Source organism: Argentina anserina, chromosome 2 (genome assembly GCF_933775445.1).
Source record: "Argentina anserina chromosome 2, drPotAnse1.1, whole genome shotgun sequence".
NCBI classification, from domain to species: Eukaryota; Viridiplantae; Streptophyta; class Magnoliopsida; order Rosales; family Rosaceae; genus Argentina; species Argentina anserina.
This window is the reverse complement of record NC_065873.1, coordinates 19,178,719-19,235,078: the sequence shown is the minus strand read 5'-3', so window position 1 is coordinate 19,235,078 and position 56,360 is coordinate 19,178,719. Positions and strand designations below refer to the sequence as shown.

At 37.8% G+C, this 56,360-nt stretch overlaps 5 protein-coding genes and 2 pseudogenes across 7 annotated transcripts; 4 read left to right on the top strand and 3 right to left on the bottom strand.

The window, feature by feature from the left end:
* The first annotated feature begins 8,670 nt into the window (after positions 1 to 8,670).
* Positions 8,671 to 18,303, top strand: LOC126784555 (WAT1-related protein At4g08300-like; annotated as a pseudogene).
* A 5,842-nt stretch (positions 18,304 to 24,145) lies between these two features.
* LOC126783050 (CDT1-like protein a, chloroplastic) lies at positions 24,146 to 27,439 on the bottom strand. The gene is made up of 7 exons (XM_050508432.1): positions 27,060 to 27,439; positions 26,848 to 26,967; positions 26,468 to 26,723; positions 25,311 to 26,183; positions 24,644 to 24,845; positions 24,462 to 24,549; positions 24,146 to 24,383 (listed from the first exon to the last, which is right to left on the bottom strand). The coding sequence occupies exons 1-7, from the start codon at positions 27,377 to 27,379 to the stop codon at positions 24,326 to 24,328; spliced, it is 1,917 nt and encodes a 638-aa protein (XP_050364389.1). The 5' UTR covers positions 27,380 to 27,439; the 3' UTR covers positions 24,146 to 24,325.
* Positions 27,440 to 27,704: 265 nt separating this feature from the next.
* On the top strand, positions 27,705 to 33,448 carry LOC126782221 (autophagy-related protein 9). 2 transcript variants are annotated; one of them, XM_050507433.1, is made up of 11 exons: positions 27,705 to 27,963; positions 28,858 to 29,496; positions 29,625 to 29,945; positions 30,517 to 30,739; positions 31,171 to 31,350; positions 31,459 to 31,665; positions 31,748 to 31,825; positions 31,919 to 31,989; positions 32,110 to 32,220; positions 32,346 to 32,914; positions 33,020 to 33,448. In XM_050507433.1, the coding sequence occupies exons 2-11, from the start codon at positions 28,907 to 28,909 to the stop codon at positions 33,238 to 33,240; spliced, it is 2,571 nt and encodes an 856-aa protein (XP_050363390.1). In that variant the 5' UTR covers positions 27,705 to 27,963; positions 28,858 to 28,906; the 3' UTR covers positions 33,241 to 33,448. The 2 variants fall into 2 exon arrangements, with proteins under 2 accessions (XP_050363390.1, XP_050363389.1); XM_050507432.1 differs by having other exon boundaries at positions 32,346 to 33,448.
* A 1,041-nt stretch (positions 33,449 to 34,489) lies between these two features.
* On the top strand, positions 34,490 to 37,112 carry LOC126782223 (protein KINESIN LIGHT CHAIN-RELATED 1). The gene is made up of 2 exons (XM_050507434.1): positions 34,490 to 36,228; positions 36,609 to 37,112. Exons 1-2 carry the CDS (start codon positions 34,526 to 34,528, stop codon positions 36,823 to 36,825), a joined length of 1,920 nt encoding a protein of 639 aa, XP_050363391.1. The 5' UTR covers positions 34,490 to 34,525; the 3' UTR covers positions 36,826 to 37,112.
* A 1,151-nt stretch (positions 37,113 to 38,263) lies between these two features.
* Positions 38,264 to 39,694, bottom strand: LOC126782224 (hyoscyamine 6-dioxygenase-like). Its single transcript, XM_050507435.1, has 4 exons — positions 39,408 to 39,694; positions 39,063 to 39,313; positions 38,663 to 38,978; positions 38,264 to 38,575 (listed from the first exon to the last, which is right to left on the bottom strand). Exons 1-4 carry the CDS (start codon positions 39,618 to 39,620, stop codon positions 38,327 to 38,329), a joined length of 1,029 nt encoding a protein of 342 aa, XP_050363392.1. The 5' UTR covers positions 39,621 to 39,694; the 3' UTR covers positions 38,264 to 38,326.
* A 2,051-nt stretch (positions 39,695 to 41,745) lies between these two features.
* On the bottom strand, positions 41,746 to 44,873 carry LOC126783294 (uncharacterized). 2 transcript variants are annotated; one of them, XR_007670858.1, is made up of 6 exons: positions 44,458 to 44,873; positions 44,244 to 44,294; positions 43,207 to 43,340; positions 42,582 to 42,682; positions 42,232 to 42,461; positions 41,746 to 42,128 (listed from the first exon to the last, which is right to left on the bottom strand). XR_007670858.1 is itself a non-coding variant. In XM_050508738.1 (5 exons), exons 1-5 carry the CDS (start codon positions 44,806 to 44,808, stop codon positions 42,286 to 42,288), a joined length of 813 nt encoding a protein of 270 aa, XP_050364695.1. In that variant the 5' UTR covers positions 44,809 to 44,873; the 3' UTR covers positions 41,746 to 42,285. The 2 variants fall into 2 exon arrangements, 1 of the variants encoding a protein (XP_050364695.1); XM_050508738.1 differs by having other exon boundaries at positions 41,746 to 42,461.
* A 4,368-nt stretch (positions 44,874 to 49,241) lies between these two features.
* LOC126784119 (desiccation-related protein PCC13-62-like) lies at positions 49,242 to 52,202 on the top strand (annotated as a pseudogene).
* Positions 52,203 to 56,360: the final 4,158 nt, after the last annotated feature.

Here is a 56,360-nt window from a genome sequence, read left to right as displayed (position 1 = left end):
ACATATCAGCATCAAGAAAATTCTAAATGATACTGCTGTATCAGATATGGAGAAGTAAATTAATCCAAAAAAAAGATATGGAGAAGTCAAAGACAATCTGTATGAATAAACAGTTACGTGAGGAAAAAGTAATTCCCCACCCACCAAGGTACAAATTAAAATAGGTTTAGGCCACAAGTGAAAATTTGGTAAAGATTGTGATAGAATGTATCCAACTTGTGCAATTGGAAGGTATGGTGGATTTAGTTGCATTTCTCATTCATATGTTTGCTCTAAGTTGGTTGGCTACAAAGTAAACATGTGTTTTAGTAACTATATAGTGATTATAGTCTGTTTCAAAGTTTATTTATAAAATTAATCCTGATCGAACTAGGGGTATCAATCCATAAATGAAGTTCTTTCACCGCGAGACACGAGCTTCCTATCATCCTATGTGAGGCATAAATCTTGAACTTGTAAGTTATAACATACTTCAAGCTTAAAGCTTATAAACCGAGTGACAAATTCTATGTATATTTTATACATCGATCCTCAGTAGAATCGACTCCCTTAACATACTAGCTAGTGCGTTTGCAGGTTCGACATGGCAGTTGTAGGCATGAATCATATTTTCTCTAATCTTCCTATTTTATAGAGTTTTAGTGTATACCATATAACAGGAAAAAAAAGGGGTCAAATTTAGAAAATAGTGCAATCTCATATCATAAATTAGAAAAATGTCACAATTTATATCTCTCTTATAAAACTGTCATCTCATTTTAATTGAAATTATAAAATAGTCACCAAGGTTTAAATAAAATTAGAAAATAGTTACTTCTTTTATATTTTTCGGACTGTTTTGTCATTTCTTACATTTTTTTTTCTTCTAATTCCAATCATGATTTTGTCATTCGGAAATTGATTTGAGCGTGGTTGGTATCGTTGGAATAATCTTATTCTTCTTTTTCATTTGATACCATACACACCCCGAATCAACCACCGTACAAGGCGTAGCACCCTCGCAAGGGGCTGCTTCCGTCCATGGTAGTGCTCCAAAATATTTTGGCGAAACTGGAGGTCAAAGCTCCCTAATTCTAGTTATTTTTTTTTATTTTGATTATACTCATACCTATATCTCTTGAATTTTAACATAATTTTTCTTATTTAGACATTTCTCTCGACATGTCACACTAACTATCACACCTCCTATTACACTACCTGTCACACTGCCTATCACACTAATTGTCACATTGCCTGTCACACCTCATGTCACACAACCTGTCACACTACATGTCACACCCACTATCACACCTTTTGTCACGCTACCTATCACACTAACAATCACATTGTTTCTATGACTGTTTAGCGTTTAAGATTTATGGTTTATGTCAAATTACATGTCACACTACCTTTTCACACCCTCTTTCATACTACCAATCACACTAACTGTCACATTACATATCACACCCCGTGTCACATTCTCTGTCATACTACCTATCACACTAACTGTCACACTACCTATTACACTAATTGTCGCATGCACTCCCTATCACACTGTTTCATGTGAATGTTGTGATAATAAGAAGAAGAATGACTAGAAATAATGAACTTTTGTCTTTTGTCTACTGTTATGTGATCTTGAGCTTCTCAAATAAATTCATACAATCTAAATATCATACCACCAATCACACTACGAGCCACATTAACAGTCACACCACCATCACACAAATATTATTTTGTGACAAGTAGTGTGACGAGTAATGTGATGGGTAGTGTGATGGGTAATATGATGGGTAGTGCAATTGATAAATTTGATAGTCACACTACCGATCACACTAAATTTATTATATGATGAGGAGTGTGACTGGTGGTGAAGGGGTTGAAATTTGGATTTCTTCAATTTAGATCTTGAGCTCCGTCATGGTGGCATCTTCATCCACACATCGCTTTAAAAAAAACAAAAACAAAAAAAGTAGAATCTGCAATGGGATACCCAAAAAAGTACTCTAGGCACCCGCAACTTCACCATAATCTTCGATCTAGTGCCGGCAAGCCCTACATAAGCGGCCATGCTCCTAAGCTCTCCTCAGCACCACCATCTCCTCAGTTCTAATACTCGTGACCATGATCTGAGCTAGAATTGACTTGGCACAGATCTGATTGGTGCCTAATGGAGTTTAAGAACGATGGACTTGATAACGTCCTCGCAGCGACGATCTAATAGTAGCGAGGAGTTTAAGAATGACGAGCTCGATGGTGTCCTCAAACTTGGGGGCGACGGCGTGGATCTCACTGCAAAAGATTTTGACGGAGAATAGCTTAAAGGAGGTTTCAGGGTCTCGAGTCCGTTGCGATTTCGTCGATCTCAAGTCCAGGCTCAATAAAGAAACGACGGTGATCGGTGAAGCACCTCCCTGCTTCATTCGAGGTCGGCGTTGGTGGCTCAAGTTTCGCTAGAGTTAGGAAGGCAAGCTCTTGGCGGTGTTCAAGATCAAGGGTGCGGTGGTGCTGCAGTACCACCGATCTGAGATCATTTTTTTTAGATAATGTTTTAGAGAATGATATAGGTTGTAAATATTTCTAACATTATGGGCAACACTTCAAGAATTTTAAAAACTAGACTTTTTCTAATTTTAAAATCTTGTTTGAGTTTTTTTTATTTTTTTTATAAATACTTGTATCAAATGTGACTTTTAATGAGAACCCCAAAAAAAATCTTTTAAAAAAAAAAGCAGGAAGAGAATGAAAAACGAAGGTTGGACCTTATATAAACCTAAATATCTGTTCAAAATAATTATCTGGACCAAAAGAAAAATAGAATGAAATCAGAGGAGTTGGGATGTTGAACCCAGATGAGGATCTCAGGGTTGGAATATCGAACCTTGCGATTTCTAGAAACGCAATCGATCGCCAACAAGGTGAGCCAATATGCATCCATAGTTTGTTACGGTTTTTTGGATATGAATAATTGTATTAATTCGATTGTGAATGTCTTTGCATGTCAGCAATGACAGATCTCAGGGTGAACCTTACAATTACAACAACCACATCACTTCAAAAGTGAAATTATAATTTCAAAGTGAAACAGTAATTCGACTGATCTGAAATCCTAATTAAACCTCAATTTTAGTGAATATATTTTAGTGTTTTCAAAGGCGACGCGATGCACGCTTTGGTGCAGGGCGGGAGGGAAAAGCCTCACCGGGATGGTCGCCGCCTCGTTGCTGGAAAGGCGACTGCCAAGGCCTCGGGGTGACGCCTTTTTTCAGAATGCGAAGCTTTGAGGCAGAGCGAGTGGTTGAAGACGATTGAATCTGGTTTTATTTATATGTGTCTAATGTTGTTTAAGAATAATTTATATATATTTAATTAAAATAATTATTGTTGGAAATGCGATTGCTTTAGTGCGCCGATGCTCTCGCCTCGCGAGTCTTGAGCAAGCTAGTCACACTCGCCTTCGTATTTGCCTTTGAACACATTGATATATTTTGGGGGGTGAAATTATGGATCATAGTTTGTTGACATGATGAATATTTTATGCAATGTGGATGGTTTGAAATTGATGCAATTTGCACACTAATGTAAATGCATGCAGGTCTTGAAGCTTCTGTGAGGGAAGAAGCCGGGAGGAGATATCTTGCTCTTATTTGGGAATTAATCGACCAAGAGCATCGCGAGTATAAAGGGTATAATAGGGCGATGCACAGACAACGTTGCCGACCTCGCTCACCTGAAGGATACAGAGATCTTCGGACGCTCGGGAGACTCAGCAACTGAAGTACTGAACAACCATCGATCATCCAGTGCCTATTATATATGGAAATCTGTTATTTATTGTAATAATAAGATTATTGATCCAGGCCATTGGGGTTTTGCGCAAGCACCTTAGGAGTCTATCTTCGACTTGGCGGATTGACTCATCTGCATGCATTGCCTCGTAGTTTAGTTGCTTAGCGCTTCTTGTCCTGCTGTCGATTTTGATCAGAGCTTTATTTTAGTGTTTTTCGGATTTAGGGTTAAAACTGGGAGAATAATACAGTAACTCCTCATACATTACTACTCGAGTCTAGTGTACTAATTTGTATGGCTAGGCGGGCTCTAGGCTTTCTAGACGGAACAAATTTGTATTGGTAGGCGGGAACTAGGCGGGCAAGTTAGAGTTAGTATGGTTAATACGTAGACCGAACAGCGAAAGTGAATAGAATTCCCACTTTCTGTTCTCAATTTCAGATGACTTATATATATATATATATATATATATATATATATATCACGTCATTGTCACTAGAGCAAACACACACTTCAAGCTTGGAGCTTATAACGCTCAAGGGGCGGTACTCCTGCATGAGTGTCTGCTACATAGGTGCTAACAAAATCCTTGTTATTAAGTGCTATGAAGAGTGTAGCTGCTGCAATTCTTGGATACTAGTGCTCTTGCAGGCTCAATATGGCAGTTGCTGGAAGGATGACGAAGCTGGTTATCGTTGTTCGCAACACCAAAATTGTGTCTCTAGGCTTCTATATGCATTTGGAAATATCTATATCAAAACTGGAAAATTATTCATTAGAGTGATTAAAAATGTGAACAATATCAAAGTTTGATTTCCCATTTCTAGCATTTCTTCTCATTCATCCAACTCTAGGCTTTTACAATGTTATTCCTCAGTGATTACATTATAATAAAATGTATGGTGAATTTCTGAGACTTCATGAAATGAACTAACTTGCAAGCTAGTGACCTCATATATAATATCTTCAAGCATTCAAGTCTTAATCACTATATAAGTATATAGCAAAGAAACACACTGAAAGATAAGTTGGAGTTTACAAGGTGTAACATCCAAGTAGCAGTACTCATTGATGATCGGAGTATCTGTCAGATAGCTGCTAATAAGAAAGTATTTGCATGAAAAAGCTATGTAGAGTGGATGACTTGATTTCTTAGCTAAAATTGCTTTTCCAGGTTCAATTTGGCAGTTGTTGGATGGATTAATGTAGCTTTTTTGTCCTTGAAGTATTTTTGTTTGTCACAACTCTGTGCTCGGCACAGCATAATTTCCCATTGCTGATAATCTGCACTTACGGATTCACAACTCCGTATTAAATTTAAAGGATTGCCACCCTTGATTAAAGGATCTTTAATTTTGAATAAATCTTGGTGTAAACTTGATTTTGAATTCGGTCTTCTAACTGTTGAGAATATACATCTTATATTGAGAATTATGATCTAACATGTGGGTTTATAAGGGTTTGGGTCACTCCATCCATTACTAATTGGTTTTGAATGTGAATCTCAAATTACTTTATCACTAACTTTGTGTTAAGTATAACTAGTCTGCTATAAAATTAGTCTGTTAAAAATTCATTAAGCTCAAGTGATATGTAGGTCCCAGACATGAGAAACAAATTTGCCGATCACTCTCTATTTGCCCACCTTGTGCCCACCTTTCTAAACTCATACTATATGTCCAATTGTTCAATTATTATCTAAATATGAGTTGAGAAAAGACATATGACATGAGTTTAATGGACAAATGAAGGGTGGTCGGCAAATTTCCTTCCTCCAGACATGTGTCAGTATTATGCTATTTCTCTTATACTATAAATAGAGAGCTCTCTCTTTCCAATTTTGGAATTCTAATACATTAATACAAATTCATTTTTGCTTAATATCAAAGCTTTCTCTCTAGCTTTTATGGTATCAGAGCCTAGTTTACATTCTATTTGATCTTATATGTAGGCATGTTGCTACAATAATTTACATTCCCAGCACAAGACTGACTCATAATTAAAAGTGTGCAACTGTAAACTCTTGATATACTTGCTGGAGATGAGAGGAGATGAGAGATCTCACATCTAAGAAGTGACAAATAAAATAGAAATTATATGTGGGTGGATAATACCTAATTGTACCGAGACCTTTTATGATTAAAACCTAACATTTGTGAAGTGACTAAGTTAAGACAGTATCGGTACAATTGGTCAATGGGTCATGCTTGTCGCTGTTTAACATGATATCAGAGCGAGTCCCTCTCTAGTTGTGCTTTCAATCTGTCATGGGTCCGACTTGAGTGTCATTTTGTCATAGACCCGAGTTGGGTTCCATTAGCATGTCATCAGAGGGAATCTAATTGGATTGTCACCAAGTGTTGTTGGTTACTTAACCTTGATTTATTTCATCCCAGTGTGTGAGATGTTAATTTGTCACGTGCAGACCTAAAAATTAAGTTACACGTGAGAGAGCGTGTTGGAAATGAGATATCAAACATCTAAGAAGTGACAAATAAAATATAGATTATAAGTGGGTGAATAATACTTAATTGTACTGAAGCCTTTTGTGATTAAAACCTAACACTTATGAGATAACTAAGTTGAGACAATATCGGTAAAATTTGTCTACGGGTAATACTTGTCGTTGTTTAACAATACTCGAAGAAAATATACAGAAAATCAGAAATGCAAAAGTTCATATAACTTCTGGAATCGAAGATATTGAGTTGTAACATAAGAAATACATGAATTCAATCGATAGTGTACATGTATATATGCACCAAAATATACAATGTGGGCTTAAATGATAACAGAATTCAAATTTCAAATCTATCAATCTATATATCTTAGTAAATACAATCAACTCATAACCATTGTTTTTTCTTCTTCCATTTTGTGTGATTAATAGCATCTGAAACATGCTTCGGTTCCACTTGAATTTTCTTCTCCAACATTTTCCATGTATGGCAAATATAACATCAACACCAACCTTGCGGCCACCTATTCTGAGGGTCGAATCTAGGGAACCATGACTTTTTCTTTGAACCCAGCCTAACCTTTGGCTTTGGAGATGACATGAAAAGCTTCAACAGAAATTTCTTTCTTCGGCTCAGTGTTGGTGGACATTCTTGTTTAGGTGCAGGAGACTTGCTAGGCAAGTAGTGCATGGACTCATCTTCCTCAGCATCAGGAAAGATTTCATCACGCACACGAACTATGTTGAGCCTCAGATACTTTTGCTCAAGTGACTCTTTTGGTATGTTTCTTGCTAATAAGGGAGATGCACCACCCCAGTTGTTTGCACCGAATGATGATGGGTGTTGAGGTGTTCTAAATTCCAGCAACTCTCTTTGCCTCATTGCATTCACTCTTTCTCACCTCCAACATGTCATTGTGCACATTATGGTGATACTTTGGGCATCTTTTTATGGCAGATATGCCGGGACAAAGTTTACAAAGATTCATTGGTTTCTTCGAAGTTCATTTTAAAGACTTCAGGAGCTAGTTACCATAACATCCTCAAGACATACTGCCGGCTGCTTTTATATAAGAAAATTAATGACATGGTTATATTTTCCTATGCAAGGCCAGTAATTTTTACTATGTGTCAGAGGGTTCTAGACATAATACTGTCCTAACCGGTAGTCGAGTACGTCATAAAACTTATGGCTATAATTTGAACGGTATTGTTTCTGTGTAGTCCAGATTGGTAATTCCAATCATCAGTAAAGTTCAGACGCAATAGGACAAAAGGGAACGATTAATTCAAGAAATAGAATGTGGTTTAAATGTCCATTTATGTAGAAAAAGTTGTGCAGATGTAAACAAAATTAAGGATACTAAATAATTTCCAAGCTAGATAGTTCTTGTTAAGTTCTGTGGTCATTTCTATCTTTGTTCAGTTGGCCTTTCAGTGGAAGTTCTTGGTGTATTTCAGTCTTACATCACAAGAAGGCGGTAAATTATGCATCAAAACTATAAAAAAAATTGATTTGTTCCCTTACCCTAAATGATATTCTGCGGAAGTCACTCAAAGGAAAGAATAACCAACAGGAAGAAGTGAAGAACCATTCTGATTCTCCACAGGCCAAACTATTAAAGTGTGTCATTAAATTATGCATCTCAACTGAAAATTGGAGTTTTTCCCTGACCCTAAATGGTATTCTGCGGAAGCCACTTAAATGAAGGAATAACCAACAGAAAGAAAATTCTGATTCTCCACAGAACCAAATGTTCAGTGTGTTAATAAATCATTCATCTAAACAGATAATTCATCAAAACTGAGAAAAAAAGAGAGGAGTTTTTCCCTTACTCTAAATGGCATTCTGCAAAGGTCACTAAACAAAAGAATAACTAACAGGAAGAAAGTTCTCATTCTCCACAGAACCTAGTGTCATGTTTCACGTATGCACCATGTGCTTTGCTATCTCCAATCTCATAAGTTCACAAGATGGTAAAAATTCACTACTGAAGAGGCATGAATACCATTTATTAGAGTTCAGTTCATGCAAGTTCAAGCAATATTTTATCAAATTAATATGTGTATTAGTTCGATCTGTATGATAGAAAGTATTCCAAAGTAAGAGCACTTCACTTTTACCAAGCATCTACAAAGGGCTGTTAAGAGACATGATTACTTATCTAGTAGCAGGTATAGATATAAAGAATTAAAGGCCACTAACATAACAGCAGGAATATAACCATATTTGTATAATGTACTCTGACATTTGCATGCATTACAAATTCAGTGCCCGAGTAAGAATTTGAGAACATGATTTGTACCGTCAACAAGCTAAGCAGGCGTCACCGATAAATCAGAATCCTTTTATTCACATTCGTAATACAAATGGGTTAAGGCTTCATGCTTCAATTATAAACAACCTGCATAGCAAAAAGATGTATGCTTCAGACAAACAAACTATGGATCTTGTACTAAGTCCATACATGAAGATCTACAGGAAATTCAAGTCACACCTTCTCATGGTTTTGGCACAAATCGGATATACTTTTCTCTACTTCATTACTGACACATCCTTCAATCATGCCATGAACCCTCATGTCTTTGTAACCTATCCACATATAGTTGACGGGATAGTCATGTTTCCATTTTCCTATTTCCTTGAGAGGTAAAAGTTGAAGCTCCGAGTGCAGTTACTCATATCCTTGTAACATGAACAAACAATTAGAACTTGTTCGTTTTTACTTTAAAGGCATACAAGTCCCTTAAAAACTTGCTTCCCTGCAGAATATCTAGGCCAAAGTTGACTCCAGCATTGTTTATGGAGATATTTGTGCTTGCGCTGCTAGGGTAGGATGTTGCATTTTTTTTTTCTGATTTACATGCGTGGAAGAAACAGATTCAAGTTTACCTTCCTTTTCCCTGCTGAAAAATCTCATGGCCTCTTTCTTTCTCTCTTGATGAAAAGCAGGGTTGGCTTAACCCTCAATATGTAATTTGCAAGCCTGAAGTACACATCTTCAAGCTTTGTCACATCAATAGCCAATACCATACCATCCCTGACTTTTCTGAATGCAGTAATACTACGGTATCGAACATAAACACCAGTTAGTGAGTAAGCATCTTTGATCTTTCATGCTTCATTTTTTTTTTTTGAACAAACATGTTTCTGATACTCGCTTCTCATAGACTGGAGGTTGTAGATGTGAGGAATCCACGCGGAATAGCTAAAGTCTTGGGGACCTTAATATCTCTTGCTGGGGTCATTACCATGACTTCATACAAAGGACCTGCAATTCAAAGCTTGTCCGAAGCATCAAAACACACAAGAAGCAATGTTGTTCACAAAAGCTGGACAAAGGGTTCAATACTTGTGATTGCAAGTTGTATAATATGGTCCATATGGTACATAATGCAGGTATTAAGCAAATTCATAGAAATTTAGGACACAAGGTTTGGTTTTTCACAGAACAAAATATGTAAATGAGATCTGCTGGACTGACTGTAGGGAATGACACTGAAGAAATATCCTGTACAATTGTCACTAACCACATGGATCAATTGTATCGGTGCAGCGCAATCAACTGTGTTCACTATCATCATGGAGCACAAACAGCAGCATGGAGAATTACATACAAGAATGATTTCTTGTCCATCATATATGCTGTAAGTAAAACTATATTGTTAATATATGCCTTGAATCATCCAATCTGTTCTGGCGGCTAATCTGTATATCGGGTTATACTAGGTTATGGTTTCCTATTAGGACTAGTATATCGGGTTATACTAGGTTATGGTTTCCTATTAGGACTAGTATATCGGGTTTAGGGTTGTATATAAACAACCTATTGTGTGTTGTGTTGTTGTTGTTCTGTATTTTTTTTCCTCAACATAATAAAACTGTTCTTCTTCTGTCCGTGGACGTAGCTAACACACATCGTTAGTGAACCACGTAAATCTGTGTTCTTTCTTGCACTAGTTATAACAAACTGATATCAGAGCCAGGTTGCCTGGTTGTGATTTCCGCCAAGAAAGATGTCTGGTTTGAATGTGAAGATTGATAAATTCACAGGGAGGAACAGCTTCAGTTTATGGCAGATCAAGATGCGAGCCTTGTTAAAACAACAAGGGATGTGGGCGCCGCTGGTTAAGAAGTCAGGGGATCAAGAAATCGCTGAGATGGCCAGTCTGGAGGAGAAGGCACACTCGACAATTTTGTTGTGCCTTGCAGATGATATAATCACCGAAGTCGCAGAGGAGGAATCTGCGGCTGGTCTGTGGTTGAAGCTTGAGAGTCTATACATGACGAAGTCTTTAACCAACAAGTTGCTTCTAAAGCGACGTCTGTTCGGTCTGCATATGGAAGAAGGTACATCTCTAAGAGATCACTTAGATCAGTTAAACACTGTTCTATTAGATTTGCGTAATATCGATGTTAAAATTGATGATGAGGATGCTGCTCTAATTCTGTTGGTATCTCTACCTTCGTCGTATGAGAATTTTGTGGATTCTTTTATTGGTGGGAGAGATACTCTGACTCTGGAGGATGTTAGATCATCTTTACATACTAGAGATATGCGTTATAAGGCGACCGGTACTAGTTCAGACAGTCAGGCTGCAGGGTTGGTAGCCAGTGGAAGTTTGGGACAGAAAGGTTCGGGGAAGAAGAAATATAAGAATCCAGTTTCAAAGGGTTCCAAATCCAATGATGTTTGTAACTACTGTAAAGAGAAGGGACATTGGAAAAACGAATGTCCAAAGAAGAAGAAGCAGTCTGAGAAAGCATCAGGTACTGCTGTTGTAGCAGAAGTTGACACCACTTCGGAAGAAGATCTGGCCTTGGTTGAAGATGCACACATACATCACAGGGATGTGTGATGTGTGGATTTTGGATACTGGGGCGTCTTATCATATATGTCCACGCAGAGAGTGGTTTTCAACCTATGAGCAGATAGATGGAGGCAATATTTCTATGGCAAACAGTTCTGCAAGTAAGGTGGTTGGAATTGGCTCAATAAAAATACGGACACATGATGGTAAATTCTGTACATTGAATGATGTTAGGCATGCTCCACACATGACGAAAAACCTGATTTCTTTGGGTCTTCTAGATAGCAAAGGTTTCAAGTACAAAGGCTCATGTGGAATTTTAAATGTCTACAAAGGTACCAATGTGGTTCTGAAAGGTGTCAAGCGAGGTACTTTATATATTCTGCAAGGTTCAACGTTGTCAGGCTCGGCTGCTGTTGCATCATCAGAGGTTCACAAGGATGATATGACCAAGCTATGGCACATGAGGCTTGGTCATATGAGTGAAAGAGGGATGCAAATTCTGTCAAAGAATGATCTTCTTGGTGGCCACAAGGTCAAGGATTTTAGTTTATGTGAAAATTGTATCTTTGGGAAGCTACATTGCAGAAAATTTCCTAAAGCGATTCATAGAACTAAAGGCACGCTTGATTATATCCATTCTGATTGTTGGGGTCCCTCTCGCGTTGACTCTTTGGGAGGTCACATATATTTTGTGTCTATGATTGATGATTACTCAAGAATGACTTGGGTGTTCATGATGAAGCATAAAAGTGACGCCTTTAAGAATTTCAAGCAGTGGAAGGCATTAGTTGAAAATCAAACAGGGAAGAAGATCAAGAGGCTGCGAACTGATAATGGTCTGGAATTCTGTTCTGCTGAATTTAATGATTTCTGCAAGACTGAAGGTATTGCAAGGCACCATACAGTCCGAAATACACCACAGCAAAATGGTGTAGCAGAACGTATGAATCAGACACTTCTGGAGAGAGCTAGGTGCATGCTCTCTAATGCTGGATTAGAAAGAAGATTCTGGGCAGAAGCGGTGAATATTGCTTGTTATCTGATAAATCGTGGACCACACACATGTATACATCTCAAAACACCTTATGAGATGTGGTCTGTTAAGTCTGCTGATTACTCCAATCTGAGGGTTTTTGGGTGCTCTGCTTACTATCATGTAAGTGAGGGTAAGTTAGAACCAAGAGCTAAAAAAGGGGTGTTTGTAGGCTATGGAGATGGGGTTAAAGGTTTCAGAATCTGGTCTCCATCTGAAAGGAGGGTTATACTGAGTAGGAATGTAGTATTTGATGAAAATTCTATGTTTAACCCTACTATGAAGTCTGTGGTTGTATCAGAAAATTGTAGTGTTGAGAAACAGGTGGAGCAACAAGTCACTGAAGATGTGAGTGAACCACAACAAGAAGACATTCAGAATCAGAACAAATGGTTGCTAATCAGCATGGTTTGGCTCATGAGCGATCTAGGAGACCAAACTTTGGGAAACCACCTACAAGGTATGGTTTTGAGGACATGGTGGCTTATGCACTACAGGTTGCTGAAGAGGTGGATCCTCATGAGTTGTCCACCTACAAGGAAGCAGTTACAAGTACAGAGTCAGCTCAATGGCTTGCTGCAATGGGAGATGAAATGGAATCACTTCAGAAAAATCAGACTTGGGAATTGACCAAACGACCTGATCAGGGGAGAAAGGTTATTACTTGCAAATGGGTTTTCAAGAAGAAAGAAGGGTTGTCATCTGCTGAGGGCATCAAGTATAAAGCTCGAGTAGTTGCAAGAGGGTTCCATCAGAAAGAGGGAGTTGACTACAATGAGATTTTCTCACCTGTGGTCAGACATACTTCTATCAGGGTGCTACTAGCCATAGTTGCACATCAGAATCTGGAGCTTGAGCAATTAGATGTGAAGACAACGTTCTTACATGGAGAATTGGAAGAAGAGATTTACATGACTCAGCCAGATGGTTTTCAAGTCCCCGGAAAGGAAGACTATGTTTGCAAGTTGAAGAAGTCCTTGTATGGACTAAAGCAGTCCCTTAGACAGTGGTACAAGAGGTTTGATAGCTATATGATAGAGATCGGCTACATCAGGAGTCCGTATGATTGTTGTGTCTACTACAACAAGTTAACAAATGGTTCCCTCATTTATCTGGTCCTGTATGTAGATGATATGTTGATAGCTGCAAAAGACAAGTCTGATATTCAGAAGTTGAAGGGTCTCCTCGGTGCAGAGTTTGAGATGAAGGATTTGGGAGCAGCCCGAAAAATTTTGGGAATGGAGATTTACAGGGATAGAAGTCAGAAGAAGCTTTTCTTATCACAGAAAGGCTACATCCAGAAAATATTATCCAGGTTTGGTATGTCTACATCCAGATCTTTAGATACTCCAAGTGCTGCAAATATTCATCTGTCTACTGCGTTTGCACCTAAATCTGCTGAGGAGAAGGAATACATGTCTCGAGTTCCTTATGCTAGTGCAGTAGGAAGCTTGATGTATGCTATGGTTTGCACTAGGCCTGATCTTGCACACGCTGTTAGTGTTGTCAGCAGATTTATGAGTGATCCTGGGAAGGAGCATTGGCAGGCTGTGAAGAGAATTTTTCGGTATCTCAAAGGTACGTCTGATGTTGGTCTCATTTATGGAGGTAATACAAATGATACAAACTGTTTGGTAACAGGCTATTCAGATAGCGATTATGCTGGAGATGTTGACACTAGGAGATCTATGACTGGTTATGTCTTTACTCTTGGTGGCTCTGTTGTTAGATGGAAAGCTACTTTGCAGCCTATAGTGACTTTGTCTACTACTGAAGCAGAGTACATGGCTCTGACAGCCGCTGCAAAGGAAGGCATATGGTTGAGGGGACTGGTCAATAGTCTTGGTTTGCATCATGATCAGGCTATAGTATATTGCGATAGTTTGAGTGCAATATGTTTAGCTAAGGATCAAGTTCATCATGAGAGGACTAAGCACATTGATGTCAGGTATCATGAGAGGACTAAGCACATTAGGTTATGGTTTCCTATTAGGACTAGTATATCGGGTTATACTTGTAACGACCCCAAAATTTCGAGCTTTAAAAACTCAAAATTTCAAAGTCGTTAGAACACCAATAACAATCTCAATGGAATCGAAATCATTTAAGTGCACAGCAGATCATCACTGAGTTCTCAATACAACTCAGAAAACCAATTATTACAACCTAAATTTATAATTTAACATTACATAAGATGGAATGTAATAATCCTCACAATCTCTCACAAAACTCACAAATAAAATCACAACAATTCTCACACACAAATCCTCGCTAGAAAACCTCACCACAAGCTGGATACGAGCAACTTCGAGTCTCCGGTGTCGTCTCTCAAACTCCACTAATCAACACCTGCGGAATTATCCCCTACACCATTGGATTGGTGCACCGGGATTGTAAACACAAACCCGGTAAGCTTATAGCTTGTATGAGTAAAATCAAAATATAATTCGCATATCAAAATATACGAAAAATCACAAATCAACAAATATAAATGCCCTCATGAGTCAATGGACAGCCCATCTGGTTGTCCCAAAAGAATATGAAATGAAACGCTCATGAGAAAATTAAGTAACCCTTATGGTTACCCAAATGCATTTATAATACGGGTACCAAGAACGCTGGTACACATCTGTTACCCCTCTCGTAATACACCGCCGATATTGGATAGCCACCCGCTACCCAACATCCAAAATAATCTGAGTACCCATGAGCAGATAACCACCCGTTACCTCACATGCAGTACTAAGGCAGACAGACTAGAGCTCTAACTGTATCGTAACTTTCGCCCGGCCAAAGGCTAGGTTTCGACTTGCCAAACACGTACAATAATCTCACATCATATTGTACCAAACATTAGGTCCGAAGACAATTCACATTTTAACAATCTCAATGTTAAAAATCACGTACAATAATCTCACATCATATTGTACAAATCAAAATCACAATAAAATCATAACAGTATATTATATAGCAAACTATATATATATATACGTATTTATTTACCATTTGTACGATATATATATAATTCATTATATCTTATACATGTCATAATTTATAAACATGTCCGAAGACAAAACGTTTAACAATCTCAATATTAAACTCACATGCTTGTCGTCGAAATGACCTATTTCAAATGAATTCATAACAGTATATAATATAGCAAATCATATATATTTATACTTATTACCATTTATACAGTATATATATAATCCACTATATTATATACCTGTCGTATTTCAATATTTAAAACTCTTGCAAAAATCTTAAAATCACCGCAAGGGTGGATTCATAAAATATGTGAGATTTTACTCACCTTATCGAGTCGAGCGTAATCCCACAATTTCCGAAGATAATTCATTTCCTCGCTTTATAGATCACCTTGAAAAGATAAGAAAAGGATTTAGAAACGTTTCGTAAACCTTTAAATGCCGAAACAGTAATAATCGGTTACTGTTCAGCAATTTTCGATTTTACGAATTTACTGTTCACAGTTACTATTCACTGTCACTATTCTCATTACTGTTCATGTATTTATGTACAAATACACAAAATAATACGTATTTCTGTATGTATACATACTATTTGCGTATTTCTGTACGTATACATACTGTTTCTGTATGTGTACATAATGTTTACGTATTTATGTACGTATACATATTATTTAAATGTAAATACAATCCCAGTAAATAAAATTTACTAATTACCTTTTACAAATTACTTTTTACAATTACTGAAAGTAATTTATATTTACATTTACTGTACGTAAAATTTAATTTACATTTACCGTACGTAAAATTTAATTTACATTTACCGTACGTAAAATTTAATTTACATTTACCGTACGTAAATAAAATTTACATTTACATTTACCATACGTAGTAAATTACCAAAATACCCTTCTCGGAATCATTGTTCATGCCGCCGCACGTGGCGGCGCGTGGGGTACACGCGCCACCCGCCGGCAGCCGCGCGTGGCGCTCACGCGCCACTCACTGTGGCAGCGCGTGGGGCACACGCGCCGAGCCCAGGGACGGCGCGTAGCTCGCCACCGCCGCCCCATTTCTCTCCTTTCCTTTCTCCTCCACCACTCCACGGCCTAAAGCTGCCCCTACACCATCTCACGCTCTCACACGCGCCGCCTAAGGCGGCGGTCCTCCATTCTCCACCTACACCTCCGATCCTCCTCCAAAAACTTCCCAATCGATCTAAAATTCTCCCAATCAATCCCAAAACATTGTACAACCACACACAATCAATCAATCTCATCAATCCTTACCTAGATTGAACGGTGGAGCTTCGATTCGTTGTCGGTGTGAGATGGGTCACCGATCGTTCCGTCGCGTCTTCTTCCTCGATCGTGGTGTTGCAGGGGTTGAGGAGTGACGGAGGTGCGCCTGCTTTGCACCCTAGCTTCGTCGGAGAACGATCGAGTGGTGGCGATTCGAGGCAGAGGACGGGGTGGGTCGTTGTGACGAATGGCGACGGGGAAGGGCACGATCTTCTCGGGGTTTGACGAGGTGGTCCGTGCGAGGCTTTTGAGGAGGGCGGTGTGTGACACGGGCCACAGGTCGGCGAGATCGCCGGTGAGATTTCTGAGGGAAGGAAGAAAATCGGGGAGAGGGCGAGAGAGAAGAGAGAGAAGGTGATGGAGACGCGGGTAAGGAGAGAGAAGAGGGTTTCTGAAAATGGAAACCCTACTTCTGATTAGTTTCCTTTTATACCCATTTCTAAATCGGAAACTAACTTCCATCGTTAATAACTTTCACCTCCAACGTCCGATTCGAACGCGTCACATATCCACGAACTCGTATCGACGAGCTCTACAACTTTCGTGAAAGAAGTTTTCGCAACCGAGCGACGGAAATAAAAGTCGATAATTTCGTTCGGAAACGTAACGTTTTTCGAATTAAACGTTTCCGAGAACGTAACTGTTACTCGTTTCATAACGTCGTAATCAATCACATTCATTCTAATGAAATTTCACAATTTTATAGAATTCAATCAAACTCAAATATCGTTTTGAAAATTAGGGTTATTACAATACTAGGTTATGGTTTCCTATTAGGACTAGTATATCGGGTTTAGGGTTGTATATAAACAACCTATTGTGTGTTGTGTTGTTGTTGTTCTGTATTTTTTTTCCTCAACATAATAAAACTGTTCTTCTTCTGTCCGTGGACGTAGCTAACACACATCGTTAGTGAACCACGTAAATCTGTGTTCTTTCTTGCACTAGTTATAACATATATGATTTGAGTAAATCTCTTATTTATTTATTTATCTGCTACTAACTATTAGTTACTAACTACACTCTAATGATTAACTGTAGGGAGTTGTGTGCTCGGGTATAGCAGGCTTCATTCAACTGTGGTGTAAAAATATAAAAGGACCTGTTTTCGTGACCATGTTCAATCCTCTTGCAACAGCATTAGTGGCAATTCTAGCTTACTTCATTCTCGGCGAAAAGCTGCACATTGGCAGGTAATAACACACTTTATATTTGGGAATTTCTAATTAAGCTAATGTCTAAAGTTGAATTCGGTTTACACAGAATATTGGGAGCGGTTATGTACTTAGTGTTATGGGGAAAAGATAAAAGAGCAAAGTTATTTCAAGGCACAGGAGAAACCTACTCTTATTAGTGATAACCAGAAGGAACCAAAGATGCAAGTGGGACCTTCAGCAGATAGAAAGGTACTCCAAATGGACCTTGAGACAAAAGGCGAAACCGATGGTTGAAGATTATGCATCATATGATTCAGATCAAATAACATTAATTTTAGAGAGAAATAAGGCAATTGTCAGGTTAGCTTCTCTGTGCCTTTAATACTGATTTATACTAGTGAGTAATGACTTTGCTGAATAAGAAACTAATGAAATTAGGGAAGGTCCATGACTAACATGAAAATCCAAGCCTGTGACCCTGAAAATTAATTGGAAACTTTCATCAAATTCACTCAAACCAGTCATATTTGAGTTTCCTTTTTATCTTCCATTGAAGAAATTACTAGAACACTGTAGTTAAGAGATTGAAATAGATAATACTATGTTCTAATATCTGCTTGTTACATATTAGCCTGCATACTAACTAACTACGTAGATGATCATGTATGAATTTCAACAGCATAACTTTCAGTCAAGTTTTCAGGGAAGTTAATTAGTGGCGAAAGCACGAATGTGTGTGCATGCTGTCAAGCATGGTGACATTTGTGTCAAGAGCTAAATTGAAACCACCATATCAGATGAGAATTTTTCTGATGTCAATGTCCTCTCCACTGTAGTCTCACGGGTGTGAAAAGAAAAGAAAAAAGCAGCAAAATCGTCTGTGCTGATACCAATTATCAGAACAGTTCAGACTCCATGAAGATGAAAGCAGGGAACGAATACTTCAAGAATTTGAACGTGATAACGTATGCATTTCTGTAGAGAAAGTTGTGCAGATGCTAACACAAGGAAGATACCACGTAATTTCTTAGTTGAAATGCTCTCGTTAAATTATGCTCTTCTTTCTATCTTTGTTTTCATTGATTTTCAATGGAAGTTCTTAGTGTAATTCAGTCTTACATTACGAGGCAATAAATTATGGCATTATGCATATCTAAACTGAAAAAAAAATGGAGTTTTTCCCTTACCCTAAATAGTATTCTGCAGAAGCCACAAAAAGGAAAGAATAACCAAGAGGAAGAATAATTCTCGTTCTCCAAAGTCCAAGTGTTATTGTGTTTCAGTGTTTCACTAAATCATGCATCCGAAGAAAAATATGTACAAAATAAGATTCGCTGTACATCTTCATTAATTAAAAACATCTAAAGCATTATCAAGTACATATGATCTGATGAGCTGACTGATGGCCAAATTCCGTTTTGATATAATAAATCTCTACAGATCTTGTTATGTTTTGCTTTTGCATCCCGTGCTTAATTTGCTTTGTCAATTCTCACAAGATGGTAAGAACTCACTACTGAAGATGCATGAAGTTGTAAAGTTCAGCACTTAAGCTCCTGCAAGTACAAGTACTAATTTTATCAAAATTCTGAATTAGTTCTGTATGATAGAATGGAAAGTATATCAAAAGTAAAAGGACATCACTCTTAGTGAGCCTGTACAGATCGAAGACTATAAATTAAGCTAGTTTCAGGTATGTACGTAACTAAAGCTAACACATTAGCAGGCATATAGCCATATTTGTATTTTGTGCCCTGACATTTGTACGCATTAGAAAAAACTCATTGCCTTAGTAAGAATTTGAGAACATGATACTGTCAACAAGCTAAGCAGACAGATATAATCGATAAAATCAGAATCCTTTTCATTCACATTCGGTATTACGAATGTATTAAGGCTTCATTGCTTCAGTTATAACAAGCCTGAATAGCAACAACACATTGTTGCAGAAAAACAAACTACAGGTATGGCTCTTGTAAGTCTCCATACATGAAGATCTATAGGAGATTCAAGCCACATACCCAGTCTCACGGTTTTGGCACAGATCGGTTAAACATCTCTCTAATTCATTAATACCAATGCATCTTCACTCATGGAATGAACCCTCATGTACGTCTTTGTAGTTTGTAACCTAGCTACCGATCGACATATAGGCGGTGGCTTAGTCATGCATTTACCTATTTTCTTGAAAGGTAAAGGAGCTCAGAGTGCAGTTCCTCGTAGCCTTCAATTCTAACATCAATTGTTTAGTTCATCAGAACTTCTTTCTTTCATTACTTGAGAGTTGAGAGCAACTTTTCCTTTCAGAAAAAAAGGTTAGGCCACCACTCACTATACAAATCGAAGCGTACGTTAGTCAACAGTCCTCGCCTTTTCTCGAAAAAAAAACCAGAGAAAAAAGAAATCGAGGAGTTTAGGATGTCGAACCGAGAGGAAGCAACCGCGGATCTGCGGGTTGGGATGTCGAACCTTGCAATTTCCGGAAACGCAATCGATCGCCGACAGGAAGGTGAGTCGATTATTCGCCATATTTAATTTGTTCGTTCTTAGATATGAATAATTGTATTAATTTGAATATGAATGTACGTCTTTGCCAGCAATTGCAGATCTCAGAGCGAAGGTGGCAGTTGCAGCAGCCACATCACTTCAACAAGGTGAGATTATAATTTTAAGTTTTATATATGGAATCAGTAATTCGATTGATCTGAAACCATAATTAAACCTCAATTTCGGTGAATATATTTTGGGGGTTGAAATTATGGATCATAGTTTGTTGACATGATGAATATGCAATGTGGATGGTTTGAAATTGATGCAATTTGCACACAAATGTAAATACATGCAGCTCAATATAACTCAACCCCACCACCGCCTCCACCACCGCTGTCATCTTGATGGAAGAGGCAGCGTAGATCCAACCCAAACCTCCACCGGGCTTATGTCTATGGAGGCTTAAGGCGGAAAATATTTTGAGGCCCCAAAATCTAAAAAAAAAAATTTATCTACTACATATTATTATGCACAAGATTAAATTTCAACAAATTACGATTAATTCATGACATCTTACATATTCTAAAAAAACTTGAAAATGAATGATGATAACTTGTTAGACTAATAGAAACACTAATTTATATCTAAAAAAACTTTCTTTTTATTGTAATCTCATACTTGTATAGTGGATAATGCTAACTTTTATTTACTAAAACATAGTAACTAGTCTTTTGACTCTCCTTTCTTTCTTCATTTTTTAAATAGGCCCCCTCAAAATGTAAGGCCCTAGATTTGAGCATACTTGCTCTTGCCTCAGGGCCGACAGTGATTCCACAACTGCCAGCAATCCACCTCCCTCCACCGTCGAAACCACCACCAATCCACCATAAAAGGAGCACACAACACACAAAAAAACTAGAGAAAATAAGAAAAATGAGAGATTGATGAATTAATATTCTACACAACTATCACAGACTTGTTCTAAGCGTTTAAGCTTCCTAAAGGGTTCTAATCACCCGATAAGATTGTCGATCTCTAACCTGAAATATGCACTCCCAAATTTACAAATCACACTCCAACTTTCTGTTTTTTCTTTTGTTAAAACTTTATAATAAGGCAAATCATTTGAAACTAAAGATAGAAATTAAGCTATTAAAATATGAAAGTGAGAGTGTGGATTGTAAAATGAGGAGCTAGTGGAAATTTCAGGGTATTTTTTTAATTGCTATAATTTTGAGTTTGCTTACTATATTTTCAAAAGAGCAGTACATTAAAGGAAATAGTAAAGTAAATTAAATTGAAGAAGTGTATTATGAAATGTTTAAAACTATTTAATTTAAGAATTCTATTATTACATATTTATGGGTTAAAAGAGATTTTAAAATTTAATTCAAGAGTGAGTTAATTCAATATCTTGCTACATGTGACAATATCAGTCAGGACCTATATGTACGTGCACGTGTGCCACAAAAGTATTACAAATAGCATCATTGCAACAAATATCACAATAACATTTTTTAGCATACATGTACATTCAAGACCGTGAGTGATATATTTGTAGCATACGTGACTCGCGGTTTTTTTTTTTAATATGAACAAAACGTTCTTTAGCATTTTTATATGTTTTGAGAACATAATTGAATTTGATAGTAACCGAGGTTTCTAGAACGATTGCATTGGACGAAGGTCCGCACTTGAGGGGCCCATTGCCAAGCCACACAAGCATTTCAGTCCCCTACCACTAGGGTTTACAACAGTGACTGAGCCTTCCCTAAATCTCTGCTTTTCCCTTTCGTGAAGCTCGGTGAGTGAGCCTCTCCGGATACGACCATCTTCCGACCGATAAAGCTTCTTGCAATTGTTTCTATTTTTAATTAGGGTTTCTATTATGTTCTTTCAACTATTGGTTTGGTGCGTAAATGGAACTAATTAGAGAGCTGAGTACTGATTTTGGGTTCTTCCTTTTCATTCTACAATGGACAGTAGAGGATGAAGGTTGGAGAAGAATTATAAGGACTTTGATATTCCTGGATAATAGTCAACGAAGGACGAATTTTGAGCAGACTTGTGTGCAAGTTCAAGGTTGCTTGCACTGGCGTTGTAGGGATTTAAGGCTTATTGTAGTCTTTGACGTGGTGACTGAGAGATTTAGTGAAATGATGGTTCCTTTTCCTCAATGGATAGTCTACAATGACATTTTTGAGATAGGAGGGACATTAGCAATTCTCATCCGGATCATGGACTTCATTTGTGGAGAGTTGTCGATTATGGGAACAACCAATAGGAGAGGGCGCCTCTGGATTATGGCTTTCATACTGAGGTTTATCATATAGATCATTCTTTAAAAACGCTAAGGCATACGTTAAGGCGTTTTTCCAAACTATTTAAGTTTTAAGGTTTGAAATTGATGCAATTTGCACACAAATTCATGTCCATGCAGATCTTGAAACCTTTGAGAGGGAAGAAGCCGTGAGGCAATATTGTGCTCTTATATCTGAACTAGTCAAGGCAGAGCAGCGAGTATAACCAGTGCTATTATATATGGAAATCTGTTATTATTGGAATAATAATCATTGATCCATTGGAGTATATTTTCGTGCTTCCCTTGTCAGTTTCTGGTGTAGCTTTTCTTGGGAATTCTACTAGTAAATGTCTAGCTCAAATAATAATTTCCATGGCTGGTTTATTTTAGTCTTTCAAATTTATAGTTAGAGAACGGTTACCCCATTGCAATCCTACCTATCCTTCATGTCTTGGCTTTTGTTTCTCTTATTGCTAGCATCCTTCCTTTATCACTGTTTTTTTAATGGATGGATAGTGCGGCTAACCTCAAGCTTTTATCAATGAAATTATCGAATACAAGGGGGATGTGAAGCCTAAACCCCTAATTATAAATACCTGACATAATATCAAATATACCTACAAATAAGTACTTAACAAAACTCCAACTAGCGATAAGTACTACCCTCATTACGAGTCTATTTGCTTTGAAACAGCGGTGACATACATATGGAGAGGACAATAGCAGACAAGGCACAAAAGATGTGCATACCGACACGAAGCACGACTCCTCCTACGAAGCTATTGTAGGGAATTATTAACTTAAAAACACAACATAAACTAAATAAAACAAAAATAATAAAAACACTTAAGGTTGGGCCCAAAAGAGAAGCCCAAACCCAAACTTCATTCCAAGAGGAGGAAACTGCCGACCATGCCCAACTCCTCCTCACATCAGTGCCCGTCGGAGCTCCGCCACGTGCACCGCCCCTCCCTCTCGGCAGGGTCACCACCGCTGAAGGGACAACAATCGAACCGCTCCATGCCCTCGCCGATCCACGTCACCCTAGATCGAACCCCCACGGCACCACCCAGATCGGATCCAACTCAGTCTGATCCGTGCCTCCATGGACACGCCGCCACATACCTTCCGCAAGCCGACGACATTTGCACTCTCCGACGTTAGCCTTGCGAAGCAAAAGCTAAAACTCAGCCAACCGCTTCTCCTCCTCCTCATAACCACACATGCACTCAACCCAATCTCAGGCTATGGGAATGGTGGACACGACAGAACCAAAACAGTGCCCGTTCGACGACGACAAAGGCACGCCGCCGGACAGGGCGCGACGCCACAGGTTTTGTCTCTCGCGCAACTAGTGTTTTAAACGTACATGCTTGTAAATCAATGAAAACATTCCCTTATCACTGTTACGATTTCTTTTTCGTTATCGTAACTTGTCCAAATCAAATAGTAATGAGCAAAAAGCCAAACCGAGACATTTGAGGAATGAGTTCTGTTATTGGGATCATGGCAATGCTCGATGAGCATGACAGCTGTAGGCTGAAGAATTTCTAGAGTCGATTTTGAACTTTGAAGGTCTCCATTCTTCATCGGCTTTCTCAATCTCGATATCAGCACTTCTACTTAAATCTTATCTTGCATGCATTTGTTTGCTTTCATTTTCAAACAGAAAGCAATGATAGTTTTTTATTGAAGCAAACTGCATTGAGATAATACTCTTAAACACAGGAAGCCATTCGTAGGTCTTCTCATAAGTTTTCTGATTCACAGATTAGATTAGATAATATTTCTGGCTGCTGGTTGTTAGCTGCCTCAGGAGATGTCTTAATGCCCATTACGTTAAAACCCTTCATAGGTAAATTGAAAACAAATCAGAATCCTGTTGCGAAACCCTCTAGACAAAAGCCTTCACGCTAATTACCTGACAAGGCCATTTAGATATACTTTACATGACTAAACAACTAACCAAAACATGTTACCAGGAGCTCATTAAGGAAGTTAACCATTCTTCAGATTAGTTTGCTTCTTCAAGACGGGATCGTATTGCCTCAGGACATGATCTTTTATTAATTCTGCAGGAGCACAGGTAATAAGGTTAACTACTTCAATGAAAAAAATGAACTTGTTTTCCTACTATAAAGAACACTCACTTGAAAAGCAAATCTCCCCCGAGTTTCTCTTCTGAAATCCAATCAGGAACCAATTCTAGCAGCAAGTTAAGTTGCTCTTCAACATCATCTGAGAAAAGAATAAAAGATGATTAGGTTACGAAAACTTCCATAGTATTAAAAATTATACTTTAACTACAAAGAATCAGAGTTTATCTGCTTACTTCTGTCAATCATGTTACAGTGGTTCCAAATTATCTTGTGTACAAGCTCCTGTTTGGTGATAAAAGAACGGTTCATTGACTGAACTAGGAAATGAATCATGTTAAAGAGTTTAGGCAGGTTAGCAATCATTTTCTGCCGCCTCTTAGCTTGTGTAATGGCTGGAGTTCTCTCCTCTACTGCCTTCCGCTCCTTCTCTCTAAGCTGCAAAGATTCAGCACTTTCTCAAAATTACAGCACATGATCTTCATGTATATGAAGGCTGATACAGATATTAATTACCAAGCATGTTATGTGATCCCACTATAGGAATGAAACAAAAGCCAAAACAAAGAAAGACATCACACTAATATGTTAGGAAGCCAAAACAAGGTTGCCTGAATATATAGAAAAACTTCAGTTTGAGTAAGCCTTATGGTCATCTGCATATGTTCTCAACACCAGATGAGATCGTCTACATATCAACTAATCTTCCCCTTTTAATATATCACTTAGAGGACCCCCTTGCTGATTTCATAACCAATAACCAATCCTGGTTATGATATCAGCAAGTCTCACACATTTCAACTGGGACAAACAATACGGATATGCAATTTTATGGAGATGCTCCAGCAATTTTTAAAAATTATAGAGATAGACATGCTCAATGAGGATTAGAGAGAGACATACCGATTGCAAAAGATCCCCAGGAAGGATATCAAGAATGTCCTCATCAATTGATCTGTCATCCATATCAAGAATTTCATCTTCAGCATTTCTACTCTTGACAGGAGTATCAAATTTCAATGACCTGGTGCGTGGAGGACGCCTCACCAACTTGTTTGGCGAGCTATCCTCTGGGCTCATAAAACATCTCTTTGGCGGGTTCGGTGCAGGTGTGCTTGACATCAACCTGGATGGAGTAGAAACAAGCTTTGTTGGAGTTGAAGCAAGCTTTCCTGGAGCAGACTGAATGGCAGCACTCTTTCCAGGCAAACCATCATCCTCTGAAGGGTCTATCTTTTTTGTTGGGGTTGCAGGCACTTGACCATGACAAGAAACAACAATACTATCTTCCTTAACGGAGAAAACTGCATTGAGCACTTGGCCATGTGCAGAAGCAACAGTGCTATCTTCCTTAACAGAGCAAACACTGTTGACATTTGACTCTGAAACTGAAAGAGTAGAAGCTCGGAGGTCTGCCTTGGGTGGATCATCTTGTAAGTTCTCTGACTCGATGCTTTTAGCTTTCTGAGAAAAGTGCCTCCGAAAAGACTGTGGAAGATGAAATGCTTTGTATGGTTTCTGTATTTCAGGTACTTCACATGATGTCTTGATGGGCAATGAATAGCCGGGAGTTCTGATTATATTAAAGTTCATATCCTCTGTTGATTGATTAGATGACATTTGATGTGTTTCATCTGGAATTTTATCAGGCTGAAGGCAACCAGTTGATACCTCACCAGGACAAGATGAGGAGCGCAGCTGGACCCCATTTGAATGTATATCTTGCTTGCCACAGTTGAAGGGATGTGGCAGAGCTTCTTCTGGAACTTCATAATCCTGAAAGACAATTTAATATTATATGACACATTGCAAGGACTGTTTGGAAATAAACCAGAATACGACAACACTGAACTAATTCAACTATAAAGCTGTGAATCATATAGGCTACTATTCATATTTTCGATTTCTTGAACTCTTATACACTAGAGCCTCACATTAGCTTAACTTATATGTACGAGTCCTCGTACAATCATAAAGGGGATCTAAAACCCTTGAAACCATGCTAGTGGATCAAATAGCACAAAGTAATTCAGAGACAAAAAACAAATTAGCTTGGTTACCTCAGGCTGGGATCTCGACACCTCTACAAGCCGATCACGAAACACCCTTCTCAAATTTAGTGTCTTCTTCAACTGCACAATCCCACCCCCTTCCGATTTCGCCCTGCCATCATTCTCCAACCCCTGAACATTCAAAGTAACATGAAGATCCGGCCTCAAACAACTCGTTCGCTCATCCAACACAAGCACCTTCTTTATCTCAATCACCTCAGGCAATATATGCTTCAACTGAGCCAAGTGACCGTACGTAAACCTCCTAGAAACACCAACACAACACAACCCAAAAACACACACTTTCAATTCCCTAAATCTCATTTCAGCCACATCAATCACTTTGATAATCGTAAAATTAAAAAGATGAGATTTTTAATCAAGATTACCTATCAGTCAAATCCTCAACAGCAGGGCAGATATTCCTGAAGCTCGTCTTCGATCCCTTAGCCTTCAGCAACCGAATCGAACTATCCAAGCTATTGAAGAACTCACCCAACATCTCATACCTGCACAAAAACCCCTAAAACAATCAAAACCCTAAACCAAAAAAATCATAATCCCCCAAAATCAAAACCCTAAAAATCCAAAAACCCCTTACTTCTCCGGCAGCTTCTTCTTCGGCGGCGCCGCCTTCTTCACACTCTCTTCCTCCTTCTCCTCCTCCCACGCGATTTGCCGTCTGGCAGATCCGATCTGCTCCTTCCTACTCTCGCCGCCACTCCTCGCCGCGGCCTCTTTGATTCCCCTGATCGAAAACGCGACGCTCCGCCTCCGGGATCTCGGCGGGGCCGGCTCCGGCGTCGGCGCGGTCATAACCGAGTCGGATTCCGGCTTCGATTTGGGGGTCAAAGTCATAGCCTTCTTGGATTTGAATTTCAGTGACAGATCTGAAGCCTCTGGGGTCTCCGAGGAGCTCATTGTAAACCTAGAGAGAGAAAGCTTCAGTTTTAGAGAGAGAGAGAGAAAAAGAGAGGCGCTAGTGAAATGAGGGCTTTGGGGGTATTTATTATAATCCGTGGCGGGAAAGACCAAGCGTGCTGCCGTTTCCTCCCGCCAAATCGATACGTTGCGTCCCGCGAGTTTTTATAGCTGATCCGGGTCAGGTATTGGGCTAATGGGCTGGTTTAGAGATCCGGCCCAGGTTTGTAGGCCCGGCCCAAATAGAAACGTTGGGGTTTAGAAGAGGAGAGAGAGAGGTGAAGCGGCTTCTCTATTAACCCAAGTTCACGTCTTCTTCTTCTTCTTCCCCAATCATATTGAGAGGGACAACTTGACAAGCAAAAAGAAATACACAGAATCAAAAAATTGGAAGGAACCCAGAAAAGGGTGTTCATATTCTTCGGTTTCTTCTTCTGGGTTTTGTTGAATTATTTAAGATATAATCGGAATTGCTTGGTTTGGAGAATTTGGGTTCTTGATTTTCGTGCCCTGGCCGGCGAATTCGGTGGTCGAGGAGTTTGATTGGTTCGGACACGACTTTTGGGGCTGTCAATTGGGTGGAGGTAAAGTTTTGATCTTTTGGTTGTTCTTGGTTTTGTGTTTTGTTTGTTTTTTTCCTGCCCAAATTTTAGAAAGGTTAGGCTGAGTTTGGATTAGATGATACTCATGATAGCTCCATTTTTGTTAATTTTTTTGGCTATTGCTGGGTTTGGATGGTTGAGCTTTGTTGGAGTTTGATATGTGTTTGCTTGAGCAAGTTGAGGTAGGGTGATCATAGTGAAAACAAGGTTTAGGAAACTGAATTAGAAGAGCCAGGTGAAGTATATGATGAAACAGAAATTTGGCACTTGGTTTTTGGAGCAGATGTTGGTATGAGAACTTATTCCCAAGGCTTTGGGATCATCCAATATCTGTATTTTGATTATTTTAGTTTTTTTATTTTGGGAAACGGTTCAGCTGATTATTTTGGAGGTGTTGAAGATCAATGCAAGTTTTCGATGGTTATTTGAGTAGCTGATAAGATCAGATATGTGCTTGGTGAATTGACTTGTGGTCTAGGAAACTCGCTCTTAGTGCTAAGTTAATGAATAAGGTAGATAGATTATGTCTTTGCTGCACAAAAGTTTGATATCATTATTATAAAGGAACCAGCTGAAGGAAATGAATGACAGATGTTATATATGAAACAAGTTGTTGCTAGGTTCGTAGACTGGTATAGATACAAAAAGCTCTTTTCTTAGCTTCGGTTACATTATATGCTAATTTGCATACATTTGATCAGATCAATGAAAGGTTTAGCAAAATAGTATAAAATTGCTGAATATAATTTGAAATTAGAATTTATTTTGTTTCTTGCACATGCATATTGTTTATTATGGTTGCTACTTTATTCTGTGAATACCGATTGGACATAATTTATCTCCTCATTCTCACAAAATATTGTGTTACTATTACAGTTGTCCGTCGAATGGACAGGCTGTATCTACCCATAGTCAGCGTGTGTGAATGATGTTAGGTTGGCTTAAGGGTGTGAAGACTCTTGGCAGTTTTAAGTGGCGCGGTGAATCATCTTTGACTACATCGTTGCTTAGGGATGAGATTGCTGAGGTTGAGTTATCTCAGTATGGACGGGCACCGAGTCCAAGTCCAAGTCCAAGTCCTGGAAGTGAGAGCCCAACTGGGCTACTTAATGGTGAGAGTGTAAATGTGGAACCAATTGCTGATTTGGATCTGTTCTTTGAAAGGCTGTACAGCTACTATTGTGACAAAGGCCTCTGGTGTATTGTCATAAAATGGATAGTAGAGCTACTCAGCCTCGGTTTCACCATATGCTTCTCTGGGTTTTTCTTATTATTTGTTGATTGGAATGGTCTTCGTAACGCAAAGTGTGGGATGGATGCATTTCAATCTGGGACTAAGCCCTGTGATCTTGCTACAGAAGCACTTCATCAGCACCCGTTAAGCCCTCTGACACTTTCCAAAGCTATAATTGTTGGATATCTGTTTATATTTTCCATATACTGGATCTTCTGTTTTCTGAGGTTTTTTGCTCAACTACGAGATACTTTGGGTGTCCGTCACTTCTATCACAACAAGTAAGTGTGAAGAGTATTATTATTGAAATTAATATGCAACGACTGCAGTTGCTTAAGCTTTTTTCGAACTTGTACGTGTTTATAATAATCCATTAGTAAAGAAAACTGATTACAGAATTTCCTTGTAGCCTCCATGTCACCGACAATGAAATTAAGACCATTCCCTGGGCATCAATTGTGGAAAAGGTTGTCCAGCTGCAGAGATCACAGCAGCTTTGTGTGGTCAAGGATCTTTCTGCCCATGATGTGGTTATGCGTCTGATGCGGAAGGAAAACTATTTAATTGGAATGCTTAACAAAGGGGTTCTTGCTTTTCCAATCACACAGTGGGTACCAGGTACTGGTCCACCTGTCAAATTGCACTCAACTGGAAAGCAAGAGCGTCTAATTCTGACAAAAACCCTTGAGTGGACCTTAAATTGGTGCATCCTGCAGAGCATGTTTGATCGGTATGTTCAATCTTAACATAACCTTCTTGTGTACTCTGATTTAAATATTTGGAGTCTTGATATTTTTGTTAAGGTGGCATGATCAAGATAGTGCTCTAGAATATGATGAAATTATTTTATGCTTGTTTTCTGGTTTTGTAGTAAACACTTGAATGCTACCCTAGATTCGAGCAAACATTAATATTTGTCTTAAGAAATATACAGAAAGCTAACATCACTGATTAGATTTCCCCCTGCTAATCTCTCTGATGACAATAAGGAGGATTAGAATGGTTTTCTGGGCAAAGTCTCTTGGTCAAACTACATTCCTATGATGGATTCTTTAAGGTTTTAATCTACTTGGTAAACTTATAGAGGATTGTCTAAAGAGAGCTTAATGGGAATCTTCTCTGCCAGCTCCAAAAATTTTCAGGAGGACAGTTAATTGATTTAAGTTGTAGAAAATGGCTTTGTGTGGCAGGATATTGTATTCGTGCATCGATGTCTGGTGATTTGGCCTACGAATGTGTGCATCCTCTATATGTTCTATAGTTGTGATTTTATTTTTTGACTGTGTGTATTCTTTTTGCAGGAACTTCTGTGTCAGAAGGGACTTTGTATCAAACCCCAGAACTTTACAGAAAAGACTTATGGTAGTCGGACTTGTTATGCTCCTCCTGTCACCATTTCTTGTCATATTTATGCTGGTATATCTCTTCTTAAGGCATGCAGAACAATTCTATAATCATCCGAGCACTGCTTCATCTAGAAGATGGTCGAATTTGTCGAGGTGGATGTTCAGGGAATTCAATGAGGTAAAGTAATGCATGTTCATGTATGGTACATGTGCTTGTGGTTGGAAGATTCACACCTATAATTTTTTTCGCATCTTTGTATTACTTTGATAACTGCTATGTTCAATAACAATAAAAAGTTGAATTTGGCATGTTAGATTCGAAAAATTTCACCTTTTTGAGGGTTTTATATGATCATTCTCGCTTCATCATATATTTTGTGTTCTGCTCCCCTGTATCTTGATACGAAACCATATGAAGATTCATACTTTTTTAAATTGGATTAGTTGTCCTTGGTCTGGTTGGTTTAGTTTATGGACAGGAGTTACGCATCTATTTATCTTTCAAAAAATTAGTCTCCTGGTCCCTCTTAGCTTTGTTTCCATTGTCTATAAATATGGAGTTATGTCCTCTTTTACTATAATTTTAAAGCCTGGATCATAATTTGGCAGGTGGACCACTTGTTCAAACACAGAATCAATAGCAGTTTGTTACATGCTTCTGAATACTTGAAGCAATTTCCTTCTCCTATTATATCCATTATAGCAAAGTTCATCTCATTTGTTTCTGGTGGCTTTGCTGCTATTCTAATCATCATTGCGTTCCTAGAGGAATCTCTACTGGAAGGCCATGTAAGATATTCTTACTCCTACTTTCTTAGTGAGGCATTTGTCTTTGTTTCCTGGATACTGGATATGATGCTAAATTGTAATTATTTGTTGCTATATATGAATGGGCAGATATTTGGTCGCAACTTGTTCTGGTATGCTGCTGTTTTTGGAACTATAACAGCTATTAGCAGGGCTGCGATTAGTGATGAGCTTCTGGTCCTTGATCCAGAGGGGGCAATGTCTATGGTGGTTCAATACACTCATTATATGCCAAAGACATGGCGGGGCAAAGAGAATACTGAGGGTGTTCGGATAGAGTTTGAATCTCTGTTTCAGGTAATCCTCTGCAAAGCTCCATTTCCTTTTGTTTACCCTATAATATTAAGCTGCTACTTATTTCTCTTTTTGTAAACTGCAGTATACTGGAATGATGTTACTTGAGGAGATGGCCTCTATCTTCCTGACACCATATCTACTTATATTTGTTGTCCCAAAGGTCAGATAATTGCTGATCTCATTTGAACATGTTATGTTTTATCTATGAACTCTCAGGTTTATTGTTCCAGTCTAATCTATGTCTAATGTGCAGCGGGTGGATGACATTCTGGAGTTTATTGCAGAATTCACCATTGATGTGGAAGGTGTCGGTCATGTTTGCAGGTTAGTAATTCTGCACCTTGTTCTGATGGCTTTATGCTGATAGAGATTAGCCATTATGTCCTTTGAGCCTTTATCATTGACAGCATTCTAGAATTTAACTGCTCTGTTAATCTCTTGCAGTTTTAGTGCCTTCGACTTTCAAAAACATGGTAATAGAAACTATGGGTCACCTTTCAACGTATCTCGCACACAGAGGAGTTCTCAGGGGAAAATGGAGAAATCGTTCTTGAGGTATGATCAATAGAGATTTACTTCGGACCCGCCGTCTCGTGATTATGTTGTCTTTTTCAAATTATGGCATAAAATACTCCTTGTGCACATCTCAATTCTCAAGAATTTTCCAATTTCTGTGACAGCTTCCAGAGTAACTATCCGTCATGGGACCCAAATGCAGAAGGACGTCAGTTTCTTTTGAACCTTAGAACTTTCAGGGAGCAAAAATTGCAGGGACTAGGACCTAGACACGCATATTCTCCTCAGAGAATGTCACCGGGTAGCCCCAGTATGAGAGCTTTTGGTGGCATGAACTATTTATCAATGGAAAGGTTACATCATAATCCTAGAACTGGCTGTCAATTAGGTTCTCTGTGGTTAATTGATGCAGATCAGAAGAATCACCCGTACCTTCTTGATTGGTATTACACCTCTGCCCCGCACCATACAACGAGTAACAGGAGGGATAGTTTGGAAGAACCATTTGAAGGTGCTGAGCAACAGTCTGTGGATTGGATGCCACCCAACTTCACTGACAATGGAGCAAGATTTGAAGATCTTTGGGACCATCATTATGAGGAACGATCAGGGTCTTATATGGGGGCCTCTACATCGGCCCCTTTCCCCCGAGATAATGTACTTCAGCACCATGATACTGGTAATTCGGCACACCAAGCTCGGAGTCACTGGTGGGCTAGAACTGGTCCTCGTGGTAAACAGCCCCAGTCAAGTTTCCTTGATCCTCCACAGTCGAGTTTTCTTGAGCCTCCCAATTTCATGTACCGGCCTTCATATAATTATTATGAAAATTTCTCAGATAGAAGCTTGGAGGAACAGGATGAAGAACAGATACAGGAACCATATGAAAGGCAGGACGCAGAACAAGATGTAGAGCAGGATCAGGAGTTGGATTGGAGGAGGAACTACCACAACTTATCTCGAACTACATATATGGATGACTTAGACTTAGAAGCAGGAGAATTTAATCTTCATTTTGATGATGTATATAGTAGACGTCCTGAAACCCCCAAGATATAACCACCAAGCTTTCAGTGATAACTATTTGTTTCCTCTTAGTTTTTGCAAGAGGTTCTCTATTACTCCAAGTATCTGGTTGGTTTTCCACTACTAGGAATCTGTTCTCTCGCTCAGTGAAGGAATTAGGATTCGTGTATTCTTTGTTGTATATAAACTGAAATCAATTCTTGATACCCTTTAATTCTCCCAGTTGCGAGGGTTACTGAGGTCACAGAAAAAACCCAGAAGCCCTCCAAAAAGATGTACAGCTAAACTATTTGATCATTTTAATGTTCAAAAAAGAAAACAAAAATTATTTGGTCATTTCTAATTTCCTTTTAATCCCGCAAATATTATGTCAGATCGCTCATCTTAGAGTGAAGCATTACTCATACTCTGGAGAAGTCCATAATATACTTGGTTATATACTAAGGCTGAATTTGCCCCGAGATTACGGTAGATTATGGGATTAAATTATTAAATAATTTGAGTGAGTTGTTTGGTGAATAGAAATTGTAAAAGATTATAACTGAATCTCACGCACATTGATCCAAATTTTAGAAGCTGAGATTTTGAGCTTCTGATTCTGAAAACAGTTTTTTAGTCTTTATCTAAACTCACTACACTTCTATACCAATATTCACAAAACTTAAAATATTCATAGTTAATTATTCTCACAGCTCAGCTGAAGCTGAATATAAAAAACTCATATCGGGGCCAAACTCGCCATTTGTCATCGATATCTTTAAATGCTCACCAATAACTCAAGAGTGACATGGGATGAGTGTGAGTGTGGAACCTCTAATGCTCCAATGGATATAAAAAAAAGTTGAATGACAAGAGCGGGAGACCTAAGCAACAAATCTTGAAGAAACAACTATGATACAAGTTAATAATAATTGCCGAACAAATACTTTCTCATACTGCGACAAGTTAAAAGGAGGAGATACATTCCACAATACTTGTTTTAGAAGAAATGCTCCATAATCAGCTCGAGCATCTGCTGACTACATACCCTATTCCTTTGCTTTATTGATCAGAGATTCAATAGTGGTACACTGCTCTGCCTATATATTCTCATAGATCTCAAATCTCATTTTGGATAGTAAATATTCAATGTTGTTTGGGTGGTATGTTACAGAGCAACAAAAATAAAAATTAAAAGATAGAATAGTGAGTTCCCTATACGACGTCGTTCATCCCCCTACCTCCTCACCGGTCTCAAACTCAAGTCAAGGGTTTATACTTTATACAGCAAGGGTTTTAGCGGAAACAAACCCAGAAAAGCTCTCACAGTTCTCCAACCATGAGAAAGTCCTCAATCTCACTCTTCTCCCATCTCACTCGTCACACCTCCAAAACCATCCCTCCTCTTCTCTCCACAACTCACATCTCTACCCCTCCATCTTCTTCTTCACCGACCCGGTTCACTTCCTGCACCAAACTCCACGGCCAGGTCTTCAAAACCCACCAATCCCAATCCAACCCATCTCGAAACATGAACACCCTGGCCCCCCAAACGTCCTCAAGGCAGAGAAAAACCAAGGAAAAATCCGACCTTGAAGACGCATTTGAGTCTGCTACTACTTCTGAAGAGATGCGTAGAGCTTTCAAGGAAATGGAGAAGGCTTTCGGAGAGAAAGAGCTGGCCTTGGCTTGTTTGAAACTTGGGCTCAAGCTTGACCAAGAAGGTGAGGACCCTGAACAAGTTCTCTCTTTTGCTACTAGAGCCTTTAATGCTTTTGATAAAGAAAGTGATGATTGTGATATGAGTAGTAGTGGTAATAAGAGTACTTTTCTTGTTGCAATGGCTTTACAATTGATGGGTTCGGCTAGTTGTAGCTTGAAGAGGTTTGGTGAGAGTTTGGGGTATTTGAATAGGGCGAATAGGACATTGGGTAGGTTGGAGGAGGAGGGTTGTGAGGTTGGGGATGTTAGGCCGGTGAAGCATGCAGTGCAGTTGGAGATGGCCAATGTGAAGACGGCAATGGGGAGGAGGGAGGAGGCCCTTGTGAATTTGAGGAAGTGTTTGGAGATTAAGGAGGTCATGTTGGAGAGGGATAGTAAGGAGCTTGGGAAGGCTAATAGGGATTTGGCCGAGGCTTATGTTGCGGTTTTGAACTTTAAGGAGGCGTTGGGGTTCTGTAGGAAGGCGTTGGAGATTCATAAGGAGCAGTTGGGGCAGAACTCGATGGAGGTTGCACATGACAAGAACTCGATGGAGGTTGCACATGACAGAAGGCTTCTTGGGATTATTTATACGGGGTTGGAGGAGCATGAGAAGGCGTTGGAGCAGAATATGTTGTCGCAGAAGGTTTTGAAGAATTGGGGTCTTGGTTCTGATTTGCTTCGTGCAGAGATTGATTCTGCAAATATGCAGATTGCGCTGGGGAAGTATGATGATGCTATTAATACTTTGAAAGGTGTTGTTCAGCAAACTGATAAGGACAGTGAGACACGGGCTCTCGTGTTTATTTCAATGGGAAAAGCGTTGTGCAATCAAGAAAAGTTTTCAGATGCAAGGAGATGTTTGGAGATTGCTTGTGGAATTCTTGACAAGAAAGAGAGAACCACCCCAGTAGATGTTGCTGAAGCATACTCAGAAATATCGATGCAATATGAGACAATGAATGAATTTGAAACTGCAATTTCATTGTTGAAGAGAACATTGGCATTGCTTGAGAAGCTCCCACAAGAACAACATTCTGAGGGAAGTGTTTCTGCTAGGATAGGGTGGTTGCTTCTGTTGACCGGCAAGGTCTCACAAGCTATTCCTTACTTGGAGAGCGCAGCTGAGAGGTTGAAAGAGAGCTTTGGTCCCAAGCATTTTGGCGTGGGCTATATTTACAACAACTTGGGTGCAGCATATTTGGAACTAGACCGGCCTCAGTCAGCTGCACAGATGTTCGCTGTCGCAAACGACATCATGGACGTTGCACTTGGTCCACATCATGCAGATTCAATTGAGGCATGCCAGAACCTATCAAAAGCATATGATGCTATGAAAAAGTATTATCATCTAACTTCTTTACTTGACCAGTTTATGATTTATTGTTTTATTGGTGAGAAAGATTAAGATACAGTTAGTATCTGCTAGACAGTTTCTTATCCTAATAGAATTTATGCAATAGAGAACATATTAGGTTTCCATCGTAATTTTTAATTCAATTAAAAGTAATGCTTGTGCTATTTCCTGTAGTTTTTTGGTTGCTGAATGTGAACTTAGTTTATATGTGGCATTTCTTATTGACATCCTCCCACTTTCATTTCCCTTGGTATTTATTCATCAAGCATCCATTATAATATGTGGTTGACGCATTACTAGAAATTGCTAATCTTATGTAAGGCACGATTGTATGTATCTCATAATTGATCTCTTGGGTTTTCAGCTATGTCCTTGCAATCCAATTCCAGCAGCAAGTAGTTGATGCTTGGGAGAGCCATGGACCAAGTGCTCATGACGAACTCAGAGAAGCACAGCGACTACTTGGAGAGTTGAGGAAGAAAGCCCGTGGGACAATTTCAAATGATGGGGGAATCATAAAGGCCTTACCCTTGCCCCAAACTCATCCATCTGCCAGGAGCTCACAAGCTGACTTCCTTTGAATTTGAAGTGATTGAACTTAATTTGAAAGATGCGCCGAGTAATTGATGTACTAGACATTGCAAGAAGCGAGTGACTTCATCCTTCAGGGTGAGGGTATGGCTACTACTTTCAGTGCTTCTCATAACATCTTGGCTATGTTCTTCCTGGGTGATGACAAATGTCAGTGTCAGCCATAAATTTTAATAAGCCATTGTTCTACAGTTATACATCATTACGTTAAAGCACAAAAATTTTCTGCTCATGTAAATTACTTTAGTATTGAGGAATATATATATGTTATTCACTGTTATAATTATAGTCAAATTGTCATCCTCTGCATACATTTCTTTTTTCTTTCTTTTTTTTTTGTATAGTGAACTGTGATATTTGTCTGTTTAACTAGCTCACTGAAATAGACTAATGCCTGTTTAAAAGAAAATCCTGGTAAAGAGCGTTGGCAAAACAAGGTACTAGCTGCAGAAACTGGCTTTCACAATGAAGGCACCAATTATATGTGTTATGTAATAACTAATAATACTTAGCCTGATGCTATATTCATAAAAAAAAATCTAGCTGTCATCTCATGTTTGGAGAACGATAAGGATATAAATCAATAGGATGGTTTTTTGTATCTTATATTGCCTCTCTGCATATCTTGGTGTATATATAATTTTCTTTAGTAATCTTCTCGCTATATTGCGATTTGACATCTATAATTTAGGCTAGTTTGATGGATTTGTCAACTATAAGTTTTCTCTTACACATGTTAATCTTATGATGCTGATATTGACATTCATCTATAAACAATTTTTTTTATAAGACACCTCCCGAAGTTACATGCGACAGTTCTTTAGTCAAAATAATGATTTCTTCCTTTCCTTCATATCACAAACGTATGCAATACTGTAACTCAAAGTCAATAACCTAGCTAGAAATTTACATGTGCAAAGAACAATAGCACCTAGGCTACGACAATAAACTTCATTTTTGAATTTTGAGCCTTGCATTACTAATCATATTACATCACCGTCAAGCATCTTAAATTCAAGATTATCAGGTCCAATATCATTTTAAATCTTATTCTTTCTTCTTCTGGTTGTGCAATTGAGTCCCCATGTCCTTATCTGCACAGCAATTTATATTTTTATAATGGTTAGCTTGATTAGCTCAAACAAGTTGCTTTTCATAAGTTGTAACTAATAATTTTCGTGATTATGATGGTCTTTCTTTGAATAATGACTTGCTATGGGTTTCTTTTTATTTTATTTTCTTCTCTTTCTTTTCTGAGGAAAATCACCATGGTGGGATGTGTATCTGTGTATGCGCAACTGCACACTTTTGTGTAATCATATGGTTTCTGGCTTTCTGCATATCCTTTTTAGTAGGGAACTAGGGATTATACTCAAAAGATTATATCAGCCATCTTTTTTGTTTCTTACAAATATGATATCTGATATATGAAAATTGTGCATATATATTATGTTTAAAGGATCACCAAGGCGTAAGTGTTCGATTACAAAACTAGCTACTTGTGACGCTGATTGTCTGCAACACTGATTCAGTATTGCCAACTTTGGACTTAAAGTTTTTGAGGAACTCCTTAAATGTCATCGATCGGTAGAGTGGCGGATTTCGGTTGCATAGAGCTTTTGCAGGTTCTATAAGGTTGTCATTAGAAGGATAAATAAAGTAAGCAATGGTTGTCCTTGCGCATCTTGAATTAGTCACCACTCTATGTTCTGCGCCTCTAAACTTCGTGTTGCTGATAATCTACAAATTAATCAACGCCAGATTAAGTTAACCACTCGTAATCAATTTAGTACAAAGATCGAACAATCAGATAAATGATATACTAACCTGGAGTACAAAACCTACATTGACCACAAAAGCTGTAGAAACAGGATCAACCCCAATCCAATTCCCATCTTTGAAAACTTGAAGCCCTTCATTATCTTGAAGTAAAATGGTTAGAAGGGAAGGATCCCGGTGTTTAGTTAACCCCAATGTCAAGCTAGGATCCGGACATGGCGGATAATGATTCGACAGCAGCATTGGACTATCACTAAGTCCACCATTGAAGAACTCAGCTCTAAGTCCCAACCCTTCAGCAAGCAGCTCCATAATCACAGCACCTAAGTTCCTCACCCCCTCCAGATACCGCTTAACAACATCTCTGCATTTCACAAAATTAATCGTATCAATCATATGATTCAGTTCATATTTAAATTGATAAGCAATCATCTTAGTCTGTGGTTACCGGTACTGAGTTGGTTTTTTAGGCCAATACTGTAGGTATTTTTCTGAAGTATGACCAGGGTGAGTTAATGCATCTCTCCAGAGATGAACACCTTCATTTGCATAGTTTTCACTACTTGTGTAGAGCTTGCAGTCTCGACTCGGGTCCTTGGAGCATTCTCTTGCCTTGTCTTTAGAGGGCATTGCATGGAACTCCTTGAAAACTCTCATTGTATCATGAATTAACTTATTTGAAACTCCATGGTTGATGACCTGATGATCATGAAGTTAGTTTATCATGTCTTAATGATATGAAGTTCATATCAAATGTATAGAAATGTCGATGAAGGTGATGAATTTGAGTTACCTGGAAAAAACCGAAGTCTTGGCTAGCTTTGCAAATCTGCTGAATGGTGTCACGGCGATCATGGCTGCCGAGATCAATTACTGGAATGCTCTTGCATACGGGAACCTTGAGCTTGCCGGGTCGTTTTTCGGGTGGGAAAACATATGTCTCAGGCACGGATTGATGAACATCAAACCAGCTTGAAACAAGCTTCTGATCTAAAACTCCATCCATGTCAATCTTTGAAACAGAATGGTTGTTCAGTGTCGTTGTACTCTAATAGTAAACTAAAGAAGCATGCACAACATATGATCAGAGTTTCCCTTTTATAGGAAGGCATCTGCCATATTCCACATGCATCAACAGTTTGCGAAGGTCGGTTATTAACATTAACAATGCACAAGTTGCAATTCTTAAGTCCAATGTTTAATAATTTAATTAGAACAAAATTATTTAGAATTTTATATTACATGTTGCAAACTATGAGTCAATGTTGGTTTAGAGGCTTTGGAAATCAGACTAGCTATATGTACCATATTTATATATAGATCATCATTAATTTTGTAGTTCTTAGTATATACGACATGTTTAGTTCTTCTGTACTAAAATCGATGGTTTCTCAAGCATTAGTTTGAATGGACAAAAATCATCCATGAATACAAATTAGTTAGTGATCAGTATCAATCAATCAACATAATAATGATCATAGATTCTAGGGAGATCTGAACCTATAATCCATCATCATCATCATCATCATCATCATTGATTACAATATTTAACCTTTTGAGGAAAATTAGCTAAAAGCATAAACAGCAACTGGAGGCATATATTCTACTAATTCTACTAGTGCTCTGCCTAGCATGTCAACAATCCAGAGGAATATACTAGCAAGAATTTATGCAATTTATTCACATTCTCTTTCTTTCTTCTTAACAAACCATATATGCACTAATGCACCAATTGACCTGGAACTTGAAAGCCTATACCATGATGCCAGCTTCCCTATATACAATTTAATACTGTAAATTTTCAGATCGTCTACTATTGCATGCTTTGCTTCTAGCTGTACGTCAATGACAACAGACTCAGAATTTCAGAACCAAACTTATTCTCAGTATGTTGGATCGTATTCTGAAGCATATCGGCCGCCTGTAATCGTTGCTTTTATAAGGAGAAAGATGACTTAGCTCGTTGCCTAGCTAGGCTTAAATAACTATGCTTAATATATATCTGCCTTAAGTTCTACTTACGTGGAGGACATTGGTTAGGTTAGACCTTATAGAAAGTTTCGTGAATGGAGAAAAGATGATGAGATCGAGTTAACACCAAGTGTATACGGAATATATACCTATCATGTAATCGAAATGGGTTATTTACTTATTCATTTGGATTTTTAACTTCCTTCGTGCAATTCTAGCCAATTCCATTTCTGTTATAAGGGCACATCCTCCTTGTCGTCCTTGAATATATTGCTTAGGGCAGCTCTATTTTATGGACCTGTTATAGGTTCTTGATTGGTATATATTCTTCGAACCTTGCACGCAAATGATTGGGACGGTGATGCGAGTGTAGGACTTGCTCATTGATATTCCAGGTTCCGTTCATCGCCGAGCATTTCGCAAAGTAAGACTCAGTAACTGATTTGATTTTTTCCTAGTTCGACCAGGAAGCTAAAAACAGTCGAAAATCGAATTGTTTTCGTAATCCAGCTAGGAGAACTTCTAATAAAGAAGTGACCGTCGACTGGTAAAAAATGAGGGCGGGGCGGGGCGGGAGATTTCCAGATTTGTTCTACGAGGGCATGAAGATTGAAAATGTATTGCAAGGATGGGTTTTAATCTTTCTTCTTTGGGCAAGTCGCATGAATTCCTACGTTTATTTCCCTTTATCTTGTGTTTATTTGGGGGCCAAAGTCCAAAATATATGATTTTTTTTCATATGCAAATATACATCTAGCTGCTCTACCACCTCCCAGCTCATCGCTACCAGCTCCCCTGAAATCGAAATATCTGTGTGCTCATTTGAAAACATCAACATGGCATATCAAAGAGAATAACATACATTTTTCCGATGAAGGGGATAACATACATTATCATACTAGGTGTATAATAATAATAAGTCCACTTCTCATAAAAGTACATTTCACATCAGCTTAGTCTAGTTCATAAACAAAAGCCAGGTACGTTCAACTTTCGTTGTTTATTCTAATTTCTAAGCAATGCATGTGAACTGTTAATGACGAGCCAATTTCCACAGGCAAATTTTATTTCAATTGTCTATGGCTGATATCCCTTTCTCCCAAGTCAACTGCATTTTGAAGTTTAATTTCAGCTTCTCAATAAATTTTATAACATCGTAGTGGCATAAAATTGACTAATTTCAGATAAAAACCAAGGACAGACCATAGATAACACGCAATTGCAGTTGTTTCGATGCATGAACAAAGCCTTACGCACTTACGCTGTTATGAATTCATTTCGGACATATTTCCCATGTTCTAATTTCAGAGCCTTGTAATTGTATAAGAGCGTCAAGTTAATCCAAATGAAGGGCACATAGGATCTTACAATAGAAATGAACCACCATGGCAACAGGTAACAGGAACTTTGACAGCTTTGATACAGACAGGAGAACCACAACTGCAACGGGATCATAGGGACTTCTATGGAACAAACGTGCCTCAACTGCTTACTTTTCCTTTCCTCATGACAATAATTAAGGTCCTCCCCCATGCTCTACAAGCTGTTCAAACTTCAAAATGCAAAAGCTTTTAGTAGCAACCGATATTCAAACGTTTCTGCAAGGTGTTCATGTCCACCCCAATTTGAAATATTGAGGTACATACAAGTATGTGCACAGAGTTCCAGAAAATAGAGTTCTGCTAGTATATACAGCAAACTCAAATTTCCACCCTATCAATTCCAATGTCATCCTCATTCTCTGAGTCCCTTTGAGAGATTATATTCACGAACTTCTTAGTTACTTGGCCAACAGCATGAGAAGTCTTCTTTGCTGCTCCAATCACGGCAGGTTGCAAAGAGATTACTGGCAAATTTGCCCTCTCTTGAATCATGGCTGCATCATGAAAGCTAGTAGTTTAGAAGTTGAGAAAAATCAATGGAGAGCCTGCTGCAATAAGGAAAACCACACCATATAAATTCACACATGGGTCATAATAGGGAGTTTATAGCATACACATAGTCTGCTGCCGAGCAAGTGAGCCAATCTGCCGAATCCCAGCTTCTGCTGCTTGAACAGCTTGAGTGGATTTGCTGACACCATCAGCTATCTCTTGGCTGTGGTCAAATCAGAATACTATCATGAGATACCATTCAACTATAATTATTGAAAAAATAATAATAGTAGAGAGATGACATGAAGCATATGTATTGTGCCATATTTATCAGATGCCCCATAAGGGACAACATGAAACAGATAAGAAGACTCAAAAATGAATTATAAAGTTTTGACATGCCAACTGCCCTTTACAGTGAATCAGGACGTAGTGTATCCATCGGAAAATTACACTTGATTACCGTTTATAATGAATACTATAACACAAGAAGAAAAAGAAAAAAGAAAAACAGATTAGACGCAATGATCTCCTGCTTAAAAATTTCATTGCATATTGCACGCATGAACAAGTAAAGCCATTCAGTGAGGGTTAAGATTCATATTGTATTAGGAGTTATAAGCAACAAATTGTTGGGTATGATAGGACAATGATGACTTGAATTAAGTAACAATACGAGAATCAATGGCTGATCAACTAACCAATCTACAGCATATAGATAGTCAGAAAGAAAGTTAAAATGATCACCTTAGGTCATTCAATTCCAGTGTGAGATCACTTATTTCCATGCCAGAGAGCCTAATGGCAGCCATAGTACTGGGGAGTTCTTGACGAGCTGTATCTGCCAGCTTTGAAAGAGATGTTGCAGCTCTCCCCATTGCCTGCAGTAAATACAAGAAAAGAGACATATTGGAACTGCATTATGGACAATCTCTCAACATGAAGTTAACCAAAGAAAGGACACCAAACAATATCACTGTCAAGCATTACGTTTTTAGTTTTGGAGTAAAATCAATGACACTGTAAATTATTTTATATATAAACCCAATCTAGTTTTGCAGCTCTAACTCTTATGCAATCAACGGCAAACTATAGAAAATGTGTATAATGAACTGATGTCAATAAAATGTGACACAATTTTTACACCAAACAGGCAAACATGATAGCAGTACTTGATCTAGTATTGCAGTTCTAACTCTTATGCGATCAACCGCAAACTAACGAAAGCGCTTATAATGAACCGATGTCACTGAAAATGTGACACAATTTTTACACCGAACATAACAGCAGTACTTGATCTAGTATTGCAGTTCTAACTCTTATGCGATCAACCACAAACTAAAGAAAATGCTTATAATGAACCAAGGTCACTGAAAATGTGACACAATTTTTACACTGAACATGACAGCAGTAATTGATAAAAATCAAATAGAGCAGCATTAGTCAATCAACTGTTCTTACAAGTTACAGGCTTACAGCCCAGGTCCCAGTAACCCTTTAGCAGCACTGAAACTCTTCACAACCCAGGTCCCAATAACCACTACTATCACGAAATGAATAAAACAATCAATAGAAAATCTTGGTGCACTAGTGACAAACACTACCAAAGACATGCAAAAACTGAACAAAATCAAATCAGGGTTAAGGACTTAAGGTCCTACAAAAAAAAAAAACTGAAGTTACAACTTACAACTCCCTATGCATGTTACTTCTTCTCGAAAACACTTGACGTTTACAACCTCAATAAACCAGAAAGGTGAATTTGAGCCAAGCAGACCACTTACACATATTGCCGGGACAGCTGCAATTACAAGGCTCGTAAATGCCACTGATGTCTGCACACAACAATGAACTCAATTCATGCTCACATCAACAATTAGCAACAAAAATGAGCTCATTCTATAATGAAGTTAAAATCTTCACGATCATTATGATGCGACTTACAAATGTTTACGAACTCATACAATCTAAACAAAAGTGCAGTAATTGAGTTCATACCGTGCAGGCAATGAAAGCCATGAGAAAGAAAGCCTGGTCGCCCAAGCTCAGCTTCGCCACGGACGGAGCCGCAATCTTTTGGCTTCCGACTTCCACATTCCACTGACTCTGCGACGGGTCGTTTTCAAATCGAAGGAACCCTTCCCTGATGGACTCCGCAGGTTGCGATTCCGACGAAGGCTTGTCGGGAGTGGAAGCGCAAAGCGTGATCAAGCGGGAGGGCTTGGGAGGCGAGGCGAGGGAAACGGAGCTGAACTTGCAGAGACGGAGCAGATTGATCGAAGAAGAAGATGGGTTGGGATTTACGGCGGGGAATTGGGGGGAGAGGTGGAAGAGGTGAGTGGATTTCATGGCGGCGCCGGAGCTCTAAAGTTTCAGACTTTGAGTAGCCGCCATTTCGGATAAAAAGTCTGGGCAGTTTTATATGTTTCTGGTGAGCCAAGTTTTTAATTTGATTTATAAATTTTTTGGGTAGGTTCGTACTTCACTTGCTATAAATTAATTTTTTGTTTTTTTGAGAATGGGTTTGAGTGCGGATATTAGAGACCCTTTAATATTATGGCTCTTCTATTTGCACCTCTTAAATTATTGTTTATACCTTTGTTGCTATTAACACATCCAAATCACTATAACAAAAGTAAAAAATTAAACACACCTTCTCTTATTTACCATACTACATTTTATCAAAATCTTATACTCTCAATTTTTCAATTTATCGGATTTATAGTTTTCTGAGTTTTTGGATACTGAACTCCGACATATCATTCACATATGTAATAGTTTTTTTTAATTATTTGCATCCGTCTATTACATATGAATGATATGATAATATTGTAGCATTGTAAAATTGTTTTTTAGGTCTACTTTGGGTAGTATCTTAGTTTGCAAAGACTGTCGCGGTAAAGCCTTTTTTTTTTCTAAGTTAATAGTTAAAGATGGTGGTTTGATGGTTGTAATTATCATTTAGCATGCAGATCCGAAAAAGTCCGCGGAGACCTGCAAGCCCGCTTCAGTGGGTAGAGGGCCGGGTTTAAATTAGATGTGTAAAACCCGGTCCGGCCCATAAAAACCGCTAAATATTAAAATATTATACAAACATATTATATTAGGTTTAGAATACAACTATCGCATTATGAAGCAATTATATGAAGGACACTTCTTGGGATCGATTGCACCAGTCGATATATGATCGGTATATATATTTAGTGACCCTGTAAAAATTTCATCCAATTCGGACCTCGTTTGACTGTCGGAATTTCCGATAAATTGAAAACAACACTAATATGTTATAAGGGAAGACCCATTACCAAAATGCGAACACCGAAAGTCATTTGCATATATAAAATCACCTAATTTTTGTCACCGATGGTGTGCGGTTGCTCCAAGGAAACCCATTTGGTAAAGCCCCGGTCAATGAGAATTTTAATGTGTCAAAATGCCTTTTTTGTTGACCGTAGGTACGGACGGTCAAACAATATCCAAAACAGACGAAATTTTTACGGGTTCTCTAAATATATACACTTATCACATCTACTGGTCTCGATCGACCATATTTCGAGTTGGAGTTATTGATCGCTGAAGTGTCCACTAATGTATCATAATCTTTATATTAGGTTTATAATCAAACTATCGCATTATAAATCGACTATATGAAGGAAACTTCTCAGAATTAATCGGCACCAGCCGATGTGATCGGTATATATATTTAGTGACCATGTAAAAATTTAATCCAATTCGGACTTCGTTTAACCGTTGGAATTTTCGGTAAATCAAAAACACCACTAAAATGTCATAAGGGATGACCTATTACAAATATGCGAATGCGGAAAGCCGGTTGCATATCTGAAAATCACCTAATTTTTTTACCTATCATGTGCGGTCGAACTGAAGAAATCTATTTGTCAAAGCCCCGGTCCATGAGGTTTCAATATGTCAAAACGCCTCTTTTTTAGTGACCGTTGGTACGAACGGTCAAACCATGTCCAAAATGGACGAAATATTTACGGGCACCCTAAATATATATACTAATCACATCTACTGGTGTCAATCGACCATATTTCGAATTGGAGTTGTCGATCGCCGAAGTGTCCACTAATATATTATAACCTTTATATTAGGTTTATAATAAAACTATCGCATCATGAAGCGACTATATGAAAGAAATTTCTTGGGATCGATCGGCACCATCCGATGTGATCAGTATATATATTTAGTGACCCTGTAAAAATTTCATCGAATTCGGACCTCGTTTAACTGTCAGAATTTTCGGTAAATCGAAAACATCACTAATATGCCCGAAGGGATGACCTATTACAAATATGCGAATGCCAAAAGCCGTTTGCATATCTGGAATCACCTAATTTTTGTTACCTATCGTGCGTTGTCGCACTGAAGAAATCTATTTGGCAAAGCCCTAGTCAATGACGTTTCAATATGTCAAAACGCCTTTTTTTTAGTTGATTGTTGGTACAAACGATCAAACCATGTCCAAAAATGACGAAATTTTTACGGGTTCCCTAAATAAATATACCGATCACATCTAATGGTGTCGATCGACCATATTTCGAACTGGTGTTGTCGATCGCCGAAGTGTCCACTAATGTAGAATAACATAATTTATATTAGGTTTATAATAAAACTATCACATTATGAAGCGACTATATCAAGAAAAATTCTCGAAATCGATCAATACCATCCGATGTGATTAATATATATATTTAGTGATCATTTTAAAATTTCATCCAATTCGGACTTTGTTTGACCGTCGGAATTTCCGGTAAATCGAAAACACCACTAATATGCCCTAAATGATGACCTATTACAAATATGCGAACGCCGAAAACCGTTTGCATATCTGAAATCACCTAATTTTTGTTACATATTGTGCGCAGTCGCATTGAAGCAATCTATTTGGCAAAGCCCTGTCAATGATGTTTTATTATGAAAAAAACGCATTTTTTGTTGACCGTAGGTACGGACGGTCAAATCATGTTGAAAACTGATGAAATTTTTACATGGTCCCTAAATATATATATCTATCACATCTATTGGTGCGATCGACAATATTTCGAAATTAGAATTTATTTGTGACATTTTTTTAGGATGTTTTCTAATAATTCTTTTATTGTTCAAATCCTTAAAAATAAAAGTATTATATATATATTTTTATAATACAAGCCCGCAAGGCCCGGCCTGGCCCGTAAAAGCCCACAAGGTCCGCCTTAGGTGGACGGGGTTGAATTTTCAAATTTTTGAAAATATCCGGCCCGCCACTTATTTAAATTTACTAAGGCCCGCCCATTGACGAGCCTAGTTCTAATCTTGTAGAAAAGCTACAACAACTTAGCTTGTTGTTAAGTTTCTTAGGTAACAAGAATGGTGGCTTATTGGTATATATGTGGGAGCTGCAATTCAATTATGCAGCTATTTTATGTATGAAGTCGGAGAAAGAAGACGAGAAGACATGGTACTGAAGTAGAAAACAAATTTTTTACCTCATTTGTTCTTATTTTTCTTTTCTAATCAATTGAAAAGGTCAAACCAAAATAGCAATCCCGCTCATGGCGGGACACAATTTAAGGGACAAAAAAGACAATTAAGGATGGCAAAAATACCAGCAGACATGGTACCATGGATATTCAACCCTAATGGGAGAGTGTTTCGGGTATAATCGGATAACGGGTACGGGGTTCTCCGCTATTCAGATAGCGGAAACTGATAAGGGGCGGGGATCGAAATGCGAAAACTGATAAGGGGCGGGGATAATATTTCGATCCTCATCCCCATACCCACTCAATAATGTATTGTATATTTAACATAATTAATTAATATAAATAAATTAATAGACAAATTAAATAAATAAAAAATATCAAAATATATTTTATGATTATTTACACGTATAATAAGTTTTGACTTAATAAGATAATTTTATCATAATATTGCAGTACTAACCAATGGTCTAAATATCGATTATCGGCATCGTATCGGTTTTGTAAAATAAGGATATAATGGAGATATATCGAGATATATCAGATTATATCGGATTTATCGTTTTTGTTAATTTTTAATTTAAATTTAATATATTTATAAACATATACTTCAAAATATTCAAAATATACCAAATAATATTAACTACTAAGTACCAATTGAACAAAAATAGGTGCACAAAAGATAGATTAAGATATTGATTATGCATTCATGCATTATAAACTCTCTCATCATCAGAATCAAAGTCAAACTCATCTTCTCAATTATCTTCATCCTCATCTTATGAGATAAAATCATTTTCATAAATCATCTTCTGCCTATTTGCGTTGAAATTCCTCAAAAAAAAATCACCGAAAAAAAAATCATCGAAAAAAAGTCAAATGAAAAAAAAAATCTACCGATATATCGCATGTTGACCCGATATTTTGAGTTGACCGATATATTATGCCATTATGGCGATATGACATTTATCCTATCGGTTTCTAAATATCACCGATATATCCCGATATTTAGAACACTGGTACTAACCAATGAAAGATGCCCCTGCCAGTCTCATCTACATATGTTAATCTCTTCTTGTTGTTCCAGTGAGTTTATATGCTTATATATTCAACCAGCTAGCTAATAGGATTACTAGTTTACTACTTGATTTTTATGTATATTTTGCATGAAAAGATGTATGCTTACCACGAACTTACCTCCTCCGGAGGGCATGCATGCCTATAAAAGCTTTTACAAATGACTAAGGATCGGTGCATGTTTTGTTTACTCCATCCATTTTTATTTCGTTTGGTTGCATGACATTAGCAATGGCTCGTTCAATTTCTCAGTTCATGACTGCTACCACCCTTTTTCTTCTTGCATTAAAATCTCAGCCTCACTACTCACCGGGTTTATGAGTGACACTGATAACAAAACTCACGAGTACTGCGGAGTGCGGACCCATTGGTACTGCCACTGATACTGATGGTGTTCAATTTGCTTTGAACATGGAGTTCTTGGAGGCCCAGTTCTTTCTGTTCGGTGCTCTTGGCAAAGGCCTCAACAGCACCAATCCAGTTCTTGGAGGCCGAGTTCCTCCTATTGGTGGCCAGAAGGCCCTTTTTGCTGACGACCCTGTTGTTGCTCATATCATTGAGGAATTTGCTTATCAAGAAGTTGGCCATATCAGGTATGTTAGTCATGAACATATGAACGGCTGGAACGGTCCTGCTTGCATGTATCATCGGGGTTAACCCTTCATGCATGAAGTTAAAGACAATAAAATTAACATAACGATTTGCAGCAATGATATTAGTGGATATTTGTTGACGATTTGTATTAATGAATTTCAGAGCGTTCATTAGCACAGTAGGAGGATTTCCAAGGCCTCTCTTGGACATCAGCAGGGAGAATTTCGCAAGAGGTTTCGACAATATAGTGGGTTACTCCCTAGACCCTCCATTAAACCCCTATGCAAACCCTGTCAATTTTCTACTAGCAACCTATGCTATCCCTTAATTAATTACCTGGGATTAAATGGTTATGTCGGCACCCTTCCAAGCCTTACCGACCCTAATTTTTGCGAGGTAAGAAACTAATTAAGATCGAACTATATATATACAACGAACCTTTGTGCATATAAAACAAATTCTAAATAACCTTAATTACCTGGGATTAAATGGTTATGTCGGAACCCTTCCAAGCCTTACCGACCCTAATTTTTGCGAGGTAAGAAACTAATTAAGATCGAATATACAACGAACCTTTGTGCATATACAACAAATTCTAACTAACCCTAATTCATAACTAATCCAAACTCACATATATGTATTATGTTTGCACATCCTAATGTATTTGTTAGGGGTGCGGGAGTTGGTACTGAAAAAATGGTACCGAAACCGACCGTTTCGTACCGAATACCGACAGGTCGGGACGAATCGGTACAATTTCTTCGTCCTGTACCGAACTTAATACCGAAATTTTATAAACGGTACAGTTCGGTATATGTATAATTCGTACCGAATGTATAAAATATATTAAATTTATGTAATTTTAATGTATTTTTTGTTTTTAGGTCTACATTGTACTTTTAAAATTTTAGAATATTAATTTATATTAGCTAATATTTATAAATAGATAAAAATACATGCAAATGTATACAATCTTACCGAATTAAACCGAACTCATCCCGAATCGATATGTACGGGTTCGGTTCGGTATTATGTTTCAAATTATTATCCCGAACCGAAACCAAATAAATTATCGGTATCGGTATTGGCCAAATTCCGAACCGAATTGTATCGGTCCCAGCCCTAGTATTTGTAGTACGTTTTGTACCCCATAGCTAGCTCTTGTTAGTTGGTCTGTTTTTTCTATCCTTAAGATATACACCTTACATGTGGCTGGGTACATGCATAGATATAGGGGTGGGCTAGGGTTTGTTGTAACCCACCTCATTTTTTGGAGTGAAAAAATTGAGTATATATAAATATGGCTGCCCATGAACAATTGAGTCTTTTGTTATGTTTTTCTGAGTTTTTTGTACTATTTTTCTGGGTTTCTTTATTCTGTTTTTCTGATTTTCTCTGTCAACACAAAGTATATATGATAATTCTTTCACTTGAATTACAGACTTTTATCTTCTTCCAACACGCGTAAGCTATCATTTCTATGTTGAAATTAACACCGTTCTGCTATGAAGTCTCTTAAAAATTTGCCATTTGCCCAAACTTAGCACACCATATTATTAAATCCTGGATCCATCCCTAGTTGGGTATAGTTGGTTGCAAAACTTTTGGGAATTGAAGGGGGCAAAATGCAGTGGTACGTACACTACTGTACAACAAAGCAAACGAGATAGTGGTTCCGTACAAAATTACGGTGATTGAATTCACCGGCCTCATCTCTGCACGTCGGAACCTCCTCGGTGGGTGTGGTAACAAAGATGAAGGGATTATAGTGCCTAACAAAATGCTCGGGGGTAGAAACCAAACAACCAGCAATATTTTATCCGCTGATGTGAATTCACTTGCCTTTGCATGAACCCCGGCTAAGCAAATGATGCCTTTAATTTTTGCAAATGATGCTTAGGCTCAGTTTGAGTTTGAAGTGGAAAAACTCATTTTTAAATAAGCATGTCATTGTCGGCCCTGTGTTTAAGGAGACTTAAGGCGGAAAATATTTTGAGGTCATGAAATAGATGCTTAAGAAAATCCTAAATAAAAAAATAAAAAAATAATCTTTTTTTGTATTCTTGATCAAATTATATATATGCTCAGCAAGCAGTACACCTACCTTCTAAACCATGAAGTACTAGAGTCATATAGTGCTAGAAAAATTAGAAGCTGATAATAAAAAGAACAACTAAGATCCCTAACACTGTACTCAACGCATTCAAGCTATTTTAACTAGAGGAGACAAGAACTCCCCTCCTAGTAGATAATCGGGAATTCCATCCTTCAGCCAAAATAGGGGCTGTTAGTCAGGCCCACCCCAAATCACATCCCAAGAACATGAACGTCTAGCCCGAGCCCGAAAAACCCAACCTGAAAATGATATGGGCACCTGCTCACCGACTACACAACAACACCATCATCAAACGCCTTGCTACCACCATCGGAGTGTCCCGCATCAACCCCAACTGCTAATGAAATAAGAGTCTTCCCCAACAATATCTCAAACTCCAAATCAGCTTTGAGGCCATTGCCGGAGAAGGAAGAACCCAAGAGGTCAACCTAAGATCCAAAGAAGACGGACACTCCCAGTCTTTCCAGTGATTGCTTCCTCCTCCAACAATCCCATCAAAGCCACACCAATCCAAATCAACAACCGTAGGCGAATCCTTCAGATCCAATCACGAGACCCGACGAGCCAAGCATGACCTTGGATCTGAAGAAGACAAAAGGTGTTTGGTAAAAGGTTGAATTTAAATGAATTATAGATCTCGTCTTCGCCGGAAATGGAGAAAACAAGTGAGAGATAGGTAGAGACCTACTTTGATTTGGCAATACCATTGATGGTACGTAGATTTTTCTCCTCCGCAGATGGAGGAAGAGGCTGCCATGGAGAAGGGGTAGCGGTTTTGCAAACCCTAGAAGAGAGCTTGTCATTTTTAAAGGCTAGTCATAACTCTAGCTTTTATTAAATAATGATAATCTACTACATATTAATATCTCACAAGTTTAAATTTAAATAAATTATGATTATTCTATAATGTCGTACATGCTCTAGAAAAAACTTGTGAATGAATTATGGTAATTTGTTAGACTTATATAGAAACACACTAATTTATAAAGAGTTAGACTATTTTATTTTAATCTCATACTTGTTTAGTAGATATTGCAAACTTTTTATTATTAAAAAAAGTAATTAGTTAATTTAACTCCCATTTTCTTTTTCTTTTTTCTATAATTAGGCGCCTTTATAATGTAGGGCCCTAGGCTTGAACATGCTTCCTCTAGCCCCGACACTAAGAGGGGTGTATTCAACTCTAATTTTAAATGATTCAGATTAATTTATCATATTCCGTGAATTCTGAGAATCCATAGACTATTTCAACTCCACACATATTTAGCCAGATTTTTCAATGTATTGTATTTACCAGATTTGTCTTGATTTGCTTGGATTTCACAAGTGCATATATGATTTCTATATTGTTATTAAATAATAAAATAGAGAACATGGAGAATTAAGAATTTGGTTTTCTTTTTTAATGAACATATTAAAATAATAATGTATGCCTTTTACAAAGTAACAAAAATAATACAACAGTGAAATCCAATCAAATATGTTCATCATGAATGTCATCATATTAGTACAATGTCAATACTACATCAGATATATAACTTCATACTACATTAATTCCAATCAAATTTGTTCATCATGAATGTCATCTATCAGTCTAAACTACAACTACACACCTTTACATGGGCAGTGCATATGTGTCATCTCATCAGTTCAAACTATAACTACACCTTTACAGGGGCAGTGCATATATATGGATTTTCCTCCCTTTGACCATCATCTACTGCTGGACAAAGTGATGCACTGTCACATGAAAACATGATTACCTTACGGTCAATAAAAAAGATGACATTCTCAACTAAATGTTATAAGTGATCTTCTCAACTAAATATATCTTATATATATATATATATATATATATATATATATATATATACTAACAATTGGATCACCATCAATCATTCAACTCATCAAAGACATCATAATTTATATACCAGAGATTGATAATCATTACTGTTTTTCAAGAAACAAATTAGCTCAAGAGAAGGTTACCATATTTAAGTTGTGTCTATTGCTCCATGTCTTGAAGGCAAACGCTTAACTCATTGTTCACACTTATAAGACCATAGAGTCCCTAAAAAAGAAACATATAGTCAGTTTGATAGCTGAAGTGTCACAATTTGGCTGGTGCATTCTAATATTGGAAACTTACTTGCAAATAGAAGAATTAGATAGCATATCACAAGTTTAGAACTAACTCAAAGCAAGTAAAAACAACAAAATTTGATGGCATTTGGAACTATAAGAAAACATAAGAAATTTTTATGGCATCTATCTATGCAGCATTACATAGAACTATCAAAGTTTGTTGTGGAAAGGAGATTTCTTTTATCCGGGAAAGTAGTGCATCCAAGATAGCAATATTTTGAACTTTTGACTATAATGATAGCATCATGGAAATAAATAGTTCTGACAGTGTTGTACACAAGCCTTCATAGGTAATGGTATGGTAATTCAATCTTGCTTAACTAAAGCTTTCTAAATTATATTATTACTACTACCAGTTTTAGGATATATTACAATAAATTATATATACACGTTGGCTGGTAATTGTATAGAAAGATGAAGAGGAAGAGATCTCATTTCATACCACAACAAATGATGCTAGGAAACAAAATATAGTTTTTCCCACGTTTTTTGTCTCAAATCCATTTGAAGGATAATTAGAATTCATAAACAGGCTTAGCTGCATAAAACCATTATAACACAAAAATAACAACGAATATATCAGGCATAATAGAAATATCAAAATGAGATTAAGGAACCAGTATAATGCATTGATCTCAAAACTCTTACTCAGAACTCAAAACTCTATATTGATATATAAAGAAAAGAGAAACTAAAATCTTTTATGCAAAAGAAAAAGTTCACATATATGGACACGAAGAGGATTGATCAAGGTCATTCATCAGGTTCTCATCGATCTAGGGAGATTAGGTTTTGATGACCCAAACTGATGCATTAACTATCATCCTTATTGTCTTATCAAGACTCATTGAAGCTAGCCTCCATTTATATCCTCATCGACCGATCAATTACTCGGAGCACCTTTTATTTTCTTTCTACTTCTTCATCATCTTCATGAACGTATCCACCACAACTTGACTGATTGTGGGTCGCCTAATATTTATGACAATTATTGGGTGATCGATATCCGAAGGTCTATGTCATAAAAGGTCCCTCCCCACAGAAATTCAATAGAGGGATTGATCGATTATAAGGGGTGGATCTATACTAAAATGATACTAAAATGGTCTGGAAAGCTAACAAGATTTGATAACAAAGATCAATAGAACATTGATGGCCCTAATTTGATACATACCTTTTGAACAATTGAGAGATTCCAGTACGATTCACACCTATATTTCGTCTTCTCATCGCAGATCAGCTAGTCAGGGAAGCAAGTCAGTTCGTGTTCTTCCCCCTTTATCTTCAGAGAGAGAGAGAGAGAGAGAGAGAGAGAGAGAGAGAGAGAGAGAGAGAGAGAGAGAGAGAGAGAGAGAGAGAGAAAGTGAAATCATGCCACTTATCTTGTGATTTCTGATAGGGTTTGGTATTTATACCAAGCCCTTTAGAATTCCTTGAAATCAACCATCTGATAAATCATTCAAAGCCAGTGGAGTTTTTATAGGAGCATTTTGTGCGACGTTCTTAACATGTTTTTACTTCCAATTGTACTTTGCTTAACTCTTATTGTTGTAGTATTGAGTCATTTAGTCGAGTTAAGAGTCTATGGTAGCGTTGGTTGCATTTTGGTGCTAAAACATGTTGAAAACACAGAAATTGTCGAGAGTTCTATTTAGAGTATGATTCCTTGTGTAACTAGGAAACCTAGTTAAAATAGAATTATTCATTAATCGGCATTTCTATAACATTTGTGATATATTGAGAATCCTACTTGTATTAGGAATCCTTTTTAGACTAGGAAACGTACATTTGGGAAAATCCTACTTGAACTGAAACTCTTATTCCGTAACTTTCCTAATCGTACTTTCCTACTCTGTAACTTACTTGCCTTTTATTATTTTCAAATTTTAAAGATGAGATTGTGTAGCTAGAATGAAGAAAAAAAATAGGGGAAAAGAAGTAAAAAAGGAAAATAAAGAAAGAATGAGACACCTAAAAAGGAGAAAAATAAGAAATTTATCAAAGGAGATTGCACCCACCAATGACAAAAATAAGTGGAAGAAAAAGAGAGAAAAAAAATAAGAGAATAAAAAGATATAATGCAAGAGAGAAAGAAAGAGACACCTAAAAAGGAGAAAAAGAATGAATTTATCAAAAGAGATTGCACCCACCAATGACAAAAATAAGTGAAAGAAATTGAGGAGAAAAAGTCCAAGCTATGAAATTCAAGGAGCCAAAACTCTTCTATAAATAGCACATTTTTTCACAAAGAAAAATCATCAATTCTCCTTAGCATTCAAGAGCCAAAACTCTACCAAAACACCACCATAAACGTTTCTCACAAATCAGCCAAGCCGTCCACCCCAAAACCATCATCATCTCCACCGAGTTTCACATATTGTAGCCGTACTTCTAAGGTTCTTACAACGTGTGATTCTCGCAACTCATCTCCATGGCTTTGTTTATTTGTGTTAATCTACAATTATTTGTCTATGAAGATTGTT

What these genes read in the sequence shown, in the direction of transcription:
- LOC126783050 (XM_050508432.1), bottom strand. Translation starts at nt 27,379, where the DNA reads ATGAGCTCCTCGGAGACCCCAGAGGCTTCAGATCTGTCACTGAAATTC. An exon ending in TGTCGAGATCCCAGCCTGAG is followed by an intron (nt 26,184 to 26,467) that starts GTAACCAAGCTA and finishes ATTGTCTTTCAG; the next exon opens with GATTATGAAGTTCCAGAAGA. An exon ending in GGGGGAGATTTGCTTTTCAA is followed by an intron (nt 24,384 to 24,461) that starts GTGAGTGTTCTT and finishes GTGCTCCTGCAG; the next exon opens with AATTAATAAAAGATCATGTC.
- LOC126782223 (XM_050507434.1), top strand. Translation starts at nt 34,526, where the DNA reads ATGAGAAAGTCCTCAATCTCACTCTTCTCCCATCTCACTCGTCACACC. An exon ending in GCATATGATGCTATGAAAAA is followed by an intron (nt 36,229 to 36,608) that starts GTATTATCATCT and finishes TTGGGTTTTCAG; the next exon opens with CTATGTCCTTGCAATCCAAT.
- LOC126782221 (XM_050507432.1), top strand. Translation starts at nt 28,907, where the DNA reads ATGATGTTAGGTTGGCTTAAGGGTGTGAAGACTCTTGGCAGTTTTAAG. An exon ending in CGTCACTTCTATCACAACAA is followed by an intron (nt 29,497 to 29,624) that starts GTAAGTGTGAAG and finishes ATTTCCTTGTAG; the next exon opens with CCTCCATGTCACCGACAATG. An exon ending in AGTTTGAATCTCTGTTTCAG is followed by an intron (nt 31,666 to 31,747) that starts GTAATCCTCTGC and finishes TGTAAACTGCAG; the next exon opens with TATACTGGAATGATGTTACT.
- LOC126782224 (XM_050507435.1), bottom strand. Translation starts at nt 39,620, where the DNA reads ATGGATGGAGTTTTAGATCAGAAGCTTGTTTCAAGCTGGTTTGATGTT. An exon ending in AAGACTTCGGTTTTTTCCAG is followed by an intron (nt 39,314 to 39,407) that starts GTAACTCAAATT and finishes CATGATCATCAG; the next exon opens with GTCATCAACCATGGAGTTTC. An exon ending in ATGTAGGTTTTGTACTCCAG is followed by an intron (nt 38,576 to 38,662) that starts GTTAGTATATCA and finishes ATTAATTTGTAG; the next exon opens with ATTATCAGCAACACGAAGTT.
- LOC126783294 (XM_050508738.1), bottom strand. Translation starts at nt 44,808, where the DNA reads ATGAAATCCACTCACCTCTTCCACCTCTCCCCCCAATTCCCCGCCGTA. An exon ending in CAGCTGTCCCGGCAATATGT is followed by an intron (nt 43,341 to 44,243) that starts GTAAGTGGTCTG and finishes TATTTACTGCAG; the next exon opens with GCAATGGGGAGAGCTGCAAC. An exon ending in CTGGAATTGAATGACCTAAG is followed by an intron (nt 42,683 to 43,206) that starts GTGATCATTTTA and finishes ATTTGACCACAG; the next exon opens with CCAAGAGATAGCTGATGGTG.